The sequence below is a fragment of the Salvelinus sp. IW2-2015 genome, linkage group LG5, assembly GCF_002910315.2.
Source record: "Salvelinus sp. IW2-2015 linkage group LG5, ASM291031v2, whole genome shotgun sequence".
Classification (NCBI taxonomy): domain Eukaryota; kingdom Metazoa; phylum Chordata; class Actinopteri; order Salmoniformes; family Salmonidae; genus Salvelinus; species Salvelinus sp. IW2-2015.
The window spans coordinates 23,826,821-23,898,909 of record NC_036844.1 but is presented as its reverse complement, the minus strand read 5'-3'; the positions used below and the strand labels follow the sequence as shown (position 1 = coordinate 23,898,909).

The following is a 72,089-nucleotide window of genomic DNA, read 5'->3' as shown; positions in this document are numbered from 1 at the left end:
GTATTGAGGAGACCAAGGCGCAGCGTGATATGAATCCATTCTTCCTTTTAATAAAGGAAGAACACTGAACAAAGTAACAAAGTAACAAAAACGACCATGAAGCTAAATAGAACGAGTGCTGACATGCAACTCCACATAGACAACTACCCACAAAACCTAAATGGAAAATGGCAACCTAAATAGGATCCCCAATCAGAGACAACGATAAACAGCTGCCTCTGATTGGGAACCAATTCAGGCCACCATAAACCTACATTAGCTAGACATACAAAATCCCCATAGATAAGTCAAAAACACACATACCCACCCTTGTCACACCTTGACCTGACCAAAATAATACAGAAAATATAGAAAACTAAGGTCAGGGCGTGACAGTACCCCCCCAAAGGTGCGGACTCCGGCCGCAAAACCTGAACCTATAGGGGAGGGTCTGGGTGGGGATTTCTCTGCGGTGGCGGCTCTGGTGAGGGACGTAGACCCCGCTCCACCTCTGGCTTGGCCCACTTAGGTGGCGCCTCTAGAGCGGGGACCCTCGCCGCCGACCCCGGACTGGGGACCCTCGTAGCGGGCCCCGGACTGAAGGGCGCCTCTGGAAGCTCCGGACTGAAGGGCGCCTCTGGAGGCTCCGGGGCTGAAGGGCGCCTCTGGAGGCTCCGGGCTGAGGGGCGCCTCTGGAGGCTCCGGGCTGAGGGGCGCCTCTGGAGGCTCCGGGCTGGAGGCCTTCTCTGGAGGCTCCGGGCTGGGCGCAGGCACAGGACTCACCGGGCTGGGGAGACACACAGGAGACCTGGCTCTAGGAGCAGGCACAGGACTCACCAGGCTGAGGAGACATACCGGAGGCCTCTTCCTTGGCCGAGGCACCGGATACACTGGGCCGTGGAGGCGCACTGGCGGTCTCGAGCGCAGAGCTAGCACCACCCGTTCTGGCTGGGTGCCCACTCTAGCCCGGCCGATGCGAGGAGCTGGAATATAGCGCACCGGGCTATGAGTGCGCACTGGGGACACCGTGTGCATCACCCCATAGCACGGGGCCTGACCAGTCACATGCTCGCCACGGTAAGCACGGGGAGTTGGCTCAGGTCTCCAACCTGACTCTGCCACACTCCCCGTGTGCACCCCCCCAAAAAAATCTGGGGCTGCCTCTCGTGCACGCCTCTTTTAGCCAACTCCTCGTAGCGTCGCCAGCTCCTCTTTAGGACGGCGATATTCTCCCTCTCTTACCACGCTGCTTGGTCTTTTGGTGGTGGGTAGTTCTGTCACGTTCGTCGTTTTGAGTAGACCAAAGCGCAGTGTGATATGAATCCATTCTTCCTTTTAATAAAGGAAGAACACTGAACAAAGTAACAAAGTAACAAAAACGACCATGAAGCTAAATAGAACGAGTGCTGACATGCAACTCCACATAGACAACTACCCACAAAACCTAAATGGAAAATGGCAACCTAAATAGGATCCCCAATCAGAGACAACAATAAACAGCTGCCTCTGATTGGGAACCAATTCAGGCCACCATAAATCTACATTACCTAGACATACAAAATCCCCATAGATAAACAAAAACCCTAGACAAGTCAAAAACACACATACCCACCCTCGTCACACCCTGACCTGACCAAAATAATACAGAAAATATAGAAAACTAAGGTCAGGGCGTGACACCTACAAACTATTATGACCACTCTATGAGACGCTCACTAACACGAAGGTGTTCTCCATTTTGCTCTAGGATGCTCACAAGCCTCACAATACCCGTATGAAGTTTTAAAAATGAATGGAAGTATACAGTGCATTCGGAAAGTATTCAGACCCCTTGACTTATTCCACATTTTGTTACATTACAGCCGTATTCTAAAATGGATGAAATAGTTTCCCCCCACTCATCAATATACACACAATACTTCATAACGACACAGCTAAAACTGGCTTTTATAATGACAAAGAAAATGAATTATCACAAGTATTCAGACCTTTACTCAGTACTTTAAAGCACCTTTGGGAGCGATTACAGCCTCAAGTCTTCTTGGGTATGACGCTACAAGCTTGGCACACCTGTATTTGAGGAGTTTCTCCCATTCTTCTCTGCAGATCCTCTCTATAGCTCTGTCAGGTTGGATGGGGAGCGTCGCTATTTTCAGGTCTATCCAGAGATGTTCAATCAGGTTCAAGTCCAGGCTCTGGGTGGGACACTCAAAAAAAAGAGCTACCTAAGTATGGTTCTCAATCAGAGACAACGATATACAGCTGCCTCTGATTGGGAACCATACCAGGCCAAACACATAGAAATACAAAACTAGGACAACATAGAACACCAGACATAGAATGCCCACCCAAACTCACGCCCTGACCAACCAAAATAGAGACATAAAAAGGATCTCTAAGGTCAGGGCGTGACAGTAGTGATTGTCTCTCCTAGCTATCTCAATAAAGATGAATGAACTTACTGCAAGTTGCTCTGGATAAGAGCATCTGCTGAATGGCTAAAATGTCAAATGTAAATGTTTTACATACAGATCTCATATTACCGTATTAAATACGTACAGTATGTCATTGAACAACCATATGCCATGACTAGATAGTGAAAAAACACACCGATCTCTTTCATAATTTCTTTCAACATTTCTTGAAATGGATATAGCGTTTTGGAATGAAACTCTTCATAATGTATGCCCTGAAAAGGCCTGTCTCATGACTAGTTTCCAGGGAGATGTCTGCAGATTGTACAAGCCTGGAAGGGAGGGAATGTAGACAGTGCAGAAAATAGAGAGTGTCAGGGTCAATTAAAAGAAGAGATGTGTTAAGTTATTAATCAAATGTGTTACAGCCTACTTCACCCACTTACCATCCTCTCAGTTGAGAGAGAAAAGCCATACACATTCTGTTACATGCCACCTGAGTCAGAGCAGTACAGCTACCAGAGGTGTCTTATCACTTGCCAATATACACACTACCTTGGCTTGCTTGTAAGCTTGAGATGTTTTTAATTAGTCATTCAGTGATATTCGGTTTTACATAAACATAGTGGGGATAATCCCAAAATAAACCAAAAAGGTGTCCACAATGATTTTTTTAAAGTATAGTTTTCAAAGAATGTCATATAATTTAAATACCACTTACATGTAGGAAGACCTACACTGTATTGGCCTGCATGATGTTTCAGGATCATTTTGTTGACAATAAGATCATATTTGATGGCAATATAATATTCTTATCTTGTAGAGAGATAAATGTATGCATTTATTGGGGCAAAAAAGACATCTCATTAAATATTGATTGGACCCCCAAAAATTATGATTTTCAACTTAAGAAACTGATTTGTACCCTCATGGGTTTTCTTCAGTATGCGTTTCACAGAATGAAAGCAGTATTTCACACTGTGATTCGGATGTTTTAACTTTCCTTTGGGTCCACACAATCTCCCCCCAAAAAAGCTAGAGATTGTTTTGGGTTCATAAAAAAGTAAGTAGCACAAAAATACAGTCACTAACAGCCTGTGAAGCCATATCTTTAGATGCGTCTACAAGATATAGAGATAGACCTTATATAGCAGGATACCCAAGGCTTTTCCTCATATCTGGTAATGTTCAGTAAGATATTGTTAATAAGATCCTTCTAAATTAACATAATTACACAATTCCTTTAGCATGATCTCTTTAAATACACTCTTCAGCAGCACAATGATACAAATGTAGTGCTCATAATGTCACTGCCCTTAGGGCTCTATTCAGCTTGTATCGCTGAAGCGTCACAGATAGCGCGATAGAAATGTAAAGGTAATTTCTGATTGAGCCGACATTTGCAGCGTTTACCGTGAATGCAGTACCCGCTAACGTGGGAATATTGTCTTTAAATGTTAATCACGCTGCAACACTGAACTTCTGTGATACGGATTTAATGGATCCCTTAGTCTTATCAACATTGGCAAATAATGCACTACTTGTTTCGAGAGAGATGTGTTGTAAAGATACATTATTTTCCAAGAGTGTGACAATAACCAGGTTTCCATCCAACCATTTCATGAGGATGAATTACCTGACGCTTGAAAAAAATCACGACCGGGCTAATGGAAACAGGATGTGCCGGTACAATTTTATAAATGCCGACAGACAATTTGTTCGTTGGACATGGTGGTATTTTTTTGTGTCTGTAAATGTAATTATGCAGGAAATTATGGTGGAAAAGCCTTTATGAGCAAATATTGATACATTAACCATTATATTGAAGTTAACTTGGAGTCACACGATGTTATCCCAGTTAGCAATGAGCAATTGGAAGGTCGCCGTCCCTACAGAGTGGTCACGCACAACGCTTTTTTGCCCATCGCCTCATTCACGGAGCGCCAGTGAGTGGCGCTTTGCATCTTAGTTTTTTTGTAGGGAAAAAACAGATTCTGATTGGCTGGGCCTGGCTCCCCAGTGAGTGGACCTGGCTCCCAAGTGGGTGGGCCTATGTCCTCCCAGGTCTACCCATGGATGCGCCCCTGCCCAGTCATGTGAAATCTATAGATTAGGGCCTAATGAATTTATTCATATTGAGTGATTTCCTTATATGAACTGTAACTCAGCAAAATCTTGCTTGTTGCATTTATATTTTTGTTCAGTATATATACAGTATATAAAGTGTAATATTGGGATGCAAACTGAAAATTGAATACACCATAACCAAGCCCATAACCATGTGTGTGAGGTGTATACTTTTTTTTCTAATTAGATTTGTTTAAGACTACCAAGAAACACTCTGTGTGACCCTGATTTAGGCCACTGCAGTTATTGATGCACTGGTTATTTTAGCAGTTAAGGCCAAATTAAATATTTTACAAAACAATATATATATAATACTTTTTTTATACATAAAGGGGTCCTAAAATTCTAAATCAAATAGCTAAAGAATCCATAGCTGTCACGTCCTGACCGTAGAGATCCTTTTTATGTCTCTGTTTTGGTTGGTCAGTGCGTGAGTTTGGGTGGGCATTCTATGTCTGGTGTTCTATGTTGTCCTTGTGTTGTATTTCTGTGTGTTTGGCCTGATATGGTTCTCAATCAGAGGCAGCTGTCTATCATTGTCTCTGATTGAGAATCAAATTTAGGTAGCCTGTTCCCACCTGTGTTTGTGGGTGGTTGTTTCCGGTTTAGTGTTTGTGTCACCTTTGAGGACTGTTTGTTTGTTGTTTTGTTTAGTGTTGCATATTTTATTAAATGATATGAACACCATGCTGCATATTGGTCCTCTTCTTCTCCTCCAGACGACAAGCGTTACAATAGCATGACCATTTTAAAACAATTCTATATGTTGGCTTAGAACCCACCCCTCCGCCAAATACTTAGACTTTTAAGAATGAACTTGTATTTTTTATTTAGGTTTTTATCTGCAAATGTTATTTTTATGTGCACTACTTTAACATGCACAGACTTAAAAATCAGTTTGATGGGAAAATGCACATATTATTTTATGCAGATTTTAGAATATTTATATGAAAATCTTTCACAAATTGGATGGACACCCAGCTACTCATATACAGTACTTCCCCCCCTGACATTGCTGGACACTATAGTACATGAGACACGTTTTAATCTAATAACATTCCCTGATATAATGTAAGGATTTAGTATTCGTTATGAAGATGAATATCATGGGAGTTGTGTGTGGTTAATGTTGACTAAATCTAAACAAACTTTGACATTGTCTCTAGAAATGATTTACTCATATAGGCCAAGAATAGTCTCACAAAAAACAGCCATCACACTAACCAGGAAGAATGGGATTACCTCATTGTTTGTCACTGGAGGAAATACTGTGCTTCCCCCTGGCACTGCTGGACACTGTAGTACACAAGACACTTTTTAATCTAATAACATTCACCAATACATGTTTTTAGAATGTAAGGATTTAGCTTTTGTTATCAATATGAATATCATGGGAGTTGTGTTGGTCTAATGTTGACTAAATCTAAAAAAAAAAAACGTTGAAATTGGGCAGGAATAGTCAGGAATAGGGCAGGAATAGTCTCACACGCAACAGCCATCACACTAAACAGGAAGAAAGGGATTACCTCATTGTTTGTCACTAGAGGAAATACATCATTAACAATGACCTAAAAATGAATTGCAAATTTGGTTTGAAAGTTATTATGGTAATAGAAATCACAATTTTGTGCCAAATGTCATACGTATTCAAATCTTCAGTTTGAAAACTCCGGGGCTCTTGGACTTTTACTAAAGGAAAGTTTAGAGAATAGCATGTCATTACCATGTATACATGGTCAAGGGAAGTGGACGATAAACATAATCTCCTTTAGTATTTGGCACCAGACAACTGCTGTGGGGTGCTGATGTGCATCATGCTCAGTTAGACATTGGATTCCATGCAGGATCTTGGTGAAAGGCCAAGACGCCCAGAGGCACAGAGAAGTCCACTTGCCAGAGCCCCTATCGCCACGACACCATAGGCAACATCCAGTTGACCATAATGTGTATTGTGAGATCATGCCCAAACATTCAATACAGTTTAAATTCAAAGGCCTAAACATGGCCAAAAACAGATTCATATGATATCATTAAAGATATTTGACATGACAATATGAATATTACTATATATACAGTATATAGTTATATAGGCAATAGACAGCATTGCACAAACCATTGCCAAGAGTGCATTAGACACAGAGGAGGAAGGGGAGGACCATCCTCCTCAGTGAATTTCATAAAAATAAAAATGGTAAAACATTCAAAAAGTTATCATTTTTAGATAAAACTATACTGAATATATTCACATGTAACCAAATAATTGATTAAAACACACTGTTTTGCAATGAAGGTCTATAGTAGCCTCATCAGCACTCTGTAGGGTAGCACCATTGTGTAGCCGGACGACAGCTAGCTTCTGTCCTCCTCTGTGTACATTGACTTCAAAACAAAACCTAGGAGGCTTATGATTCTCACCCCCTTCCATAGACAGTTATTGTGACAATGTTCGGAAGACATCCTCCAACCTATCAGAGCTCTTGCAGCATGAACTGACATGTTGTCCACCCAATCAAAGGATCAGATAATTAATCAAGTACTGAAAGCATAAGCTACAGCTAATTAGGACTGCAGTGCATAAAATGTGGTGAGTAATTGACTCAAGGAGAGAGAAAGACAATAGTTGAAGAGAAAGTAGAGACGGAGTTTGTCATTGTTTTCACTTTCAGTTTCACTTACTTAGCTAGCAAATGCAGCTAACTAGTTTTGCCTACTCAAACACCCTACTCAAACAGAGGGATGCTATGTTAGCTCGCTGGCTATGACTATCCAACACAACACTGGAACTCTTCCAAGTCAAGATAAGTTTTTGGTGTGACTAATTTATTGCCACCGGGGCCCGCCAGTGTAACTGCTAATCTGCTGACTATACACTGTAACGTTACTGCATGATTGTAGCGTGTTTACTAACATGTTCTATTAGCTATGTTGACTATGACATTACTTTAGCTAAAATCAAATCAAATGTTATTGGTCACATACACATGGTTAGCAGATGTTAATGTGAGTGTAGCGAAATGCTTGTGCTTCTAGTTCCGACAGTGCAGTAATATCTAACAAGTAATCTAACCTAACAATTTCACAACAACTACCTTATACACACAAGTGTAAAGGGATGAAATAAGAATATGTACATATAAATATATGGATGAGCGATGGCTGAGCGGCATAGGCAAGATGCAATAGATGGTATAAAATACAGTATATACATATGAGATGAGTAATGTAAGATATGTAAACATTACTAAAGTGGCATTAGTTAAAGTGACTAGTGATCCATTTATTAGACTGGCCAATGATTTGAATCTGTATGTAGGCAGCAGCCTCTCTGTGTTAGTGATGGCTGTTTAACAGTCTGATGGCCTTGAGATAGAAGCTGTTTTTCAGTCTATCTGTCCCAGCTTTGATGCACCTTTACTGACCTCGCCTTCTGGATGGTAGCGGGGTGAATAGGCAGTAGCTCAGGTGGTTGTTGTCCTTGATGATATTTTTCGCCTTCCTGTGACATTTGGTGCTGTAGGTGTTCTGGAGGGCAGGTAGTTTGCCCCCGGTGATGCGTTGTGCAGACCACACCACCTTCTGGAGAGCCTTGTGGTTGAGGGCGGTGCTGTTTGCATACCAGGCGGTGATACAGCCCAACAGGAAGCGAGGCGACCTTCTCTGTCGGCACTAATATGGTGACAAGGATGTGCAGCGGTTATGATATGGTTTGGCTTGGAAAGGTTTTTTCACCTGGTCACATATAGCTGATGTGTTGTGCATTGAAGTCCACAAACAAAGAGAAAAGGTGAGAGGAGGAGAGCGCATAGATGCAAGAAGGAATACAATGTGACTGCTATGAAAGTGAACCGTGTTTACGCATGATCAAGGGTGTATTGATTCCGCAGATAAAAAAAAAAAAAATGGAAACGGAAACAAACGGAATGAAACGGGGATAAACATACCTGAGTTTCTCCAATAGAAACGCTTGTTTGCAACTGTTGGACTAATGATTACACCCTAGATCAGCTAGATGCAGGCAAGAGTGTGCAAGGCAGTATTGAATATGTCATTGTCTGTCCATGTGTCACCTCCAATTTTTCTCTCGACCTATGTGAATCAACATTGTAAACTTTCATTCATAAGCTAGGTGGTGGCAACCTCATGATGGAAATAGGGAAAATGTAAGTATTATGTAGTAGCCTAAACCTATAAATGTTACATTGAGCTGGGTGAATGGAATATGAATGGAAGTCATCCAATATGCAATAATAGAAACAAGGCCATGCTCATGAAAATAACAAAATCGTCCCTCATCTTAAACGGCACCGACCACCACTGGACGCACTCTAGCACTGTAGCACTAGAAATAGCCTCATACAGCCTCCAGGCAGGAAGCAGTACACATGCAGTACCCTGATCCCTACTTACACCTGCAGTGTTACTGTAAATAACCCCATGCAATACAAATCTGTCTTTATGTTCCACAGCCATATGTACTGTACCACTCCACAGTGGCTCATGTTGCCATGGGTACAATCTGCCGACCGCTGGGATCCAATCCGCCCAGAAACAGAAGTGAATGCATGTGCAATTTAATTGTTTCTCAAATTATTCATGAAAGCAGGTGGTGATCCATATTGAAACAATGGGGAGGCCTATCTATAGTGATATGGTGTACTCAGGAGATGGATATACAGTATTCTGAGAATGAGAGTGCAGTCGCAGGCTCTGGTATGGTTGAAACAAGTTCATGCTCTGACAGCTGATAATAAGGGTCCTTTTCTTTTTAGGACCTGGTTGAGGTGGAATTGTCCAGAACATCTGTTAACAACAAACAATTAGCAGAAAGCATGCCCAGTTCAAACCCTCCAATCACAGATTACATGATTCAAGTGTAACCAATCACTTTGCCACCCATGTCCACCTTATAATAGTCAGCACCTCTTAGTAGGCCACCATCTGCACTGAACACTTTCTGCAGGGTCTCTTCTACATCTCACATTGAAGATGAGTTCTGCAGCTCAACATCTGTTTGCCTAGGAGCAAGAGCCTGAGTAGAGTGTAGGTCAGGGTGTGGGGTCAGGTCAACCTGTTCTGGTTGTGTTGCACTCTGCTCTGTGCTGTCAACACGCAATTCCCTTCCTTTTCCACACACAGATTCCCTTCGACAGCAGCAAGGTCAGGCTCCAACCTTGTTATCTCAGGGCATGATTCTGCTCTTAGCCATAGTCAAGGGCTGAGAAATCAATGCCGGCTACCCCTTGTCTCTTGCTGTGTGTCTGACTGAAATGAATCGCCATCGGATGTGTGCTGTGCTTCTCTTCTCAGATAGTGTGGTAGGCAGGCAGGCTGGGTGTCAGAGCTACCAGGAGGCCACTTCCCCCAGGGAGTCATTTAGCCCCTGCAACATCTCCCAGATGACGGGTCAGACTGGTCTCAGGGGGGCCAGAGGCTCCACTGCCATTCCCAGTCTTAATCTCATTCTGTAGAAGGAGACTTGGCTGTAAGGCACAAACACACACAGAGGATTTTCATGAAGTCAGTAGGGAGAAACAGGGATTACAGCATTGGTCCCAAGAACTGTAAGTACATTATGTGCTGGACAGGAACCGGGTCAGGGCGAAGCCTATGTGTCCTGATATTATGATAACCATCAAATGCAATGTCTCTACACAAAGCTCCTTTACCAGCAATCAGTAAAAATAGTTGTACAAGTCTAATACTAATGTGCACACTTCAGGTTTCGGTTTATTCTGATGTGGTCATGTCAGCAATGTAGGCCATATACTGTTGTTGGGTTCTGAGAATATGAAATATACTTATTCATGTCAGTGAGGGAGTGGTTAGGTTTAGAGGGTCTACACCAGAAGTGAATGGTTATCTATAGGAGGAAAGTATATGGTGGGGGCAATTAAGCTTGGAATGTACTGAGTGTAGGGAAAGCGATCACATGTGGCAGGCATTGATAACGGGAGAGAGCCATGGATTAGTGATGAGGTCAGGTCACGTTAAAGGAGAAATAAAAGTTTATGGCCCATATTACTTAGTTTCCTGCTTAAGCAATAAAGATAGAATGTTTGTTCAGATGTGTGAGAGGAGACTCAGCATAGAGAAACGGTTAAATATCAATGTTTGTATGAACAATGTCTTTGTCTAAATGCAGCTGTATTGACCCTCTGGGAAGAATAAACTTGGGTTAAGCTTTCATAGTGTCTGTTTAGTTTTTACTCTGAGAATTAGAGTAACTGTACTACAGTTAAGTGCTTTCCAACCAACACTATCTGGTGAATGTCCAATTAGAGAAAGATTGGAGACTCTGACCATTGCTCGCCCAAAGAGGTTTTATTAATGTCAAGATGGACAGGCTAAGCGGGTCAGTAGATTCCCTTGCATCCTCTTCCTTTTGTTCACTTCCCTGTAAACTCTCCCCCAAGTATTTCTGGTGAGATTGTGTCGTAAATTAAGTGCATAGAAGCAGTAATTACATTTGATTTGTTTTGCTCCTCGATGAGTGTGTACTAAGGTGCGGAGAGCAGGTGGTCAGTCCAGTTTAAGAGTTCAGCAGTCTGATGGCTTGTAGATAGGAACTGTCTCTGAGCTTGTTGGTATCAAACGGAGTGAACAGCTTGTGGCTGGGGTGTGTGGGGACCTTGATGATGCTGCAGGCCTTCCTCTGGCACCGTTTTGAGTAGATGTCCTGGATGGGTGGGAGCACGGTCCCAGTGATGTACTGGGCCATCTTCAGCACCCACTGGGGGGCCTTGCGATCGTGGGTGGAGCAATTACCGTACCAGGTCGTGATGCAACCAGTCAGGATGCTCTCGGTGGTGCAGCAGTAGTATTTGGAGAGGACTCGGGGTGGCATGACAAATTTCTTCAGCTGCCTTAGGAAGTAGAGATGCTTTTAAGAAGAAAATAATATTTAACCTTTATTTTACTAGGCAAGCCAGTTAAGAACAAATTCTTATATACAATGACGGCCTAGCTCGGTCAAACCCTAACCCGGACGATGCTGGGCCAATTGTGCGCCGCCCTATGGGTCTCCCAATCACGGCCGGTTGTGATACAGCCTGGAATCAAACCAGGGTCTGTAGTGACGCCTCTAGCAGTGAGATGCAGTGCCTTAGACCGCTGAGCCACTTGGGAGCCGCTTGACAAGAGTGTTGGTGTTGTTGGTCAATGACAAGTCCTCGGTAATGTGGATGCAGAGGAACTTAAAACTGCTGACTCTCTCTACTGCAGTCCCATTGATGTGGATCAGGCATGTTTCCTCCTCTGCTTCCTGGAGTCAACAGTCAACTCCTTTGTTTTGCTGACATCGAGGGAGGGGTTGTTGTCCTGGCACCATAATGCCAGTTCCTTTACCCCCTCCCTATAGGCTAACTCGTCGTTGTTGGTTAGAGAACCATGTTGTCAAGGAGCCAGGAGAGATGTGTTAAATGGAATTACATCACGTTTGCCTCCCTCTTTCTTTACTAATTCATGAGTTTACAAGGCCCATATAAGTCTGAACACCTTTGGGAGGGGTAAAACCATCAGGTTCAGTGTAAAAGAAGTGAACGCATGAGAAACACACAGGCTCAGAGGAGAGAGAATCAGGGCCGTCCACAACAGAATACATTGTTTACATTCCTCCTTCTTCAACTTACCTTCATCTGAACTCCATCAATACAATCACACTGTAGCGCTGAACTTCAGCGATATGGATTGAAAGAGCTCTTAGATAATGTGCTCTGCTGCTGTGTGGGAACAGTAGAGCGATAGGTTGGCTGGCACACAGTGGTTTATTCATATCAAAAGTAATTATGCTCTACTCTTAATTAATAATAGATTAGTAAACAAACATTCGACTACTTATTGCGTTCATCAGAACGCAATTATGTTCAGTCATTTTGAATCCATGGCATGTAAATAAACTACTAATTAGATTTAACAGTAGAAGTATTGTTGCAATGCAGATTAACAATTTACAGGATGTTGTACAGTAAAGTACAGTACTGTGCAATTAGACAAACAAAGTTAATTATTTTCTGTTATTTTATGCTGTAGAGATTTTGACCTTGAACAATAAGTGTGAGAAATTCCTAGAATCAGATCATATACAGGTTTTTGTTGCTGACAATTTTGCTGCACTGCAGGAAATGCAGATGAGCTTCATGATTGACATAAAATCACTGAAAACACACACTAACACAGTAATGCATTTTTCCTTTTCTGCTTTAACTTTCCAAATGTGATAAAAAAAATTATTACAAGTCTACAGTTTTATGGGTAGTATCAACGATTTCTAATCCCCAAAATCTTCAGCAGAGAGAATAGTTCATAAAGTAACTGTCACGGATCCCCCCGGTACTGCTGCTCATTCTGTTCACCAGTTCTGGAGGACGACGTCACCGGCTTTCTAGGCTTCACTGAACGGGATTCATTATCATCAACCCCGGACTGTCTTGTCTGATTACACACGCCTGGTTCCCATTTCCCCTGATTAGTATGTTATATACTTGCCCTCTGTTCCCTCTGTCTTTGTCGGTTATTATTCCCGTGTCCGTTGGTCGTGTGAGTACCTATGCGTTGGTGTAGCTGTTATGCTGCGTGCTTTATATATTGTGTATTACGGGTATCGTCCTGTGTCGTTCAACGAGGTTTACCCTCACTCTTTTGTTTGGGTACAGCCCAGTGTTTTTGTATACGTGTTTGTTTTGGAGGTATTAAAAACCCCTTTTGTGTATTCCTGCGCCTGTCCCCAAATCCTTTATACCAGCGTGACAGTAACACATCCACATTCCATTTCCTCAGATTCTAGTGAGAAAAGAAATAAAGAAGAAAGAAAGGACATTCACACATACAGTACACACATGGCACTGCTGAAGTGACATTTCATGTTAGTAAGGAAAATTTACTGACAGGGATGAGAGGGGAACCCCCTGGGTCTGCTCTGACTCTAGAGTATCTGAACAGGTCACAGGTTCACCTCTCATATGTAGTGAAATTTCAGTCTTCACTATCATTCCAACCCAATCACCCAATCAATCTGATTCATACATTGTGTCCTCTCAATCAATACAAAAATGACAGCCACAAGCTGCAATGAAGGAGGTTTTAAAGATCCTCTTCTTTCTTCTGCCTTTCAACAGCTGTAATATGCAACCAAAATGTTTGCACTGGGTCTATGAGAGTGCGATGTGCTTAAAAATCAATTTTTTGTTGTTGAATATTGAGTATCGCTGACAGTGACAGTGAGGTTGTTGTGAAAAGTTAACATTAGCAGAGTTTCTGATGAAAGAGACTTTATTACTTTGTAGAAGACTCAAACCTTCTTCTAACCTTCTATGTCAGTTGTTTCTAGCCATACTCTGTGAATGGTAAACGTCTATGCTTTGATGTGAGTTATGCTTTGCAAAATAACTACCCTTCAGAGACAAAGTTATTTTGAAATTAATTCAATTCAGTTGAAATGTATTACATTTCATTTAATGACACTAGTTGCAGTTATTGCTATAAATAACAATACATTGCAAGCATGTGCAAGTAAAGATAGAAACAAACACTTTCTCCACAATACAACAGACCTTGTTTAAAACCATCTCATTCTCTTTTATGCTTTTGCTGAAATGTGAAACTAAGGTGAAGAGTGGGAGTAAGCTGCCTGTTTCAGCCTACTCAAAACAAAGCCTAGAGCTAATAATGCTCAATAATGAGAGAATAAGCTAATAACGGGAGACAAAAACCATTGTATTAGACTTCAGTTTTAATGGCTGTGAATAAACCCGCTCTGAAGGAAATGGTTGGTGATGATAACAACTGCTAATTATGCTAATTATGACCTTTTGTGCTTGAATGATCCTGGCTCATGTCAAGAGTATCAGATAACACAAGTGCCCATAGATTTACTTATGTAAAATGCATGTGACATGTGCCATTTAGCCTCACAAGTCAATCCTCAAACACAAGCGATTAACCTTTACTGCAGTTGGCTAAATCAGGGACACAAATCTACATTGAAACAAAAGTATACACCTCACACACATGGTTATGGGCAACAACAAAAAAGAAGATACCTGTACCATGGCAGATATAGAGTTGGAATGTATTCAATTTTGAGTTTGCATTCCAATATTACGCTTTATATACATCACAGAAGTCTGAAATATGACAAAACTGTTTAACATATAACACAGGATTTTCGTCGTTTTATTTGTAATAATCGTTATGAATAATGAAATTATGAAAAATATTAATAACATTCTCACCCATGAGGCAAAAGAGGGCACTTTTGTTAATTGACTGCAGGAAAGGGCTAAACCCTGCTTGGCCTGAAAGGAACCATCCACAAATACTGATAGTAAACTCTATGTGCACTGCAGTTCTGGTACTGTACAGTATATGATGTAACAATGGCCTTGAGATTAATCATAGACACTTGATTCAATGTGGTGTCCCTGTCCCTGATATGACACCTGTTCATGTGTATGATTGGTTGCATGAAATGATGGTGGCTAATTAACTAGGAAACTAACACCAAGGGGGTTATTGTACATCTAATCAACTTCTAATGTCAAAGCTGCCAGTCTGATACTGAACTCTGCATTCTGCACCTGAGTTCTCCTCCTAACCTTTTCAACTTGAGTTTAGATCATCTTTGACATGCTCTCAGATCACAGAAACAGCTTGAAAATAAGATGACTTGTCTGACCGGCAGATTAATGAGAATAATTTGGCCCATGATGCTTTTCAAACAGCATGTGTCTCTTCTTGTTCAGATCTGACTCGCAGGTCTACAATTTTCATCCCCTATAATTACCTACGGTGAGTTATGATGACCCATGGTATAATGATCGCTTCATGTAAATCATAATGATGACATACATATAAATAGCCTTCAGTACTCCTCAATGTGTGTGAGTTTATCTTCTGAATCAAGTCGGTAGGCCGATACAGAGTGTTTTGGGAAGAGGAGGTAGAAAGAAAAGGGTTGCATTAAACATAAATCGGAAACCATGAGCTGTGTAGAGCAGTTCTTTGACAGAGACATCTGCAGACTAAACTGTCGGTTCCACTGCTGCAGCTCTACCTGATACACACACACACACACAGGCATCAGGGACACAGCCAAGCTCAGGCGCGCGCAATCACGGGCGCACGCTCGCATCAGACTGCACACTACAATGCCAGCCCTGATTTCTCTGCTCTCCCTCAGAATTCGACGATTTCTCTGGATGTTTGTGGCAAGACACCTATGAGGGCATCGACAACGGCTGTTCTTATTCTTTTAGCAAAATGTAGAGAGTTTTATTTAAACTTTTCATCCTGCCTTTAGCATTATCGTTATTTTGTGTATTCCTGCTGTGGGTTAAACCACATCCGAACAAAAATATGAGTTCAGTGCGTCGGTAATAAAATGTCTTTAGGCTACGTCGAAAATAACCTAGATTCATGCCTAACTTGTACGACATTCTGAATATGACTAAAAGTTAACAAATCGTGGATAGCCTATAGTCATGGGGGTACACTTGAATTTGGGGTATATAAACTAATAACGTTTGGATGAATTGTTTAACATGAGAGCAGGTGAGCCAGTCTTCGTGTTTGTCTAGTGAGGCGCTGCGCGCATTTCCCGCGGAAAGAACGAAGCGGAGTGTTGGAGAACGGTGGAGAACAGTGATCTGTYCTGGGGATTACGCCTCCGAACACCGCATACAAGCCAGGGGCGCCGATATGGGTGAGTGGATACCGTCCGATTTCGAAACGATTGTGGCGGGGACCCGTTGGTACTGTTCAATTTAATAAATTAATAGTCAAGCACTATCTTTCAATCAAGAGCTGATGATTTGAGTCAGTGAACATTTTTTCTCACAAGGGTAGAGTGGCTGCAGTCTGCACAGGTAACAGGAGATTGAGGGGTATGAGATGAATATTTTGTCATAATCAAGATTCGAAGCGTAATGGACATAATATGAACCATTATACCACTGTTTAAAAATGCGCATGTGTCTCCTGCTTTTAATTGGAAGGCTATAAAAGGTGTGGTGCACTTGTTTACAGATCATTGGATGTTGCTAATTGCTTAACGATGTATTTGTTAATGTGCAATGCACTAATGCGTTATGGACAGTTTTTGAGATATTCTAGTTCTGCCAAAGTTTTCCTCTGCTTGAGGATTACACTTTTTTTTACTAGGCAAGTCAGTTAAGAAGAAATTCTTATTTTCAATGACGGTCTAGGAACAGTGGCTTAACTGCCTTGTTCAGGGGCAGAATGACAGAATTTTAACTTGTCAGCTCGGGGATTCGCTCTTGTAACCTTCCAGGTACTAGTCCAACGTTCTTACCACTAGGCTACCTGCTGCCCCATTGTTAATCCTAATTGGTTAAACGTCTGTTTGGTCTCATTTGTATTTTTTTTCAGTGTATATATATATATATTTGACCTCTGCCCGCCTTAGTCATCCAGTGTGGACCTAGCTGATGAGCCATCCCTGCAAGTCTGCAGCACCCTGGTACAGCCAGTTCTTAGGTTCTAAATACTAAGCAGTGAGGCAGGACCCAGCAGGTCAAAGGGGCAATGCAGTCAAAAACGTTATTTTCTTCTATTTTATATATATTTCCACACTATGAGGTTGGGATAATACTGTGAAATTGTGAAAATTATGATAATGCACATTTAGTGTGAGAGTTGTTTGAAAAGAGCTTCTTTCAGCTTCTTTGGCTGGGTGGCATCACCAGGCAGTATACACTGTGTATATAAAACATTAAGAACACCTGCTCTTTCCATGACAAAGACTGACCAGGTGAATCCAGATGGAAGCTATGATCCCTTATTGATGTTACCTGTTAAATCCACTTCAATCAGTGTAGATAAAGGGCAGTAGACAGGTTAAAACAGGATTTTTAAGCCTTGAGACAATTGAGACATGGATTGTGTATGTGTGCCATTCAGAGGGTGAATGGGCAAAACAAAATATTTAAGTGCTTTTGAACGGGGTATGGTAGTATGTTTCAAAAACTGCAACGCTGCTGGGTTTTTCACACTCAGCAGTTTCCCGTGTGTATCAAGAATGGTCCACCAGCCAAAGGACATCCAACCAACTTGCCACAGCTGTGGGAAGCATTGGAGTCAACATGGGCCAGAATCCCTATAGAACACTTTCAACACCATGTCCTGACGAATGTGTTCCTAATGTTTGGTATATGGTATACTCAGTGTAAGTGAATAGACGAATAACAAAGAATTTTCCCTCCTCTCTGGCAGGTTAGCGTTTTTCGTCATGAATCTTGTTCTGGAGGCAGCTCTACAGAGTGGTTACTAGCTAGCACAGCCACAAAGTCATACAATCATATTTTAAACCTAACGTTAATCTTAACCACACTGCTAACCCTAATGCCTAACCCTAACCTTAAGACCAAAAAGCACATTTTTGTTTTCATGAATTTATACAATATAGCCAATTGTGACTTTGCAGCTGGCCTATCCAAGGGGACATCGCCCAGTTCTGCCTCCAGGACAAGACTCATGACAATAAATGTCCAAATAAAATCTTATTGGTCATGTACACGTGTTTAGCAGATGTTAGTGTGTGTGTAGCGAAATGCTTGTGCTTCTAGTTCCGACAGTGCAGCAATATCTAACAATTGCATGTACCCAATACACACAAATCTACAGTTTTAGTTGCAAGTTTACATACACCTTAGCCAAATACATTTAAACTCAGTTTTTCACAATTCCTGAAATGTAATCCTAGTAACAATTGCCTGTCTTAGGTCAGTTAGGATCACCACTTTATTTTAAGAATGTGAAATGTCAGAATAATAGTAGAGAGAATTATTTATTTCAGCTTTTATTTATTTCATCACATTCCCAGTGGGTCAGAAGTTTACATACACTCAATTAGTATTTGGTAGCATTGCCTTTACATTTTTTAACTTGGGTCAAACTTTTCGGGTAGCCTTCCACAAGCTTCCCACAACAAGTTGGGTGAATTTTAGCCCATTCCTCCTGACAGAGCTAGTGTAACTGAGTCAGGTTTGAAGGCCTCCTTGCTCACACATGCTTTTTCAGTTCTGCCCACACATTTTCTATGGGATTGAGGTCAGGGCTTTGTGATGGCCACTCCAATACCTTGACTTTGTTGTCCTTAAGCCATTTTGCCACAACTTTGGAAGTATGCTTGGGGTCATTGTCCATTTGGAAGACCCATTTGCGACCAAGCTTTAACTTCCTGTCTGATGTCTTGAGATGTTGCTTCAATATATCCACATAATTTTCCTCCATCATGAGGAGGAAAGCAGCAAAGCACCCCCACAACATGATGCTGCCACCCCCGTCCTTCACGGTTCGGTTGGGATGGTGTTCTTTGGCTTGCAAGCATCCCCATTTTCCCTCCAAATATAATGATGGTCATTATGGCCTAACAGTTCTATTTTTGTTTCATCAGACCAGAGGACATTTCTCCAAAAAGTACGATCTTTGTCCCCATGTGCAGTTGCAAACCGTAGTCTGGCTTTTTTATGGCGGTTTTGGAGCAGTGGCTTCTTCCTTGCTGAGCGGCCTTTCAGGTAATATCGATATAGGACTCGTTTTACTGTGGATATAGATACTTTTGTACCTGTTTCCTCCAGCATCTTCACAAGGTCCTTTGCTGTTGTTCTGGGATTGATTTGCACTTTTCGCACCAAAGTACGTTAATCTCTGGGAGACAGAACGCGTCTCCTTCCTGAGCGGTATGACGGCTGCGTGGTCCCATGGTGTTTATATTTGCTTACTATTGTTTGTACAGATGAACTTGGTACCTTCAGGCATTTGGAAATTGCTCCCAAGGATGAACCGGACTTGTGGAGGTCTACAATGTATTTTCTGAGGTCTTGGCTGATTTCTTTTGATTTTCCCATGATGTCAAGCAAAGAGGCACTGCGTTTGAAGGTAGGCCTCGAAGTAGTTTGTTAACAAGAAATGTATGGAGTGGTTGAAAAACGAGTTTTAATGACTCCAACCTAAGTGTATGTAAACTTCCGACTTCAACTGTAAGTAAAGGAATAGAATTAAGAATATATAAATATGGGGCCTCCCGGGTGGCGCAGTGGTCTAAAGCACTCCATCGCAGTGCTTGCTTGCTGTGCCACCAGAGACTCTGGGATCAAGCCCAGGCTCTGTTGCAGCCGTCCGCAACCGGGAGGTCCATGGGGCGACGCACAATTGGCCTAGCGTCGTCTGGGTTAGGGAGGGTTTGGCCAGTAGGGATATCCTTGTCTCATCGTGCACTAGCGACTCCTATGGCGTGCTGGGCGCAGTGCGCGCTGACCAGGTCACTAGATGTACGGTGTTTCCTCTGACACATTGGTGCGGCTGGCTTCAGGGTTGGATGCACGCTGTGTTAAGAAGCAGTGTGGCTTGGTTGGGTTGTGTTTTGGAGGACGCATGGCTCTCGACCTTCATCTCTCCCGAGCCTGTACGGGAGTTGTATCGATGAGACAAGACAGTAACTATTAACAATTGGATACCACGAAATTGGGGAGAAAAAGGGGGTAAAAAAATATTTAAAAAATAAGAATATATAAATACACGGACGAGCAATGTCACCGCGGCATAGACTAAGATACAGTAGAATAGTATAGAATACTGTATATACATATGAGATGAGTGCAAAATATGTAAACATGATTAAAGTTACATTATTACAGTGCCTTGCATTTATTAAAGTGGCCAATGATTTCAAGTCTGTGTATATAGGCAACCTGCTCCTCTCTGCCAATAATATCTAGTTTTCATGTTACACATCCCTCCCATTAGGCTCCTCCAATTAAGCCACTCTCTGACTACTCCCAGACACCAGACAGTCCTAGCAAAATTCTTCCTTGAGAAATAATATTTTTCTAAGAAGCTATTGAGATAAAAGAAAACGGCTGCATTGAACCTTTAAACCCAATTACTGCTTTGGCTATCGACTCCTTTAATCAGTGGCTAGAGATAGATTCCTCACGGAGTTATCAGCTGCTGCCGGCCACATCACTGCACAGTAAGTTCACTCTAACTCCTCAGTATGGATAGCAGGGGAGAGAGAGTCTGACTGGGGCTTTAGGCATACATTTCAACAAGTTCACTCTAACATCCTCAGTATGGATAGCAGGGGAGAGAGAGTCTGACTGGGGCTTTAGGCAATACATTTCAACAAGTTCACTCTAACTCCTCAGTATGGATAGCAGGGAGAGAGAGTCTGACTGGGGCTTTAGGCATACATTTCAACAAGTTCACTCTAACTCCTCAGTATGGATAGCAGGGGAGAGAGAGTCTGACTGGGGCTTTAGGCATACATTTCAACAAGTTCACTCTAACTCTCAGTATGGATAGCAGGGGAGAGAGAGTCTGACTGGGGCTTTAGGCATACATTTCAACAAGTTCACTCTAACTCCTCAGTATGGATAGCAGGGGAGAGAGAGTCTGACTGGGGCTTTAGGCATACATTTCTACCTACCAATGCCATGGATAGCTTCTCTGATGGGATATGTTATTCCTACTGATACCTGTGCGTCAAAATGTAAGTTCCAGTGATCTGACAGGCTCCACATTAAGGGTGGAAAGAGCTGTCCCATCTGTCACAAATGTCAAGTGCTGGTAAGGTTGCATGACTGGAGGAAGGGGGGTTATTTTGATGGGACCTGATTTTGTCTGTTGAAGCATGATCTTTGTACACCTGGCAGCACTGTAGTCTAGTGGAAGTCCTAGAAATTAGGAATTAATATGCTTTAATAATGGTGACATTTGACTCGCCTGGTGTGTCATAGCTTCATGTGTCAAAGGAAAGATGGACTGAAATCCAACAAACTAATTGGTTCTCATTAGTAGCACTGGGAAACTTTCATAAATATACTTGCTTCGCTTTGTATGAATTCTGAATGCTTCATACATATAGGAGCCTGCATCACAATGAGACAAATCAATACTCACATGAATAACAGCTGTTTTTATTTAACCTTTATTTAACCAGAAAGTCCCTTGAGATTAATAATATTTTTCAATTGAGACCTGTATATCAAGCCCTTTTACCTTTAACTGTGATGGAGCAAATGAAAACAGTTATACTACCTTCTACTTAAAATCCCATCCCTACCCAATGACTGTACCGATCCATTGACGCATGTCTCAAGAGCCTCTTAAGAATTGGTGTGGTGGGAAATGTAAGAACAATCAACATTTCATTGGTGGGTCTTACCTACAAATGACTGTTGAAAACCATGACAGATAGGTGAGAGAGATCATTGGGGCTATAAGATGACATGGTCTAATTGCCAGCTGTCTGATGTAGAATGGTTCCTCTATCTGTCTGCTGCCATGCTCAGTTACTTGTTCCTGGCTCATTGTGCTTGTTAAACAAAGTGTAGAGTGGATGCATGTTTAATCCCCTCCGCCTTGCATGTGTACTAAAACAAGACATGCAGTAACTGCTCTCAGCTTCGTTGAGATCTGGGATCACATATGGCTTAATGTAGCCACCTACTTAATCTCCTACTGGATAAAGATACTTACAGATATGTTCTTTTATGGACATTTTTAACACACTTTGTGGTTGGGATTTCAAAGAAACAATGGAGTGGTCTATTTTTGATTTAGTTGCAATGTATTCCTTATTATTTATTCTAAAGCTTTGTCGTATGAACTTAAAGCAAACAGGTATAAAGCATTACGGGGCGGCAGGTAGCCTAATGGTTAGAGCAGTGGACTAGTTACCGAAAGGTTGCAAGTTCGAATCCCCGAGCTGACAAGGTACAAATCTGTCGTTCTGCCCCTGAACAAGTTAGCAGTTAACCCACTGTTCCTAGGCCGCCATTGAAAATGAGAATTTGTTCTTAACTGAGTTGCCTGGTAAAATAAAAAAACTATAATGTGGTTATAATGCATTGCAAAACTTGTCATAAGCATGTATGACCCCCTCATAGATGCTTATAACAAGCATCTTTAAAGCTTCATACCTGTCTGCTTTAAAAAAATAAGTAGTTGGTTCAGCTGCAAGGCTGCTCATTGATAATGGGTAATGAAACCCTAGAATTATATATAATCTTTTCATTCTTGTGATTATATTAGCTAATCAGCACTTAATGCTCATAATTGTGCAGTTTAATCTGGGCATTAACTTTTAACCCTTGAGTTGTTTTCTACTGGAATTATGGAATTATGGAAAATATCGCTTTGCATAATTTAGAATATCATATGGAACAATTTATCCACTACTATACCATTATATCATCTGCACTGACAAATACTAATAAGCACAGTTATGGCACAGGAACATAAAAAGTTAAATGCAAGCTAGTTCCCCCCCAAAGGCTGTCAAAGAGAGTGCATAAGGCAGCTCTTGCTCTTCTCTTGAGCCTTCCCCGATATGTTTTTTTCTGAAATAATTTATTATGCTGTGCAAATCCCTTCCCCAGCCTCCCACTCTGATTCCAGGGTTGTGTGTGGGTTGGCCTCTCTCTCAGTTCTGCTTCGGCAGGTCAGAGATGTTCCAAATCTGCCTCATTCCAGCCACACAGAATTGGGCGTCAGGTAGCCTAGTGGTTAGAGTGTTGGAATAGTAACCGAAAGGTTGCAAGATCGAATCCTCGAGCTGACAAGGTAAAAATCTGTCATTCTGCCCCTGAACAAGGCAGTTAACCCACTGTTCCCAGGCCGTCATTGAAAATAAGAATTTGTTCTCAACTGACTTGCCTAGTTAAATAAAGGTAAAAAAATAAATAATAATCATTGAGCTTAATAAGGATGTTGGTCCTCATTTCATTTAAGGCTCTAATTTATGCACTGTAATCCAGGCTGAGTTCCTGTCTCTGATTAACCAGCTCCTATACTATACGTCTAAAGCTCTTGCTGTGCTATACACTCTTAGAAAAAAGGTGCTACAGTATCTAGAACCTTAAATGGTTATTTGGCTGTCCCCATAGGAGAACTCTTTGAAGCACCCTTCTGCGTTCCATGAAGAACATTTTCCACAGAGGGTTCTACATGGAATCCAAAAGGGTTCTACCTGGAACCAAAAAGGGTTTCCTTTTGGAAGGAGAACCATTTTGGAACCCTTTTTTCGAGGAGTGTAGCTTTAGCTCCTCTACCTCTGCCTCCACTACCTCTGCCTTTGCTGCTACACTTCTGTTAGCTCTACCTATAAAATCTGTTTTTATCATAAATCAGTCGATTTTATACTGCTCCCTTCTTCTACTGTGAACTGGAATTACAGCTCTCTCCAATTTCTAAATTAATGGGTGTAAAATAATGGGTTTAAAGTGTGTAAAGGGTACTTCATTTCAATATTGCAATTTAAGTGTGACCAATTAATCTGTGTTGCATGATGGCAGTCCTGCATTGGTAATATGTCCCAGGCTTATGTGGCTTGAAAGTCTTTTTCATTTTATGTGTCTTAAATCTGAGTGAATACACTCAGTATTGCAGTATATCACATACAGTGCTACTAAGCCAGACCTTGGCTCAGCACTAGTGTTGTCGTGAAACCCGAATGTTGACTTCGATACAGATACTAGGTTTAGTATCACGATACTCAATGCCGAAACAATATCACCAAAAAAATAAAGAAAGCTTATTAGCTAGTCACAGAATAACCACTGGCTTAATTTTTTTAAACATTGCACAATATGTTGATAACTGGTAACTAAAATAACAAATAGAATATCTTCTACATTCAATTTCTTTAAAAAATAAAACGCCATATTAAATAACAGAACAATATTTTTGGGACTCAGAGCATACAAAGTATTTTTATTTATTTTTTACATCTAAACTGTTTAAAAATGTAATTTGATATATAGCAGGGTTAATTTGCTAATCTATGGCCATAATATTGGGTCAAATTACATTTATTAGACCTAAGATTCATTATTCATTACAAATATATTATTTAATGTATTAAATGAAGAGTTTAGTTCCAAAACAACTTTGAAGCTAATTTCTGAAGCTTCGATATTGCAATAGTCAACAATGGATTTTACACAGCATACTACAATTATTTTCAGTGCTTTTCAACTCCCAGGTTGCAATGCCTTCACAGGGCTGCTGGCTGGGTACTGTTAGAAAGCCCAGAGAAACGCAAAGTAGTCTATATACAGTATATTGTTGTCATAGAGAGCATTTCACATAACTTTTTTTGTTGTAATCATATTATAATGCTCACATGAATGTCATGCAGAATATACTGTATGTTCATGTTAGTAGCTAGGTTTCCATCTAAATGGCGACAGATTTTCATGCAAATGTTCTAAAATCCGCATAAAAACACATTTTTCCCAGCAGAGATGTGTTTCCATTAGGGTTGCAAAGGGTCGGAAATTTTCTTGAAAATTTGGGGAAATTTTGCTTAAATTCATCAAAACAGTTAGCTTATACCAGTGAACCTTTTTTGTGGGATACACATACGGCAATTATGGGTCTTGTTGCATATTTTGGTTAAACTATCCCCAAATCAATGGAATTGCAACCCTCTGCATGCATTCTTTCATCGCATGTACAGCTGATTCTCAAGATCTTGCACACTAATGAGATGCTATTGAGCCCACTGCTACACTGTCTGAGCCAAGGACTACATGCTTTCTGGTAAGTTTTGATTACAATACTGGGTGTGGTGAATATATTTTATATGACATACATGATTACATGAACTAGTAAATAGTAGCCTACAGCAAAGTGTGTTCAAATAATTTCTAACTTGTTAACAATTTCTGCTAGTTACTTTTTGCTACCATGTGGGTTTTAGCTTGCTTGAGCCTGCTAACTGAAGAGTGTTAATTCACCTGTTTCCATACATGTTTCATTTTAAAACATTTATCTTACAAAAGAGTTGTTTAATCTAACTGCTTAACTATTTATCTGTACATGGAATTGTATTCGTTTTTTATTACTCCTTTTTAAAATCTTTATAGGAAAATGCCACAGAAAATGCCACACTATCTGATGTGTGAAGACATTTCACTGCAGCTAATGTAGAAGGAAAAGCTGTGTACATTTGCAAATACTGTGCCAAATCATATGTGAAGAATGCAACAAAGATGCAGAATCATCTGGCCAAGTGCATAAAACAATGGATAGTCATCAAGTTATAGCAGCAATCTACCTCACCAAGCAAAGTGAGAAGAATAAGAGCACCACATTGAAGCTGCCCAGCAACACCCGTTGGGGTGGTGTTGTCATCATGTTTGATAGTCTCCTGGAGGGGAAGGAGTCTCCAAGAAATGGTCATATCACAGTCTGCCAATATGGACAGCCCCATCAAGAGGATTCTCCTGGATGGTGTATTTTGGGAGAGAGTGGTAAGCAGCCTGAAACTCCTGAAACCTATAGCAGTAGCCATTGCACGAATTGAGGGAGACAATGTCATCCTGTCTGATGTTCAGAGAAGAGAAGAAATCCGTACTGCCCTGCCCACTTCACTGTTGCTCCAAGCAGAGGAAACTGCAGTTCTGAAATATCAAAAAGAGTGAAGACTTCTACCTGAAGCACATACACGCCGCAGCGTACATGTTGGAGCCCAAGTATCCTGGCAAGAGCATCCTGTCTGGTGCAGAGATCAACACGGCCTATGGTGTCATCACTACCGTGTCTCTCCACCGTGGCCTGGATGAGGGCAAGGTTCTTGGCAGTCTGGCGAAGTACACTTCCAAGCAAGGGCTTTGGGATGTAGATGCAATATGGCAGTCGTGCCAACATATCTCATCAGCCACCTGGTGGAAGTGACTTTGTGGATCTGAGGCGCTTTCCCCTGTTGCCTCCATCATCCTCCAAATCTCACCAACATCAGCCGCCTCAGAGCGCAACTGGTCCTTGTTTGGGAACACACACACCAAAGCACGCAACAGGTTGACCAATACAAGTGTTGAAAAATTGGTGGCTATCCGGGCAAATGTGAGGCTTTTTGAGCCTGACAACGAGCCATCCTCAACAAGGTTGAAAGTGACAGTGAAGATGAGGCCTCAGAGTCTGATGTTCAAGAGGTGTACATTGAGGAGGTCCACAGAGAAAACATGGAAGCCTGAGAGGAAGACAACCAAAGCTTTAGTTTCTGGACTATCATTTTAAAGATGTATGTTGAATTTTTTGGGGGGAGATACAATGGATCATTGGGATCATTCAATAATCCTTTTCTTTTGTTGTTCAGTGAAATCATCCCATGTGAAGAGTCAACTCATTTAATTAAAGTTCAATTCATAACTAAATAGCTTTTTAAATTTCTATTGGAAATTTTGCAATTATGTCTACTTATGATAAGGTAAAAGGTTTTTGTTTCTGTCTCCATATGATATGGTAAATATATCCAATGCAAAAAAAATCTACATTAAAATGGTATTAATATTATTCTCATATTTCAGTTAATTCCCATATATTCCCGTTAATTCCCATGAAAATTTTACACCTCTGAATAATCCCCAAAATGTGCAACTCTAGTTTCCATCAAATGTACTTGTTGCGGATAAAAGGCTGTGTGTGATGATGTAATGCACATAAGAGTTTCCGTCGCATTTTCAACTCTACTGATGGTTTTCTCACAAAAAATGTGGCGTTATATACCTAGTGTGCACATTCTGGTATTGACACCTGCGTTCTAGCCAATAGCTCGCAGATACAGTGCGGGGTATAAGCCTACGTTATGAGATTTGTCAAACGGCAGCCAGGCATCGATCATCATGTCACCAGAATAAGACCCTGGATATTTATTGTAAAGGAGCATCAAGCTCATCACCGTGCACTTTCACCACACTGTGAAGTTCATCATAACTTCTTTCATCTGTAGCCTCATAAACTTCATGTTTTCCAAGTCATAGTGGGAGGACCACACACCATATCATCACTTGACTCCAAGTTTACTTCAATATAATGGTTATTATATCAGTATTTGCGTATAAAGGAGTTTCCACTGCCATTTCTCACATATATAAATTTTACAGACACAAAAATATCCCCCCCCCTTCTCACACCCAGGTGGCGACACGCATCTCTGCGCGCTTGGCAGATATCTCAGTTTGGATGTCGGCCCACCACCTCAACCTTGACAAAACGGAGGTGCTGCTCTTCCTCCCGGGAAAGGCCTGTCCACTTCAAGACCTCTCCATCACGATTGACAACTCCACGATGTTCCCCTTCCAGAGTGCAAAGAACCTTGGTGTGACCCTGGACAACACCCTGTCGTTCTCTGCAAACATCAAACCAGTGACTCGCTCCTGCAGGTTCATGCTCTACAACATCCGTAGAGTACGACCTTTCCTCACACTGGAAGCGGCGCAGGTCCTAATCCAGGCACTTGTCAATTCCCGTCTAGACTACTGCAAATCTCTGTTGGCTGGCTCCCCACTTGGAGCGGCAAGGGGAACTGCACCCTATCTCTTTGAAGAGTATCTTAAATAATAAAGAAGTACCCCCCAAAAAGGTACTTATTTTTTCCCACTTACACTGACTTTGCTGATAAATACATTGTTGAGAGAAAATTTACTTGATACAATTGTGATGTGTTGTTGTCTCACCTAGTTATCTTAAGATGATTGCACTATTTGTAAGTCACTCTGGATAAGAGTGTCTGCTAAATGACAAAAAAAGGAAAAAAATGTAATGTCATACGAACCAATTATCTGTCGTCATTGATATTTTTTTAATTTAGAAGAATAACGTTACAGTGCAAATGTCATTTGTAAAATAGTTTTTATGTCGTTTTGGAACTAAACCTCACTTGCGCTGTACTGCTTTGTAACACCTCTTTCTTATTTGTTTTGGTGGGCTGGCCCTCATCATCCTTACCGTAGTTCACTTCTGGAGACAGTTTTGTAAACTAGATGCGGGCGAGAGATAATGTTTTTGTTAGAAGTCATGCTGTCAACATTTTCTCCCTTTCTCGCTTGCTCTTCAAAAGTTGCTCTTGCTGTGTCAACTGCATGTACAAGTAGCCTGGCTAGCTTACTACTGATCCCCCTGAAAATACTCAGACAAATTACTAGACAGACTCCATCCTCTCAATCCGTATCTGACGTGAGACACATTTGACAGAAGTACTGAAAGTAACAACAATTCTAGTACCGAACCGTTTTTCATGTTCTAGCATCAAAAGAATACCGTGCAACACTACTCAGCACTAATACATACTTTAAGCTGTCTGCTCTTGTGTCGCAAAGAGACACTAACAATGGATGATTCTAGACTGTGGATTCTCTTGCGTCCATTACTTTCCTTATCCACTCACTAACCTTAACACCAGAGACCTTGAGTTAGCCTGGGGTAATGTACTATAAAGGAAGTGTTTGATCTTGCTGTTTTTAATAGTCCTCCATTTTGTTATTCTTTTAACCCCTGGTAACTACCCACTATAGAGGAGAGCATGTTTACATGTATGCAGCAGCTCAGGGTAGAATACCAGAGATGTTCTACTTAAGCAATAAGGCCCGAGGTGGTATGGTCTATGGCCAATATACCACGGCAAGGGCTGTTCCTAATCACGATGCAATGCGGAGTGCCTGGATATAGCCCTTAGCAGTGGTATATTGGCCATATGCCACAAACCACTGAGGTTCCTTATTGCTATTATAAACTGGTTTCCAACGTAATTAGAGCAGTAAAAATCTATGTTTTGTCGTACCCATGGTATGCAGTCTGATATACCATAGCTGTCAGTTAATCAGCATTCAGGGCTCGAACCACCCAGTTTTTTATGTTTGATATAAGACTGCTTTCAGCCAATCAGCATCCAGGACCCAAACTACCTGGTTCATAATCACCAGTGGTGGAAAAAGTACCCAATTGTCATACTTGAGTAAAGATACCTTAGTAGAAAATTACTCAAGTAAAAGTGAAAGTCATCCAGTAAATTACTACTTGAGTAAAAGTCTAAAAGTATTTGGTTTTAAATATACGTAAGTATCAAAAGTAAAAGTATACATCATTTCAATGTACTTATATTAAGCAAACCAGACAGCGCCATTTTATTTTATTTATGCATAGCCAGGGGCACGCCCCATCACTCAGACTTAATTTACAAACAAAGCATCTGTTTAGTGAGTCCGCCAGATCAGACGCAGCAGGGATGACCAGGGATGTTTTTGTGATAAGTGTGTGAATTCAACCATTTTCCTGTCCTGCTAAGCATTCAAAATGTAACGACTACTTTTGGGTGTCAGGGAAAATGTGTGGAGTAAAAAGTACAGAAATTTCTTTAGGAATGTAGTGAAGTAAAATAACAATTTTCAAATATAAATAGTAAAGTACATTTCAGATACCCCAAACAACGACAACGTATTTTTACTTAATCAATCAAATTCATTTGTAAAGCCCTTCTTACATCAGCTGATGTCACAAAGTGCTGTACAGAAACCCAGCCTAAAACCCCAAACAGCAAGCAATGCAGGTGTAGAAGCACTTACGTACTTCACACCAGTGTTAATCACTGACATTGACGTTTTTTACGGAGCTCTTAACATACAAATTGAGTATCTTATTCTTCATTTCAAAGACACATTACAAATAAACCATTTTGAGCCATGTTATCTTAAGACCACATTTTATTTCCCCATTGCTAGAAGTTCAATGTCCATATTGATTTATACTTATCCAGGAAATCTATTACTGAGTGTGATTGAATAAGTTATTTTTTTTAGACATCCTATACCGTATCTGACCCATGTTATATGCTGAGGGCTTAGGCTATATGCAATATTTTTGGGTTCTCTGAAGTGCTCCACGGTGCAGCTCTCACGGTGCTGGCCGCTCTATTAACATGGGCACTCTGGGTAATAGCCTTTGTGTCAGCGCACCACAAGAGCACTGTGCATTCAAATGAAATATCAACTTGTCGACCCGCCAAGGAAGATGACAGCTGACTCTGCCGTGGCCGCCAGAATCCAACTCAGTCTTATGAAAGAGCCAACCTCTGTTTTAGATGATTTTAAATTAGTTGCTTTTAAATGAACTGACCTTGGAGGAGCTCGATGCCATCAATTTACAGTATTTTAGCAACAGGGAAAAGCTGGAGGAATTTGGATACCTTTTTATTTGTCGCGCAACCCTGATGTGGTAGCTATGCTTACACCTTGTTTCATGCCTTCGACTATGAAAAGAAGGTTCTGTGGAATGTACTAACATTCTGCAACGGCCTTGAAGTAGAATGTTGCGGTTGAAAATGGCATTAGAATAAGTTGAGCTGCCAGTGTTCATCCTTTTATGAGATGTTCCTCTCACTGATGATTGTGGCAGAAGTAGAGCACTGGGAGGCACAAGCTCAATGTGTTCATCCCAAAATCAGATGGAAAAGTAGCCGTAGTCTCTAAGTGTAGCATTATATCATTGGATAGAGAGGGTGCCAGATAAAAACCTGGCTCAGACTATTTTATGTCATGGTTATGTTAGCTAGGCATCGTGATGAATATAAAATAAGTGTGTGTGCACGCTCTGTGTGTGTGTGTGTGTGCATGTCTCTGTGTCTGTAAGTCATTGTAGTCCTTTGTCATTGCACCTCTCATGTTCTTTCTTAATTCCCCTCGGTATGCCTACAGAGGCAGGCAGGGGCATAACAATTTGTTTTACTCTATTTATCTAATAGGCTTATTGATTAATCTCTGTCAGGCAAGTGGTTTCTAGAGAGCATTAGCCCCACCTTGGAAAGGTGGACTCCTGGCAGGCCCTATATTATGCCAGATCCATGTGATAAGGGAAAATCAGGTTACGGCTGAACAGGATGTCACGTTTAATGACCAGTAATGACCTGATGATCAATCTGAGACGCGTGGCCACGTCTCTCTGCCAGGCGCTCTTTAAAAGCCCTAGACACTAGGGTGGGTTTTATCGCTCCACGTCCGTTCTGAGATCTATGTTGTGCCGCCGTGTGCTAATTAGCGTAGCCGTCATGCGGAGATGTCAATGAGCCCAAAGCATGGGGAAAAATGGTCCTGCCCCAGATTATATGTTACATCTGGGGAATGTTCCCGAATGTCCAGGTGTGTCTATTGATTTCCTCCCTATGGATCGGCACGTGTGCTCATGCAAGCCACCAAATGGTGTGTAAGTGATCTAATAGGAGAGAGGGTTCTCTGTAGGCTCTCGGAGGGACATGCTAACCGTACCAATGGAATTACCATTTAGTTGAAAGTGATGAGTCTGTAAATTGCAGTGGATGCTTGGCCAGCTCTGTTGGTGTACTCTTAATGAAGGTGAGGGCCCTGGCATACTGTATTGGTTTAATGACCTCAGGGCTTCATTTACACAGTAGCTTGAATCATCATTTCCAATACACAGTTTGAATCATAATTTCAGAAACTGCAAGAAGTATTGGAGGCTGCGTGATTTTCTCTCACAGAGGAGTTTTTCCTCCAACTATGAGTCAGAGAATCATGGGAAAAGAGATTATAGAAGGAAATTGCCTCTCCTGTAATGGATTTAATTTTGATGCCTCAGAATATCAGGATTGTTCGGGGCTGCAATGGGTGACTGATCAAATGCAGCCTCAAATTGGATACTGATCATTTTGTGACCATACTTGTTAGTCAGAGTTTAAACAAGTTTACATGGGTGAAAGGCAACTGAAAGCCAGAACCAAAGGACTGTGAGATGAAGGATAAAACAAGGCATCAGCGCATTTATTCATCCAAGACCAAGTAAGAACTCTGATCAGAGTGGTAACAGGCTACTAACAGGCTTCTGTTTCTTCATGTCTAGTGCATGTCCAGTTCTGTTACTAACACCACTGGACACGAAGAAACAGAAAGAACTTAATAGACACTAAAGCCAATGTACGGCAATAGTCTGGCCTCTCAAACCACCAAGGTCAGAACATGATCAAATACTGAGGGAGCACAGAATGTAAATGCAATTCAAAGCCCAGACACGTACTGCATTTAAAAAAACATGAAATCATGAAAACAATACATCTTTTCATCAGTGAGCTGTGGTTATACCATATAGGTTAGGACATTTCAAATGAGAGATTGATATTCCATTGGAAAAAGGAAAACCTGCACTTACTGGAAATAGTCTTTTTAAGTTTAATTTTCTTAAACAGCTGCAAAAGATAATATTTTATCTCGTGATTTTTTTTTACTTACTATGACTGTGATATGTGGTTGTCTCACCTAGCTACCTTAAAATGAATGCACTAACTGTAAGTTGCTCTGTGTAAGTGTGTCTGCTAAACGACTTAGAACATAAATGTACATTTTACATTTAAGTTTCAATATTCAATAGTTTCATTGTGCTCAAGTGCAGGGCATGATATCTAGCATTCATCAGTGGCATGGTGTGGTAATTAGGACAGTCAATAGATAATAGTTGCACCTTTATGTCCTCACGGATATCGAGTGAGGAACACTGCTCTAGAAAATTGGCTGCTCTGATCAGGGGCCACATTAGACTTGTCATACCTTCATACTGACATTTTGCCATCTCAGGATACTCGGTAATACCGGCACTGAACACAAGGGGTGCTATTTTCAAACCCCACTGTGCCACTGTAATCCGAAGATTAGCAACACTAACAAGATTGCTACTAAAAAATGCTACTCAGAGTTTGCTGCACGCACAAAAAAATATTAGACAGCAAGGGAGGTGATTCCCTGCTGTTACCAAGATAAGCTTGATTTTGCAAGAAGCTAACCACTTAGCTAGACAACTAGCTACTAAATAAGCAAACCAAATGCACAACTGCAGAGCATTTAGCACATTTTAGACCGTTAACTTAATAGTTATAAGATTCTATACTGTAGGTAGATCACCTGGCGTGTGCTGCAGTGACTGACTCACAAGGATCTGGTCTGTTGTCCTTGTGTACTTGTAAACAAACACCATGTGACTGGGGACTACCGGTAGGGTTCAAATTGAAAAATTATGTGATAGGTGAAATGAAGAACGCAATCTGCTTTATCTCCTAACGTATTGCACAAGTTGACTGTAGGTATTTACATTAAAAGTAGCTACAAATATTAAAATACATTTTTAAAACTTCAAAGAAATAGTTTAAATGGTATTGAAGGTATTGAAAAACTATCCCATTACTATTTCCAAATACCCTGGTATACTGTATATGCTGCGGTATACCGCCCAAGCCTAGGCACCATGTCAATGTACTGTACAGAGCATCTGATCTCACACGCAGTCATCCATCCGTAGACTACAGACCTCCTTGATAACTGAAGCAGCAATTCAGCTGAAGGGGCCACTTCATGGACACACATCAGTGCTCAAGGGAATCCAATGACATGTCTGAGGCTATAATCCTTAATTTAATCACAAAGCGGGCATCCCGCCTCTGTTTTGGTATAAATCTGAGGGATGGGCCTAGAGAAATGTAACAACTTTCAAATTCATAGACAGAGCTATGGGTGAAAGAACTGTAATATCACATGTTCACCCTGTTTCTAGCTCCTAGACAACTTTGCAGTATTTGTTTTGTGTGTGTTGTTTCTTACATTATTTGCTCAGAACGTTACTTGTATTATTACCTAAAGCTGAAAAGAACTTTTGGATATTAGATCGTGGTCACTTACCAGAAATTCGAGCAGAAATTCGACTTCCCTGAATTCCCGAGGCAGCTCTATTCATCCCGGGGACTGCAACGAAACGCTGACGCCGGAAAAGAGGAAGAAGAAGTAGGGCCCTAGTCAGACTCAAGTGGCGTGCATATCATCCACCACTTCTAAGTACATTACTCGCTAACGTTCAGTCCCTGGACACTAAAGTAGACGATCTCAGGGTGAGGATCTCCTTACAGAGAGACAGACGACAGGGACTGTAACATACTCTGTTTTACGGAATCATGGGTCTCTCCGGATATATTATCCCCGGGACAGGAAGAACAAACATTCTGCGAAAAAGAAAGGCAGAGGGGTTTGTTTCATTATTAACAACTCATGGTGTCATTGTGGTAACGTACAGCAATTCAAGTCCTTTTGCTCTCCGGATTTGGAATACCTCACCATCAAGTGCCGACCACATTACCTCCCAAGATAATTTTTTGGGTCATTGTCACTGCCGTGTATATTCCTCCCCAAGACAACATCACAATGGCTCTAAAGGAACTACACTGGACTATGTGCAAACTGGAAACCATGTAACCTGAGGCCATATTTATTGTAACCTGGGACTTTAATAAACGAAATCTGAGGAAAACGCTACCGAAATTCTATCAAGACACCTCCTGTCCTACACGCGCATCATGGACTGAATCATTGCTACTCTCCCTGCCGGGATGGCTACAAGGCCCTCCCTCGCCCTGTAGCCATTGCATCCATTCTGCTCCTCCTCACCTATAGGCAGAAACTTAAGCAGGAAGCACATGAAGTAAGGACTGTACAACGTTGGTCTGACCACTCGGAATCTATGCTTCAAGATTGTTTTGATCATGCGGACTGGGAAATGTTCATGTCGCCTCTGAGAATAATATTGACGTAAACACTGACTCGATTCAGCAGGAAGTCGATAGAGAATGTTGTTCCCAATCAACCAAAAATTGTGGATAGATGGCAGCATTCTCCCAAAACTGAAAGTGTGAACCACTACATTCAACCATGGCAAGGTGACTGGGAACATGGACGTGTACAAACAGACCATCTATGACCTCTGTAAGGCAATCAAAGAGGCAAAACCACAGTACAGTACAGTACCAGTCAAAAGTTTGGACACACCTACTCCAGTTTTTTAAAACTATTTCTACATTGTAGAATAATAGTGAAGACATCTGTCATCATGAAGTGCTTTGAGAGGCTAGCTAAGGACCATATCACCTCCACCTTACCCGACACCCTAGACCCACTGCAACTCACATACCACCCCAACAGATCCATGGACGTCACAATCGCCATCACACTGCACACTGCCCTATCCCACCTGGACAAGAGAAATACCTTTGTAAGAATGCTGTTCATCAACTACAGCTCAGTCTTCAAGCCCATCATTAAGCTGAACCCCCTAAGGGTCTGAACCCCTCCCTGTGCAACTGGGTCATGGGCTTCCTGATGGGCCGACTCCAAGTGAAGAAGGTCGGCAACAACACCTCTGCTACGCTGATCCTCAACACGGGGGCCCCACAGGGGTAAGTGCTCAGCCCCCTCCTGTACTCCCTGTTCACCTATGACTCCGTGGCCAAGTCAATCATCAGGTTTGCTGATGACACAACAGTGATAGGCCTGATTACCAACAATGACAAGACAGCCTACAGGGAGGAGGTGAGACCCCTGGCAGAGTGGTGCCAGAAAAAACAAAAACAAAGGAGCTGATCGTGGACTGCAGGAGAATGCAGAGAAAGCACGATCCCATCCACATCGACAGGGCTGCAGAGGAGAGGAAGCACTACCATCTAAAAAGGCAGAGACAGTACAGATGCATCAAAGCTGGGACCAAGAGACTGATAAACAGCTTCTCAGTGCCTTTTCAACCACAGGAAGCTGAAGAAATTCATCTTGGCCCGTAAGACCCTCACAAACTTCTACAGATGCACCATTGAGAGCATCCTGTCGGGCTGTATCACCGCCCAGTATGGCAATTGCACCGTCCGCAACCGCAGGGCTCTACAGGGGGTGGTGTAGTCTGCCCAATGCATCACTGGGTGCACACTACCAGCCCTCCAGGACATCTACTGCACTCTGTGTCACAGGAAAACCAAGTAGATCATCAAAGATCTCAGCCACCCGAACCACAGCCTGTTCACCCCGCTACCATCTAGAAGGTAGAGACCAGTACAGGTGCATCAAAGCTGGGACAGAGAGACTGAGAAACAGCTTCTATCTCCAGGCCATCAGACTGTTAAATAGTCACCATTAGCCGGCATCTGCCCAGTACCCTGCCCTAAACCTAAGTCACTGTTACTAGCTAGCTACCACTAGGTTCTCTACCCTGTACCTTAGAGACTGCTGCCCTATGTACATAGAGTCATTGAACACTGTTGACTTTAATAATGTGTACATACTGTTTTACCCACTTTATATGTATATACTGTATTCTAGTCATGGTTCATCCTATATAACTACTGCTGTACACACCTTTTCTATACTGTTCATACACACCATTTTATATATATTCCGGACTCTGACATTGCTCGTTCTGATATTTCTTAATTTATTCCTTTTTACTTTTGGATTTTGTGTATTGTTTTGGATTTCTAGTTATTACTAAACTGTTGGAGTGAGAAACACAAGCATTTTGCTACACTTGCGATAACATCTACAAATCTGTCTACGTGATCAGTAAACTTTGATTTGATTTGACCATCCATGATTTCAAAATGATAGTTTTAACCATGTTTTAAGGCTATACAGTGTTTGTTTACATTTACATTGTTTACAAACATTGTGGTAAAATAAGCTTTTATTTTGGCTTCTCATGGTGTGTGACAGTTGAACTAAACTCATGAGGCATTTATAAGTTATATTATTCAAGAATCAATGGGTATGGGGCCTCCCGAGTGGAGAGGAGTCACTACAGACCTGGGTTTGATCCAGGCTGTGTCACAGCCGGCCGTGACCGGGAGACCCATGAGGCGGCACACAATTGGCCCAGCGTTTTCTGGGTTAGGGGAGGGTCTGACTGGCCAGGATGTGCTTGTCCCATCGCACTCTAGTGAATCCTTGTGGCGGGCGACTTCGGTCGCCAGCTGTACGGTGTTTCCTCTAACACATTGGTGCGGCTGGCTTCCGGGTTAAGCGAGCAGTGTGTCAAGAAGCAGTGCGGCTTGATGGGATGGTGTTTCGGAGGACGCATAGCTCTTGACTTTCACCTCTCCCGAGTCCGTACGGGAGTTGCAGCAATGGGACAAGACTAACAACCAATTTGGATATCACGAAATTGGGGAGAAAAAGGGAGAAAATAAAGAATCAATGGGTATATATCATTATACCCCCCATTCTCTCTAGTAAGTTGTTCCTTCCACTGTCAAACCATCCTAGAGTACCCCTGCCCCCATATGCTCCCTAGTAAGTTGTTCCTTCCACTGTCAAACCAGCCCAGAGTACACCCCCATTCTCCCTAGTAAGTGGTTCCTTCCACTGCCAAACCAACCAGGCCAGAGACTAGAATAAGAAGCTGTCAGGTCGGAGTGTGTCTAAGGAGAGAGCTCAGCTGAACAGCCCCATCCTGTTGCTACCTCAGCCTGCCTGCACAGCCGTTTTGCTCACAGTCACTTCACGCTGTCTTTATGTGCAAAGGGACGACATCACACAGCAGGCAGCAATGTGTCTCAATTAGAGCTAAATCTACGGGTGTTCTTGTTTCCCAGCAAACGGTTTAAAATGGGGACAACCCGTTACTGTCTGCTGCACAAAGTGAATAAAGAAAATAAAGAATAGGATCAAAGTTTTGAATCACAGAGGGGTTGAGAGGAGTGTTATTTGTAGGGTCTTGTCTCCTGTTTATCAGGGCATGTTCTTAGTCTGTGTAATGTCTGCTTCAGCATTAGAAATGTAAAAAGCTGTAACAGAAGACAAAGACAGGTTTACCGGGGTGAAAAGAGAGCACACCAGTTACCCAAAACAAACATTGTGTGCGTGCACTTTGTCATAGCAAATGAAGTAGGCATGTTTTTTTCACTGCTGTCTATCAACAGACCTTGAAGGTATGGGATAGATAATGTACTCATTTCTTGTACATCAATGTAAAATTGATTACAACGAGAATCTAAAAACATGATGTATAAGTGTTTACTTACAGTATATCTATTCATGTCAAATCAAATATTTTTCAGAATGTTCTTTTACAATGTACGGAGCTTTCTTGAATGTGGCCATGATAAACGTACTCTAATTTAAATACAATTATTAGTATTTATCCTTTTATGGGTATTTCCATGGATCAACATTAGTAAAAATTCCTCTCTAACATGCCTGCTTCTTCTCTCTCTCTGTCTCTCTATCTGTAGGTTCCAGGCTGTGTGATGGACGACCGGCGCACCCCATCCTCCTCCTGCTCCTCGTCCTCCAGGCCATGCTGCCGCTCTGCTCTGGTGAACGCACCTGCCCTCACAGCTGCCGTTGTGAGGGGAAGATAGTCCACTGCGAGTCTGCTGGCTTCTTGGACGTCCCTGAGAACATCTCAGTGGGCTGCCAGGGCCTCTCTCTTCGCTACAACGACCTGCACACGCTGCTCCCCTACCAGTTTGCCCACCTGAACCAGCTCCTCTGGCTCTACATGGACCACAACCAGATCTCTTCTCTAGACAGTCGGGTCTTCCAGGGGGTTCGCAGGCTTAAAGAGCTGATCCTCAGCTCCAACAAGATCTCTCAGCTCCACAACGCCACCTTCCACGGGGTGCCCAACCTCCGCAGCCTGGACCTATCCTACAACAAGCTGCAGGTGCTTCAGCCGGGGCAGTTCCACGGCCTGAAGAAGCTGCAGAACCTCCACTTGCGCTCCAACGGCCTCACCTTAGTCCCCATCCGGGCCTTCCTGGAATGCCGCAGCCTGGAGTTTCTGGACCTGGGCTACAACCGTCTCCGGGCCCTCACCAGGACCACCTTCCTGGGGTTACAGAAGCTCATGGAGCTGCACCTGGAGCACAACCAGTTCTCCCGGATCAACTTCTTTCTGTTTCCACGTCTTGCTAACTTGCGAGCGCTCTACCTGCAGTGGAACCGCATCCGAGCAGTCAACCAGGGCCTTCCCTGGACTTGGCACACGCTGCAGAAACTGGATCTGTCTGGCAACGAGATCCAGACCCTGGACCCTGCCGTGTTCCACTGCCTGCCTAACCTCCAGACCCTCAACCTGGAGTCCAACAAGCTGTCCAACGTGTCCCAGGAGGCAGTGTCTGCATGGATCTCCCTAAACTCTATCAACCTTGCAGGTAACGTGTGGGACTGTGGGACAGGCATCTGCCCCCTGGTGGCCTGGCTGAGGAACTTTCGTGGCACTAAAGACACGACCATGATATGCAGCAGCCCAAAGCAGCTCCAGGGAGAGAAGATCATGGAGGCTACGAGGAACAATGGAATTTGTGAGGAAACTGATTACTTCCAGACTGAAACCCCTTCACCAACCCCAGATTTCATTGAAACGACATCTGACCCAACCCCTGCTCCCACCAGCCCACTTCCACTCCTGCCTCCACCTACCACCCTGGCCCCCCTACCCCCACCTCGGCCTCAGTCCCCCCCCCGGCCTACTTTTCCCAGCCGGGTAAGGATTGACCCCAGAGACTCCCCTCCACGGGCTCCGCCCTCCCTCCGCAGCCTGGTGGTGACTCAGCCCCCAGAGCCGGAGCACATGTCCTTCCACAAGGTGGTGGTGGGCAGCGTGGCACTCTTCTTCACCATGTCACTCGTCCTGACCGTCATCTACGTGTTATGGAGGCGCTACCCGAATGCGGCACGGCTCCTGCAGCAGCGCTCCGTGGTGGGCCGCAAGCGGCGGAAAAAGAGCCCGGAGCCTGAGCAAAACCTGAGCTCCCAGCTGCAGGAGTATTACATGAGCTACAATCCGGCCGCCTCGCCGGAGGGCTTGGAGGTGCTGGGCAACGGTACTGGCTCCTGCACCTGCACCATCTCCGGCTCCAGGGAATGCGAGGTATGACCCGTCGCATCTGCCTTTAAAAACAAAACCCAAAAAGCAAAAACACAAAGGCTCAAGAGAGAGAGGTAAATCCTTTTTCAGGCATGAACTGTTTAGAGAGACTTTGAATCAGGGCTAAGCACCCTTGACTCTTGGTTCATAACATGCTCGACTTAGAACTTTGAATGTTTCCAATTATTTCTGCAGTTTTCATTCATAAATCGAATTGGACACTGGAAACATGAAAATGACATTTAGAACCAGGAGGCAACGGTAACCTAGCTCAGGTTCAGAGAGCTACATTATTGCACTGCCACATGTGTCATTGGCTTTAATACCTTTTGTTCACTTTTTTGTTTGTTTAGTTTATTTGCCAATCAGCTTATTTTTATTCAGAGTTACACTTCAGCAGCGTTTTGAAGCACAATTCTTAATCATGCACACACTTTTTGCATGGCTCCAGTGACAGATCCTGTATACTTGCACACTGTTCATGTTTCAAGGTCTCACACAAGTCATTGCTACGACATCATGGCATGGCTCACTGGATACTTTGATATACAGAACCAGTAACAGTTTGGAGGCACCTACTCATTCCGGGGTTTTTCTTTACTTTTTACTATTTTCTACATTGTAGAATAATAGTGAAGACATCAAAACTATGAAATAACACATATGGAATTATGTAGTAACCAAAAAAGTGTTTAACATATCAAAATATACGTTCGATTTTATGTTCTTCAAAGTAGCCACCCTTTGCCAAGATTGTGCAAAGCTGTCATCAAAGCAATCTCTCAACCAGCTTCATGTGGTAGTCACCTGGAATGCATTTCAATTAGCAGGTGTGCCTTGTTAAAAGTTAATTTGTGGAATTTCTTTCCTTCTTAATGCATTTTAGTCAATCATTTGTATTGTGACAAGGTAGGGGTGGTATACATAAGATGGCCATATTTGGTAAAAGACCAAGTCCATATTATGGGAAGAACAGCTCAAATAAGCAAAGAGAAACGACAGTCCATCATTACTTTAAGGTAATTACTTGAAGGTCAGTCAATGTGGAAAATTTCAAGAACTTTGAAAGTTTCTTCAAGTGCAGTCGTAAAAACCATCAAGCGCTATAATTAAACTGGCTCTCATGAGGTCCGCCACAGGAATGGAAGACCCAGAGTTACCTCTGCTGCAGAGTTCAAGTAACAGACACATCTCAACATCAACTGTTCAGAGGAGACTGCGTGAATCAGGCCTTCATGGTCGAATTGCTGCAAAGAAACCACTACTAAAGGACACCAATAATAAGAAGAGACATGCTTAGGCCAAGAAACATGAGCAATGGTCATTAGACCGGTGGAAATCTGTCCTTTGGTCTGATGAGTCCAAATTTGAGAGTTTTGGTTCCAACTGCCGTGTCTTTATGAGACGCAGAGTAGGTGAACGGATGATCTCTGCATGTGTGGTTCCCACCGTGAAGCATGGAGGAGCAGGTATGATAGTGTGGGGGTGTTTTGCTGGTGACACTGTCAGTGATTTATTTAGAATTCAAGGCACACTTAACCAGCATGGATACCACAGCATTCTGCAGCGATACGCTGTCCAATCTGGTTTGTGCTTAGTGGGACTATCAATTGTTTTTCAACAGGACAATGTAGAAAATAGTAAAAATAAAGAAAAACCTTTGAATGAGTAGGTGTGTCCAAACTTTTGACTGGTACTATATATGTGTTTGTTTGTATATGATTGTATGTGTTTATTATGTGTAGTACACTCAATGTGTGTGAGTAAGTGAATAGGTACATTTCTTTCAAGGCCAAAAATGAAAGACAGGGCAGGGGTTAGCTTAAGGCCACTAGCTTTCCCCATCTTGACCAAACTGGAATGGTTAGCTCTCCACCTCACGAGATGCCAAAAAAACAAACTCCAAATCGATTCAAGCCAAATCACAACATGGATTAATGAGGTATTGATCAACATCGGTTGGATGCCCCATAACAGAGCGACTGGAGCTCCATGTGCTCTTATGTGGCAGAGTAGAAAAAGAAGAGGTCCCAGTCCGCATGGCTGCATGCCCATTACTGGTGGTTTATTTCACTTCCTCAGTGGCCCTGTACGAGCCACATGGTCCACCTGCCGGCCAGGCTGCAGTAGCTACGGCCCTCTTTAGCCTAATCTCTTCAGCCACTTAACTCAACAGTGTGTTTAGTAAAATAGTAGAGGGCATAGTGGAAGGGGCATTAGCTCCCGCCTGTTTTGGGAAGATTTATGGTAATCTCAAAAGAGCCATAGCGATATGTGTAATCCCAAATCTTATGAAATGCTCATTAATGCGGATGGATCCCTCCGGCCTGCCAAGATGAGGCACCTATTTATACCCAATACCAGGGTAATTACAATCACCAGCCATCGCACTGCGTCTGCGTTTGATCTCAGGAAGCATGTTTTCCTACACAGATGTGCTGTTTTATAAAAGGATATTCACCTGAAGTGATTTCGTAAAAGGGGATTATTTATGTTCAGAGAGGAACTGTTTTGGAAGGAGGAGAGAAAAAAATTACAGAAAGTAATCTGTTTATTACACTCCACTGGAAGGAACCAAAGATCACAGGAAGCAAAAATTAAAACCCTGTAAATGTTTGGTTTGTATAATGAGGAAATGAACTGACACACTCGGTGGTTTTACAGGTTGAATTAATGATTCTATGACAGTGCTGCAAAACAAGTCCACAGAGCCCATCTTATCCATATTAATTATCACATTCAACATTATCCTTTCTGCTGACTGCAGTTTGCGACATTTTTTTATCAAGAGTTTAGATTTTTGCTCAGTAAGCCTCCAACATCATTAATTCTATTGAAGGAATAAGGCGTTTATTTAATATCAGAACTCCCATGGCGCCAAATTCAAATTTTTATTCTGCTCAAAACCTTTTCTAATACTTTTTATATGCCTACCGTTTCATGAGTTATTTCAGAAATATGACATGAATCACCTATAGGCACCAAGCTACCAAGCCATTCATTATAATTCCTCTGACTGGCAAAGCAACTCTATGACAAGGAGAGCTGTTGCGTAACTAATTATTTTTGCACTCTGTCAACGCGTTATACCCTTAATCCATGGAGATAGAAAGACCTCTTATTACCTGCAGTGTGATTAACTCAACTTTGAAGGCTGGCATATTATTTCTGATTGGAACTTCATTTAATTCAATCTGAGTTTCTCTCAGACAATGCATAGATTTTCCCGTAAGTGGATCGCAAGGCCTGTACTTTCTTTTTTTTCATGGAAACATGGCAGTGAAATGAAGTACAAATGTGTTTCTCCCAATTACAGTGACAATGTGAATCTCATCCCCTCAAACACAGACACTCTTCTCCCTGTTCTCTGCAAAGTACTAAAGGGGGTCTGCAGAAGTTTTTTTTCTATGTTATGTTGTTGCTCATTTCGGTGAACGTTTAATAATTGAGGAGCAGGCGTCAGCTCAGTTTAACTTGATGAAAGAGCCATATTGCCGGCCGGCACAGCTGGCTGTGCCTTTCATTATGGCTCAGTGCGGTGCAGGCAGTCCCAACGGAAAACGGTGAGAAAGACTGGGAGCTGCGGCACGCTCTCAACTGTGCCTGTGATGAAATAAGAAACAGTCAGGATGAGAGAGGAATGCTGCATACCGGGTCAAAGCCCAATTAAAGCACAGAGGAGAAAGTATCAGAGATGGTGTGATTTTTCCTCTGTGGCTGATTCAATTTGGTCATGTTCGGACTCACCAAAACTTCAATTCAGAATGATGATGTTTTGTATCATCATGATGATGTGGCCGGTGACACTTTGCTTCTTGTAAGTACAATATCTTGAAAACTTGACTGCTGACATGCAAAACATTTTGGGACTGTATCAACAGTGGACTATTGGAAAAAAAAAGATGTATACTTTTTGGATTTTCCCTTTTGAAAATAAATAGTTTCACCATATTTTACATTTATATTTTATATTTTAGTCATTTAGCAAACACTTTTATCCAGAGCGACTTACAGTTAGTGCATTCATCTTAATATAGCTAGCTGGGACAACCACATATCACAGGCATAGTAAGTACACTTTTCCTCAATAAAGTGGTTATCAGCAGAGCTAGAAGTGTTGGTTCAGGAAATTCATTTTTATTTGTATTTATTTTTAAAACCAAGAGTTCAGTTGTCACGAACCGGCTCAAAGCCCGTAACAAAAAGGGAGACAATGTGGAGATAAGGAATAACAACATATATTTATTAACTAACGTAACCTATATACAAATAAACAATAGTGTGTCTGCATGGAGAGAGTCTCCCAATGAATGGGGAAGAGGTCTATTTATCCTGGGACACACCCGGGCCCAGGTGTTTCCCATGTCGCTGACGACCCTCCCGGCTCTGCCCACCGGCCTCCTAATAAGGAAACAAGAGCAAAGAGAGAGAGAATACGACAGACAGAGTGTTCACGTAACAGGGTTGACCTTAAAATGAGGGATAGGTTTTTTTTTTACCTTAAAATTAATCACTAAGCACATTAAATAGTTATGATCTTCAGAAATGACTATGTCAAAGCAACAAAATAACTAGGGCTTTACAATGATGGTGAAAACTTGGAGAAATGTTGAGGTTAAGTAGGTTAAAATATCCAGAGAAGTCACAAGAGTGTGCACAGAGGAACATGTTAAAATGCTGAATTTCGGAACTTTAGCAAGTCTTTATTCATATAATTTGTTTTTTAATGTGGTCTATATTAAAGGACACTTAATTTAATATAACAGGCTTTTAAAATCAATGTTTTATTTAAAATATGTAAAGGGTCACAAAAGGGATTTATTTTGTGGAACGACCCTTGTAGGGAGGCATATCTCTTGCATACTAAATCAGACTTAAGTCTTCTTCCTTCTCAAAACTCTAATAATTGAGAAGAAGTCGACCATGCATTTTGCCCCAGAGCTCAAATAGAAGAGATTTACATTCAGGCAGCTCCAAAACACTAGAATTTGTATTTAAATACCTGTACAATTCCCCCCTCTCTCTATTTGAAAATAAATGTCAGAGTGTTTTCTTGGCAGTGGTAATGGAAAATAGCACTGAGATAAGCAAACTGAGAGCATAGTCACACTACCTTTTCATATGGTAGGAGTCATAACAGAGATCTATTTGAACTTATTGGCTGAAACACAATGAACCACTCAGGAAATAACAGACAAGGTTTTATGATGAAAAACAGCAGTTAGGTGCAATTAATGGAATAATTTTACATTGAAGAGTCCTTATCATGATAAGCATTCAATCAGCATGATAGTTTGAGTATTAGTATGGTGCATTGCTTCAATTGAGTAAGCCACTTTTCCTCATCAGGAAATTATGAGCTACTCTCCGCTCACCACTACTGGATAGAACTGTTTCAGTCATCTGTTAAGTGATTGAACATTGTCTGCTTCCTCAATGGATATGGTCAGAATAGGCCGTTTAAAGGCACTTAACAGTCACCAGCGTATGAGCAGTTTTATGTTCCCTTTAATCTGAAACCTAAATTGAACTGCTTCTCGTATACCAAGTCCCTCACATGTACACGCCTTTCCGATGGCCTCAAGGGCACCATCCCACTTCTGACACCATCGTAGCGAATTTGGGGGGTAGCCCTAAGATGTTGGCTTGACAGCAGCAGGCTTGACGAGGTCGCTAGGTGTTGGGTTAAGTTTGCTACAGTATGTTTATTAGTGTGATATCTTGTTTGTTATGATTATGAACATATTGCTCAATACGAGTGCTAGGAACAGGTTACTGGCTACCTCAACGGCTGTGGAAATTCAAACTGAAAAATAAATGTACAGTATTAGGATTTTTGTGTCAGATATTTCCATGTCATAAGATTTCAAGTCAGGTATAACTACCTTTTTGATCTGCATCTCTACTCAAAGAGAGCTGCCCCCTATTCAAAGCCCTATATATACATATGTAAGAAGGTAAAATGTTCTTTAATTTCAAATAAACTATCATCTCGTTTTCATACCCCTGGATATTTATCTAGATTCTAGATATCGCTGCTGACATGATCTTGTACAATATATCGGAATCTTTGCATTGTGATCCAAGTTCCAATATAATATTACATCAGGCAGACACATTAATAAAAATCAGTGAGGTATTGAGGTATTGTTCATGTCTATCTTGTGTTAGGGGAAATACATGGGTCCTCCATTGGGTCCCCTTTCATACCGGGTCTACCCTGCAGCACAGAGTGACTTTCAGAGATGCCCCTCCTCCCCTCAAACAGCTTTGAAGACTGGGGGCATGTCACGCAGCCCGACAAAGGCCTCCCTTGGCTAATTTCCCTTCACGTCCCGTTCGACTTGACAGGCATTCCTCCAAATACCATTTACAGAATGCTTTCATTCTCCACTGCCTCTCCATCTCTTTCTCCCCCCTTTCTGTCTCGCTCTCTCTGCCTCATCGGCTTTAAGTAGCCATTTAGTGCTTAAACGCACACATTCCACTGAGGCTTCTTAATGAATATCCAATAGGTTCTGGTTTGATATTTTGTCCCCATTTATCAAATCCCGTCTCATCCCTCTTAACGGGATCTATGGTCTGCAAGAGAGCTGCTTAATGTGTGCGTCATCTGATCTTTTTCACTTACACTTTAATTATGAATTAACTGATAAATTAATTGATTCAGTGATCAGGTCAATATTGTCTCCGTAAAGAATAGGGGTGTGGGGTAGTCTCACGGTTGGAGGGTTTAGGTGGAGGATGATGAACTAGTCCCTGAACACTCTCCATCCATCTCTACATCACACTGCCAAGGAGAGTCTAAATCTGTCTATAAAAAGACAGTGACTGACAGAAACAAGACTAAATAGCATTGAGGCCTGTGAGGCAAACGCATGATCCACCTGATGGTTCTTTCATGCCAATGTTGCCATCCCAAGCTTGAACTCCTCAGCTCTGTTTCTTAGGGACATGGCTTTGTTCCTCCTTGCCTAGATTGCAGGCATGACCTCAAATTGGTGCCAGTGTGCAGTAGCTCCTCAGGACACCCAGTGTGAAGACTGTGGCTGGATGGATAGGATACCCCAGGCCTATGCAGGTTATTCCCTCGTCCCAATCCACCCGCACATCAAATTAAATCAAATCTTATTTGTCACATGCTCCGAATACAACATGTGTAGACCGTACCGTGAAATGCTTAATTACAAGCCCTTAACCAACAATGCAGTTCAAGAAATAGAGTTAAGAAAATATGTACTAAATAAACTAAGGTGAAATAAATAAAAAAATAGAAAAAGAGTAACACAAGGAAATTACAGTACATAACAATAACGAGGCTATACATAGGGGGTACCGGTACTGAGTCAATGTGCGGGGGTACAAGTTAGTCGAGGTAATTTGTAAAGTAACTACACATAGATAATAAACAGAGTGTAGCAAAGTCGTTGTGTAAAACACAAAAGGGGGGGGGGGGGGCAATGTTAAATAATCCAGGTGTCCATTTTGATTAATTGTTCAGCCGTCTTATGGCTTGGGAGGTAGAAGCGTGTTAAGGAGCCTTTTGGTCCTAGACTTAGTGCTCCGGTACCGCTTGACGTGCGGTAGCAGAGAGAACAGTCTATGACTTGGGTGACTGGAGTTGTTGACAATTATTTGGGCCTTCCTCTGACACCGCCTAGTATATAGGTCATGGATGTCAGGAAGCTTGGCCACAAGTGATGTACTGTGCGTACGCACTACCCTCTGTAGCGCCTTACGTTCAGATGCCGAGCAGTTGTCATACCAGGCGGTGATGCAACCGGTCAGGATGCTCTCGATGGTGCAGCTGTAGAACATTTTTAGGATCTGGGACCCATGACAACTCTTTCCAGTCTCCTGAGGGGAAAAGGTGTTGTGCCCGGTCACAACTGTCTTGGTGCATTTGGACCATGATAGTTCATTGGTGATGTGGACACTAAGGAACTTGAAACTCTCGACCCGCTCTACTTCAGCCCTGTCTATGTAATGGAGGCCTGTTCGGCCCTCCTTTCCTATAGTCCACGATCAAGCCCCTTTGTTTTGCCAGGTCTCTGACCTCTCTCTATAGGCTTTCTCATGGTTGTTTGGTGATCAGGCCTACCACTGTTGTGTTGTCAGCAAACTTAATGATGGTGTTGGAGTCGTGCTTGGCCACGCAGTCGTGGGTGAACAGGGAGTAAAGGAGGGGACTGAGCATGCACCCCTGAGTGGCCCCAGTGTTGAGATCAGCTGAGGATGTGTGTTGCGCTACCCTTACCACCTGGGGCGGCTCGTCAAGAAGTCCGGAATCTAGTTGCAGAGGGAGGTGTTTAGTCCCAGGGTCCTTAGCTTAGTGATGAGCTTTGTGGGCACTATGATGTTGAACGCTGAGCTGTAGTCAATGAACAGCATACTCAAATAGGTGTTCCTTTTGTCCAGGTGGAAAAGGGCAGTGTGGAGTGCGATTGAGATTGTGTCATCTGTGGATATGTTGGGGCGGTATGCGAATTGGGTGGGTCTAGGGTTTCCGGCATGATGGCGTTGACGTGAGCCATGACCAGCCTTTCAAAGCACTTCATGGCTACCAACATGAGTGTTATGGGGCGGTAATCATTTAGGCAGGTTACCTTTGCTTTCTCGGGCACAGGGACTATGGTGGTCTGTTTGAAACATGTAGGTATTACAGACTCAGGTCAGGGAGAGGTTAAAAATGTCAGTGAAGACACTTGCCAGTCGGTACGCGCATGCTTTGAGTACACGTCCTGGTAATCCGTCTGGTCCAGTGGCTTTGTGAATGTTGACCTGTTTAAAGGTCTTTCTCACATCGGCTACAGAGAGCGTGATCACACAGTCATCCGGAACAGCTGGTGCTCTCATGCATACTTCAGTATTGCTTTCCTCGAAGCGAGCATTAAAGCCATTTAGCTGGTCTGGTAGGCCCGCGTCACTGGGTAGCTCGCGACTGGGTTTCCCTTTGTAGTCCGTAATATTTTTCAAGCTCTGCCACATCCGACAAGCGTCAGATCCGGTGTAGTAAGATTCAATCTTAGTTCTGTATTGACGCTTTGCCTGTTTGAGGGCTTTGCAGGATTTCTTATAAGTGTCCGGATTAGTGTCCCGCTCCTTGAAAGCGGCAGCTCTAGCCTTTAGCTCGGTGTGGATGTTGCCTGTAATCCATGGCTTCTGGTTGGGAAATGTGCGTACGGTCACTGTGGGGACGACGTCGTCAATACACTTATTGATGAAGCCAGTGACTGAGGTGCCATTGGATGAATCCCGGAACATATTCCAGTCTGTGCTAGCAAAACAGTCCTGTAGCGTAGCAGCCGCGTCATCTGACCACTTCCGAGTCACTGGTACGTCCTGCTTTAGTTTTTGCATGTAAGCAGGAATCAGGAGGATAGAATTATGGTCAGATTTGCCAAATGGAGGGCGAGGGAGAGCTTTGTATGCGTCTCTGTGTGTGGAGTAAAGGTGGTCTAGAGTTATTTCCCTCTGGTTCACATGTGACATGCTGGTGGAAATTAGGTAAATTTGGCTCCCAAGTGGCGTAGCGGTCTAAGGCACTGCATCTCAGTGCTAGAGGTGTCACTACAGCCCCTGGTTTAAATCCAGGCTGTATCACAACTGGCCGTGATTGGGAGTCCCATAGGGTGGCGAACAATTGGCCCAGCGTCGTCCGGGTTAGGGTTTGGCTGGGGTATGCCTTCATTGTAAATAAGAATTTGTTCTTAACTGACTTGCCTAGTTAAATAAAGGTTAAATATTTATTTTTTTAACTGATTTAAGTTTGTCTGCATTTAAGTCCCCGGCCACTCGGAGCGCCGCTTCTGGATGATAATTTTCTTGTTTGTTAATGGCCTTATACAGCTCGTTGAGTGCGGTCTTAGTGCCAGCATCGGTTTGTGGTGATAAATAGACGGCTACGAATAATATAGATGAGAACTCTTTTGGTTGATAGTGTGGTCTACAGCTTATCATGAGGTATTCTACCTCAGCCGAGCTATACCTCGAGACTTCTTTAATATTATACATCGCCACCAGTAGTTATTGACAAATAAACACACACCCCCGCCCCTCGTCTTACCAGACGTAGCCGCATATAAGGGCACAAGGCGAGACCCAGATGCAGACACAGGAGGCAGATGGTTCGAGTCTGTCGTTTATTTATAATCCAAAAGGAGTAGGCAAGAGAATGGTCGTTGACAGGCAAAAGGTCAAAACCAGATTCTGAGACCAAAAGGTAAAGAGTGCCAGACAGGCTCGATGTTAGGGCAGGCAGAAGGGTCAGGCAGGCAGGTACAGAGTCCAGAAAAACAGTCAAGGGTCAAAACCCGGAAGACTAGAAAAAGAGAATAGAAAACAGGAGCACGGGGAAAACACGCAGGAAAAATTAATTAGCAATCCCCAGAAACCACTGTAACTGCACCCTGGACATGGGTTGGGGCCAATCCACCAACCGCTCTCACTTTTTCTGGATCCATCTGAACATTCCCTTCAGAGATGATGTATCCCAGAAAAGTGATTGTGGAGCGGTGGAACTCGCACTTCTCCGCTTTAACAAACAACTGGTTCTCCAGAAGGCGCTGAAGAACTTGTCGAACATGGAGAACGTGTTCCTGGGCAGAACGGGAGAAAACCAGGATGTCATCGAGGTATACAAAAACAAACCGATTCAACATGTCCCGGAGCGCATCGTTAACCAGAGCTTGGAAGACAGCAGGAACGTTAGTGAGTCCAAATGGCATGACCAGGTACTCATAGTGTCCACTTGCTGTATTGAAAGCAGTCTTCCACTCGTCTCCTTCGCGTATCCAAACGTTGACTGGTCTCCCACAGCAGAATAACAGCAAAAGGGGTACAGGTAATAGGAATTAGGGAATTCCCAGTCTGACTCACAAGAGTAGTTGTACCTACTAATGATCTAGGTCTCCTCACTGGACAGGTCACAATGAAATGCCCAGCAGCACCGCAATACAGACAACTGTTGGAGCTTAGCCTATGTGAACGTTCCCTAGCAGATAATCTAGCTCTTCCCAGTTCCATAGGTTCTGGTGTATCCGACTCACCCGTCGTTGATGGTTCTCGAGGGAGCTCAGGTGGTTTGGATCCTCTCGGGAAAGCTATCCTCGGGGACTTCCGGGTTCCCTCGGAGGTGTTCCCTGTGGATGAACGAGTGTGCCTGAGACCAGACCTCCTCTCACTCCTGAGTTCCCTTAGGCGTCCATCAATTCTAATGGTGAGGGCGATGAGGGAGTCGAGGTCCACCGGTAGTTCCCGAGCAGCTAGCTCATCTTTTACCACCTCAGATAATCAGTGAAGAAAAGTATCGAAAAGAGACTCCGGATTCCAGGCACTCTCGGCGGCCAACGTGCGAAAATCTACCGCGTAGTCTGCCACACTACGGGAGTTTTGACGTAATTCAAGAAGTTTACTGGCTGCCTCTCTCCCGGATTCCAAAAATCAAATACCTTCCTCACATCTGCCATGAAATTCTCCAGATGACAACAAACGGCGGATTTTTGCTCCCAAATTGCCGTAGCCCAGGAGAGCGCCCTTCCCGACATTAGCGTAATAACATACGCTATCTTAGATCGGTCTGAAGGAAACAAAGATGGCTGTATCTCAAAAATAGAGCACTGAGAAAGAATCCCCAGAATATCCCCAGAATATCACTCCGGAGGAGGTAAGTGGGGTTTTCGGGGAGCTGGGGTAGGCTGTACAAGCTCACCACTAATAGGGAAAAAATGACTGGGTGGTTGGGGTTTCTCAGCTGTAGCAGGCAGCCTCCGAGCTAACTCCCTGATTTGCTCCATAATCTCCTTAAACCCTTGGTCGTGGCATTCCCTCAAGGAACGGAGCCCTCCCAGAAGGTCCTGTAACAGCTCCTCATGTCTCCCAATAGTGGCTCCCTGCAGAGAGACAGCATGGCGGAGCTGATCCAAGTCTGCTGGGTCTGTCATGGCCAGTTCGTACTATAAGGCACTAGGTGAGACCCAGATGCAGACACAGGAGGCAGATGGTTAGAGTCTTTGTCGTTTATTTATAATCCAAAAGGAGTAGGCAAGAGAATGGTCGTGGACAGGCAAAAGGTCAAAACCAGATTCTGAGACCAAAAGGTAAAGAGTGCCAGACAGGCTCGATGTTAGGGCAGGCAGAAGGGTCAGGCAGGCGGGTACGGAGTCAAGAAAAACAGGCAAGGGTCAAAACCGGGAAGACTAGAAAAAGATAATAGAAAATAGGAGCACAGGAAAAACACGCTGGTTGACTTGAAAACATACAAGACAAACTGGCACAGAGAGACAGGAAACACAGGGATAAATACACTGGGGAAAATAAGCAACACCTGGAGGGGGTGGAGACAATCACAAGTACAGGTGAAACAGATCAGGGTGTGACACTGCATGTCCTGCCGATACACGGAGAAGCTAGCCAGCGCTATATTATCCGTGTCGTCGTTCAGCCAAGTCTCGGTGAAACATAAGATATTACAGTTTGTAATGCCCCGTTGGTAGGATAGTCTTAATTGTAGATCGTACAGTTTGTTTTCCAATGGTTGCATGTTGGCCAATAATACAGAGGGAAGTGGCGGTTTACCTCTGCAAGTTCTTCACGCTAATGACGGGCCTTGTCTTGACAAAGTAGTATAACCTTTGCGTCAGACTCATTAACTAAAATATCTTCGTCCAGTTGAGTAATCGCTGTTCTGATGTCCAGAAGCTATTTTCGGTCATAAGAGATGGTAGCAGCAACATAATGTACATGAGATACAAACAATGCAAAAAAAAATAAAAAATAGCACAGTTGCTTAGGAGCCCGTAAAACGGCAGGCATCCCCTCTGGCGCCATTATAACCCTACTGAGCTGTTATTTTAAAGCTGCAGATGGCACCACAACGGGCCCTGAAGCTAAGACAAATAGGGAGAGAAAGTAGGCCTGTTTTATAGCAAATCTAAGACTATCACAGTGAGGGGAGAGATTCTAAGACTGATCTGCTGCTGTGACACCTAAAGGAAACATATGCAGTGGCAGTGCGGCACCTTATATTAAAGCTACCCCCTCCATTACCTTAAATTGAATTTTGTAATCTTCTACCTGCTTCTGTTTCCTTTTGCCACCGGCGCTGGCAGACACTTTGTACTGTGTCCACGGATAACAGTAACATCCACCCACCTTCCAGCACACCCACACACACTGCTATAGTCTACATACAGCAACGCAGAGTTGCAGACCCACACACATACACGTGTGTGCGCAGGCTAGCACTCAAGCTTTCGCACACACGCAGGCACACAAACACAAAGTCCAATCGCATACAGCAGGTGATTTTGAGAGTGTGTTATTCTTTCAAACAGACAAAAACTACTTTACAGTATTGTCCAGGTGCCTCCACGCAGGTCTTCAGTGTCAAGCCATTTGTCATATTAGAAACCCCAACCTCATTTATTTTGCTGCCTTCTCCCCACTTCCTTGTATCCCTCTGGTCCATAAGCAAGGAGAGGTCAATTAAATGGGTTGATGGACAGAGGGGAAAAAGCCTGCAGGGATTCAGCTGTGATTGAAAGCAAAGAATGAGCGGCTCCTGCACTCCAGACTCTATTTATATCAAGATGACGTGGGAGGATAATGTGCCATCAGCTAGGAGATGGCATTAAATGACCTTTGATCAGGGAAACATGGATCCAGCGCTTGAGAGAGGCTTAAGTCCTACAGCCCAGTCTGTCCCTTTACGGAAGGGTAAAGGAGGAGATATGGATCTGCGTCTAGGCACACTTGGTCTACAGGACAGTGAACCTTACCAGTTAACACTGGGAACCACAAAGGACTTTCATCTGACAAGCGAATACAGCTGTTTCCCTTTGACTTGCTGAATACAATTACATGTCACATACGGCAGTTTCTAAAACACGATTTGGCTTTTCACCTATTTTCTGAAAAGTCAAAGTAAGGTATTTTCATACGTAGATACACATACCACATTTCCTTTCAGAGTATTGTCTGAATAGTTACATTTTGGCATCTTCACAGTGTGGTTATTTTAATTGAAGAGCCCAAAGCTAAGGAGTCCAGAGCCCCAAGGTCTCATAGAGACAATATCATTTGATAAGGAGATTCTAAAATGAAGCAACAGTGTTTTTGTCAATTCCCCCTCCTAGCCACTAACTGTACATCACATGATTTGACTGTACCATTCCTAGGGTTGCTTGAGTGGAGGCATATTAGAGGGCTTCAATTCCTTTGAAAGCAATGGACTAAACATTGCCCTGTGTCACCTCTGTCATCTCCTCCTGAAGACAAATGCATTAATAGAAAGACTGTCATTGAAAACCAGATCAACAGCACCAGTAGGCATCAACACGACTAACTTCTACTTTGAAGATTAACATGTTTTATATCAGGGACAATGTTTTGCCTATAACGCTTTTACAGAACCTATTTACAGCTTTGTTCTCTTGTCACATTAATTTTAATTCACAAAGACTTTGGCTCTCTTTCTTAGCAAATGTTTGAATTATTAAAGGGTGGTTTTCAGAGGGGAACGGAGACATTTGTCGAGATCCACATATTTTTTAAACGTGCCCTATAGGCATATACGTTCACTCGGTGCCTGTGTTAGCCACAGTCACTATCACAGTGAGAATACAACCCACGCTTCCTGTGTTCTTTACTTATTTTCGCCAGTTTTCCAACAAAGCCAGTTTTCTACTTAGTGGTATTACAATACAATCCTTCTTTGTGTACAAATGAATGATGCCGCTTGAAGAATAATGGTGGGAGGAGATAGCCTTGTTTGCCCTAATTTAACCACGGAATTACAGCTAAAGAAGGCTGATTTCTTTGTTAGATATTCAAGGTGGAGAGCTTATCCCTATTTAGGTCGTTTGATAAAACATGAATAAATGGATAAATACATGGATTAAAGAGGTACACTCAGTCAGCGACAGAAAACTATTTTAACCTCTTTGTAATATATTTTAATTTGTATTTAACCTTTATTTAACTAGGCAAGTCTGTTAAGAACACATTTTTATTTACAATGATGGCCTACTGGGGAATAGTGGGTTAACTGCCTTGTTCTTTGTTGGGATTAAGAGTTTGTTGGATTTTTTAAAGATATTTGTTTGTGTGTGCATGTGTCAGAGAGGGAGGGATAGAGTGAGATTGTGTTGGAAGGAAGCTGCCGCTCCTAATGGTGTCGTCCATCACTGTCATTAATCATAAATCATAACACACACATACACACACACACTTTCATTGTGACATGTTTGGTTGGATCCTCTACAAGTAAATTGCATCACATTTCCTTTGAGAGATCCTTGAGCCACCACCATTCCTAAAGCATGGCTTATGTGTCTTTTTTCTGCTCTCCTCTGCAATGCATGTACAGTATATACACAATCATTCTCCACCGCCACCAGAATCTTATCGCTATTCTATCACATACTTAGTGACTGCAGCAGTCCATAGTTAAATCCTATATATGATAATTTGTTCCAATATATCTCAGCTACTGCCTGTGCTGGCTGCCTGCCTACCTTTGTAAGGCTCCTGGAGATTTGTGCACCCTGTCACGCTGAAGTTTGCGTTCCAGTTTGAGTCATGATACACGTCTCTGGGCAAAATATTACTCTTGCTGTCAAGATTGATATATTCATGCATTCATGCTTTCAGCACTACAATTAATCTGTGCTTTTATTATTTTCTTCTTAAGGAGGAGGGGAAATGGTATACATTCAAAATAAAATAATAATTCAACACTATGTTTAGACATCGTATGATGTGATCACATTGTCCTGTAATAGCACAGTATATTGGGCGGTAGGTAGGGACCTCCATGAGAATGTGATCAAAATAGTTCCTATTAATCAAATTTGCCTCCAGTATAGTTACAGATGGTTGATACTCCATTTAGCTTGTTTGTTTTTAGATCTACCGATGTCAGATCCTAATTTGACCCGTTTCTTTGCAGCAGGAAAATTATCCTGCAGCAGGAGGATTTGAATATCTGAATAAATATTTTGAATTGCCGCCAGGGAGTAGCTGGAAGCGGTGTTCATATACAATGCACACTGTACCTATATTGTACCTTATGTAGGCTACGTGCAGGCTACAGCGCGTCTCGTGTTAATGTTTATGTGGATTATCATAAATTGACATATTTGTAGGGGTAGATGTATTTTTGTTAGGGAAAATCTGTTTTTGTTAAATCAATTGTTGAATTATATTTTGAAGGGAAGCAATACCCACAGCCACTGACCCCAGCACACATATGACAGAGTTGGTGTCACGTTCTGACCTTAGTTCCTTTTTTATGTCTTTATTTTAGTTTGGTCAGAGCGTGAGTTGGGGTGGGCATTCTATGTTGTTTTTCTATGTTTTGTTCTGTTGTTCTATTTCTATGTGTTTGGCCTAGTATGGTTCTCAATCAGAGGCAGGTGTCAGTCGTTGTCTCTGATTGGGAGCCATATTTAGGTAGCCTGTTTTCCTTTGTGTTTTGTGGGTGGTTGTTTCCTGTGTCTGTGTTTGCACCATACGGGACTGTTTCGATTTTCGTTTGTTCTTTCACTTTGTTATTTTGTATTTTTGTAGTGTTCAGTTTTACATATTAAAATGGACACTTACCACGCTGCAAATTGGTCCGATATTTCTTACTCCTCGTCAGAAGAAGAGGAAAGTCGTTACAGTTGGCATGGGTTTGAATCTGGTCCACTGCTCATGGATGAATGTCTATTTCTGATGGGTTAATTCTGTGTGGTTGCTGGTTTAAGACAGAAACAACTCAAAGGTTAACAGTTTATGCATTAATTCTGAGCGATTAAGGTTAGGGATATGGCAGGGGTAGGCAACCGTGGTCCTGGAGTGCCGCAGGCACTTCATGTTTTTGATTTAACTGACCTGGAAGACCAGGTGTGTTGATTTTAAGCCATCACTGAATTGATCAATTAGCTCAGTTGGTCAGGTGTGGTGCCTAGTTGGAACATCCTGCACTCTAGGAACAGAGTTGCCTACCCCTGGGGTATGGTTTGGGGAAGGCTGACAACACAATTATTTAAAAAACAATGCCTCTATGTTTCATCAGTATTAATCATATTCTTGGTGGTTGCTAGAGCATCGTGAACTGCCGTAGTGCAGTGGTCCAAGCAGTGCCCTCTGGGTCCGAGCCTCATGAATTAGGCACGCACTGCTGGCCGATAGTGACCAGCCTGAGCCTACATTAGGCCCACAAGTTAATTGTGTTTCAATATTTTCAAGAAGTAAAATGAATATGATAATTTACACATCAAACAAAAGTGTCTCACCCTCAACAAAATTGTCTTTGGATAGGCTCATGCATAAACATTTTGACAGCTTTACGAAATGAAATATTAAAGCCACACAATACATGCTTTCAATCCTCACCAAAGAACAGAACTATATTAACAAATTATACATAGGTGAACTATAAAACGTGGACTAGTATCCACACTGGGGGAAAGTTGATCATTCTACTGTAGGCCTACATTTGTCAATCAACTGATGGCCCAAATCAACTCAGCCAGAGACACACAATCTGTAGCCTATTATGGGTTTTCACACCTTTCATTATGTGACAATGGACAGGCAAATCAAATAACAAGGAGCCTATTGCAACCATCGATGGAACTAGATCATCGCCATCTGACGCCTTATTAAACAATCAGCACGGGCTGATCTCATTTGCAACCATTATTGGTGACCTTATTACCGCCCGCTAAAAGATGATGTCGGTGTTACCCTTATGCCTCGATCATGTGCTAGTCAGAACTAGGAAACTCTGAAATGTCCGACTTGCTATCTGGTTGTAGTTATACACGTGCCGTTACACAAGTCCTGCTTGCAACCAGTCTTTCAATTTATGTTCGCCCTCTTATTGGTATTGTAATCTGAACAATTTTGTCCTTTTTGAACAGACTAAGGACGATTGAGCTATTTGACAAGCATTCTGTACAATAGAAATATACAGTGGTGTAGTGGTTCCTGGAGAAGTGGGTATACTCTAATTTACCAAAAATTTGCCAAACGGCCCGCCAAATCATATAGACTCAGCAAAAAAAGAAACATCCCTTTTTCAGGACCCTGTCTTTCAAAGATAATTTGTAAAAATCCTAATAACTTCACAGATCTTCATTGTAAGGGTTCAAACACTGTTTCCCATGCTTGTTCAATGAACCATAAACAATTAATGAACATGCACCTGTGTAACGGTTGTTAAGACACTAACAGCTTACAGACGGTAGGCAATTAAGGTCACAGTTATGAAAACTTAGGACACTAAAGAGGCCTTTCTACTGACTCTGAAAAACATAAAAAGAAAGATGCCCAGGGTCCCTGCTCATCATGCTGCAAGGAGGCATGAGGACTGCAGATGTGGCCTAGGCAATAAATTGCAATGTCCGTACTGTGAGACGCCTAAGACAGCACTACAGGGAGACAGGACGGACAGCTGATCGTCCTGTCTCTTATACACATCTAGATGTGTATAAGAGACAGGTCACGCACCAATAAATAAAATAAAATTTACAACAACTGCCCGAGTTACACCAGGAACGCACAATCCCTCCATCAGTGCTCAGACTGTCCGCAATAGGCTGAGAGAGGCTGGACTGAGTGGTTGTAGGCCTGTTGTAAGGCAGGTCTTCACCAGACATATCCGGCAACAACGTTGACTATGGGCACAAACCCACCATCGCTGGACCAGACAGGACTGGCAAAAAGTGCTCTTCACTGACGAGTCGTGGTTTTGTCTCACCAGGGGTGATGGTCGGATTCACGTTTATCGTCAAAGGAATGAGCATTACACCGAGGCCTGTACTCTGGAGCGGGATTGATTTGGAGGTGGAGGGTCCGTCATGGTCTGGGGCGGTGTGTCACAGCATCATCAGACTGAGCTTGTTGTCATTGCAGGCAATCTCAATGCTGTGCGTTACAGGGAAGACATCCTCCTCCCTCATGTGGTACCCTTCCTGCAGGCTCATCCTGACATGACCCTCCAGCATGACAATGCCACCAGCCATACTGCTCGTTCTGTGAGTGATTTCCTGCAAGACAGGAATGTCAGTGTTCTGCCATGGCCAGTGAAGAGCCCGGATCTCAATCCCATTGAGCACGTCTGGGACCTGTTGGATCGGAGGGTGAGGGCTAGGGCCATTCCCCCCAGAAATGTCTGGGAACTTGCAGGTGTTCATACAAATATTTACACATGTTAAGTTTGCTGAAAATAAACGCAGTTGACAGTGAGAGGACGTTTCTTTTTTTGCTGAGTTATGAATGCAACAAAGATGTAGAATCATCTGGCCAAGTGCATAAAGTTCCCTCAGTGCTCACAACAAGCAACCTCTGACAAAAGTCCCTCCACTTCTAGTCGATGTGAGAATGATGAATCATACACCTTATCGATAGCAACAGCTCATGGTCATCCTGAAATCAGAAGTTTTTTTGACTCAATGGAGGAGCTGTATATGCAACTGGTTCACCTCTGATGCTCACAGGCAATGTGTATTGGAAGAGATTTCTGAATGTTCTTCACCCAGCATAGACCCAACCAGACATGCTTTATCTACTAATTTGCTAGATGCAGAGTTCAACAGAGTTCAAGTGAAGGTCAAGCAAATCATAGAGAAAGCAGACTGTATTGCAATCATCTCTGATGGGGTGGTTGAATGTCCGTGGGCAAGGAATAATGAACTACATCATCTCCACCCCTCAACCAGTATTCTACAAGAGCACAGACACAACATAACCACCAAGATGGCGTAGCAGTCAGACGTCTTTGTCATCGTCTTTTCGTGTCCCATGTATATATCTTTTTATATTTTTCTAAACCTCAACTTCAGAACACTCTCCTGCATCCCGCCTCACCCAATGTGGTGTGGATCTGCTTTTTTCTAAAGTATTTTTCTTTGCTTTTGAACCGGAACCCCAACAGAAGCTAGCCAGCTAACTAGCTACTAGCTAGTAGTCAGCTAACCACTGCTAGCGGTCATCAACCTTTAGCTCGGAAAACTCTCGCCAGTTTGCACAACGCGATTCAAACCAGAGCATACCGGACTTATTTTCTCTCCATATCCCCGGATTCATACCGTAAGCTCTGAACCTTTTCACCTGGATCATCGCAGCTAGCTAGCTGCATTCCGAATGGCTACTCCTGGCTAACGTCTCTGTCCCAAAGCAAGAACCAATTTGCCTGGAGCTAGCCCATACTAGGCCCATCTCCCGGCTAGCTGAAGAGGTCCATCAGCCACTCCTGGGCTACAATACCTATTTTGCCAATTGGCTTGGACCGCTTTTACTGCCGGTTCGGAGCCCCACCAAACCTTCACGACTGGACTACCGACGTAATCTGCCAGAGGGGGTTCTTCAACTGGCAACAACGTTGTGAAGTCCCCTGAATGCCCATCTGCTAGCCTGCTAGCCGCAGCCCGCTAGCTGTCTAGAGCATATTGGACTGTTAGCTAAAGAGATCCATCGGCCAATTTCTTGGGCCACTACACCTATTTTGCCAATTGGACTGGACCCCTTTACTACAACGAAACCTACTAATCCATCACGACTGGTCTACCGACGCAACCGCTGTAATTTGAAGAAACTAATTTGAAAGGAATAATATAAAAAAAAATGCTCAACTATCACTTTTCAATCTCTGTACAATAATGTCACCAACTCACCAAGATTCTCAACACATAGAACCCCCCCCCCCCCCCCCATAATGCTCTGCGGCACAACCCCAATACAACACACTAGGTTCATTCTCTGATCCCATTTTTTTCGTGTTTCACTATTTTTATTTTTATGAAATTTCACTGAGGAGGATGGTCCTCCCCTTTCTCCTCTGAGGAGCCCCCACTGGTGCCAACTGTAAAGTTTTGTGGAGGAGGAATAATGGTCTAGGGCTGTTTTTCATGGTTCAAACTAGGCCTCTAACTTCCAGTGAAGGGAAATCTTAACACTACAGCATACAATGACATTCTAGATGACTCTGTGCTTCCATCTTCGTGGCAACAGTTTGGGGATGGCCCTTTCCTGTTTCAGCATGACAATGGCCCCGTGCACACAGTGAGGTCCATACAGAAATGGTGTGGAGAAACCTGACTGCCCGAAACAGAGCCCTGACCTCAACCCCATCAAACACCTTTGGGATGAATTGAAGCGCCGACTGCAAGCCAGGCCTAATCGCCGAACATCAGTGCCCGACCTCACTAATGCTCTTGTGGGTGAATGGAATCAAGTCCCCGCAGCAATGTTCCAACATCTAGTGGAACGCCTTCCCAGAAGAGTGGAGGCTGTTATTGCAGCAAAGGGGGTACCAACTCCATATTAATGCCCATGATTTTTGAATGAGATGTTCAACGATCAAATGTCTACATACAGTGCATTCGGAAAGAATTCAAACCCATTCACTTTTTCCACATTTTGTTACATTACAGCCTTATTCTAAAATGGATTCAATTGTATTTTTTCCTCATCAATCTACACACAATATCACATAATGACAAAGTGAAGAGGTTTTTAGACATTTAAAAAAATATATATTAAACATAAAAACAGAAATACCATATTTACATACTGCAAGTATTCAGACCCTTTGCTATAAGACCTGTCCGGGGGCATCGTCGGACAGGGCCACAGTGTCTCCCAACCCCTCCTGTCTCAGCCTCCAGTATTTATGCTGCAATATTTTATGTGTCGGGGAGCTAGGGTGGGTCTGTTATATCTGGAGTATTTCTCCTGTCTCATCCGGTGTCCTGTGTGAATTTCAGTATGCTTCCTCTAATTCACTCTCTCTTTTTCTCTCTCTTTCTCTCTTTCTCTCTCTCTCTCTTTCTGTTTCTCTCTCTCTCTTTCTCTCTTCTATTGGAGGACCTGAGCCCTAGGAGCCCTAGGCCTCAGGACTACCTGGCCTGATGACTCTTTGCTGTCCCCAGTCCACCTGGTTATGCTGCTTCTCCATTTTCAACTGTTCTGACTGCGGCTATGGAACCCTGACCTGTTCACTGGACGTGCTACCTTAACCCGGAGCTGCTGTTTTGGACCCTCTCTCTACCGCACCTGCTGTCTCTAACTCTGAAAGATCGGCTATGAAAAGCCAGCTGACATTTACTCCTGAGGTGCTGACCTGTTTCACCCTTTACAACCACTGTGATTATTATTATCTGACCCTGCAGGTCATCTATGAACGTTTGAACATCTTGGCCATGTTCTGTTATAATCTCCGAATAATCTCCATCTCTAATCTTTTTCCTAGCCACCGTGCTTCTACACCTTCATTGCTTGCTGTTTGGGGTTTTAGGCTGGGTGTCTGTACAGCACTTTGTGACATCGGCTGATGTAAAAAGGGCTTTATAAATACATTTGATTGATTGATTTGATTGAAGTAGTGACGTGCAACATACACCTTGTTTCCTGAAACTAGTCACATATTTGATATTTCCAAAATGCTAATTTGAATGGTGTAAAGCGAAAGGGAGAGAGGGAGAGAGAGAGCAATACAGAGAGAGAGAGCGTCCCAAAAATATTTGAGGTGAAAAGCTCCAGAGTTTTACTGTATATTAATATATGACCAGCAGGATACATCATTAACAATGTGCTATCCTCTACAGAGACAGGCAGAGGGAAGGAGATAGAGAAGCTCAGTTTTACTCCCCTTTCATCCCTCTCTCTCTTTTGTCCTTTTCTGGTGAGAAGATTAGAGCTGCCACACGTCCATAATGATCTCATTTGTTGGCGGGGGTGAATCACACAGTCCCCAGTGTGCTTCCTCACACTCACCTCCTCCCCAGTCCTAGCAGACCTTGTTAATCACATGCCCTACAAAGACCTAGCATTGGCCGTGTTCATCCACTGCCACCGCAACCCGGTCCACGATCCATGCACAGGTCACTGAAGCATCATTTAGCTCTTCTAATTTATTCTGCTTGCTGTTTCGTCTCATAATGTTGAATAGGAGAGGAGTGAAAGCTTCAGTAAAAGTAGTACAAGAAATTGGTGGCTGATTGGAGCCCAGGGTGGAGGGAGAGAGAGGGAGAGAGGACCCTGTGCTCCCAGTCAGAGAGCCTGTTATATGTCTTTGTTAGCTCCCGCTACTCTGGCACAGAGCAAACTAATTACCTCATGTTTATATCATCCTAATTAGTGCACACTCTAACAGGCTAATTACACAGTGTCGCAAACTCTCAAAAATGTTCCTGTAAAGTAGAAGACTGTCTAAGAAGTGTTGACATTTTGGAGTGAGGAATCTCTAAACTGTACTTTGTTTGTGATGAATACGTCTTTGTGCTCTGTTTTTATCACTTACATCATAGCTACAGGTGTAGAACCTTAATTTGAGCCAGATTGCTACAGCAGAAAAATTATCCTGCAGAATAATTATGTGGATTATAATGAATGTACATTTTTGTAGGGGTTGATACATTTTTCGTAAGGGAAAATCAAATCTGAAATGTCAAAGTGTAAAGTACAATCTTCAGACACCTTTTTAAACCTCAAATACACAGCAAATATGAAATGTCCTGCATTGCAGGAAAGTTATCCAACAACAAGGTGAGAAAATTAAGATCCTACATCTGTAACACAGCTAACACCCATGGCATGGTATGGAAATTAAATAAACGATGGCGCCGGAGGGGAGGGCTGCCGTCTTATCGGCTCTTAACCAACCATGCTATTTTGTTTGTTTTTTCGCGTTGTTCGTAACTTGTTTTGTACATAATTTTACTGCTACCGCCTCTTATGACCGAAAAGAGCTTCTGGACATCAGAACTGCGAATGCTCACCTCTAACTGGACGAAGAGTTCTTCTTCAACAAGTCGGACGGGAGGGATATACTACTACAGACACCCGACCAGGCTCAGATCCCCGTCATTCGCTGGAGAAGGAAACTGAGATTTTGTGGGAAAAGATCAGGGTGCCTTGCGAGGATCAGGTGACGAGTGGCTAATCTGCCCCTGCCTTCCGTCCTGCTAGCTAATGTTCAATCACTGGAAAATAAATGGGACGAACTGACAGTACATATATCCTACCAACGGGACATTAAAAACTGTAATATCTTATGTTTCACCGAGTAGTGGCTGAACGACGACATGAAGAACACTACTATACACTATCGGTAGAACTGCAGCCTCTGGTAAGACACAGGGCGGGTGCCTATGCATACAGTTGAAGTCGGAAGTTTACATACACTTAGGTTGGAGTCATTAAAACTCGTTTTGCAACCACTCCCCAAATTTCTTGTTAACAAACTATAGTTTTGGCAAGTCGGTTAGGATATCTACTTTGTGCATGACACAAGTAATTTTTCCAACAATTGTTTACAGACAGATTATTTCACTTATAATTCACTGTATCACAATTCCAGTGGGTCAGAAGTTTCATAAAATGATGTTATGGCTTTAGAAGCTTCTGATAGGCTAATTGACATAATTTGAGTCAATTGGAGGTGTACGTGTGGATGTATTTCAATGCCTACCATCAAACTCAGTGCCTCTTTGCTTGACATCATGGGAAAATCTAAATAAATCAGCCAAGACCTCAGAAAATAAATTGTAGACCTCCACAAGTCGGGTTCATCCTTGGTAGCTATTTCCAAACACCTGAATGTACCACGTTCATCTGTACAAACAATAGTACACAAGTATAAACACCATGGGACCACGCAGCCATCATACCGCTCAAGAAGGAGACTTGTTCTGTCTCCTAGAGATGAATGTACATTGGTGCGAAAAGTGCAAATCAATCCCAGAACAACAGCAAAGGACCTTGTGAAGATGCTGGAGGAAACAGGTACAAAAGTATCTACAGTATATCCACAGTAAAACGAGTCCTATATCGACATAATCTGAAAGGCCGCTCAGCAAGGAAGAAGCCACTGCTCCATATCCGCCATAATAAAGCCAGACTACGGTTTGCAACTGCACATGGGGACAAAGATCGTACTTTTTGGAGAAATGTCCTCTGGTCTGATGAAACAAAAATAGAACTGTTTGGCCATAATGACCATCATTATGTTTGGAGGAAAAATGGGGAGGATTGCATGTCCTAACCGACTTGCCATAACTATAGTTTGTTAACAAGAAATTTGTGGAGTGGTTGCAAAACGAGTTTTAATGACTACAACCTAAGTGTATGTAAACTTCCGACTTCAACTGTATGTCTGAATTCAATAATGGGAAGGCTATTTTACAAGAACCCCCATTGAGTTATCTGTCTCTATTGCATAAGTAACATTTCTGTCACATGTTTGCTTCAGTGAATTTATTTGTTATAGTGTCCTGAGGTAAAGGTTGTCTCTGTGAATGTCTGTCGTCAAAGTCTCTCTATGTGTGTGTGTGTCCCTCTGGCTGTAGGAGGTGTGTTAAAGTTGAACTTGCATGAAGTTCTAAGATTAACTCGGTGCACCGTTAGATCCCCCACCTGAGAGACTAAAATGGCATATATTATATTATTAATTTCAGCGGGAGATGAGTGAGTTGTGTCTGGCTGTTTGATAACAGGCTTAATCAAAGTTGGGCTCAGGGCGTACTATAGATGTAGCCTTACGTCAAAGGGAGACAGGATCTGACACTCACACACAGTTATCTAAACTGTGGCACCAAAACGCTTCACCTTCATAATTCCATGCAGATTCTAAGAGGTCCAGAAATTGCTTAGGACTGCAAAATCCAAAGTGTCTCAGTACATGTACATTATTAACACTGGATTTACCTGGAGCCAAGCCCACAAAATAAGATTTTTTTAAAGGCTAAAATGCAATACTAGTGGTTTTCAGGAGGGAAAGGCAAAGAGGCAACCTTGGTAAGTCTACTGCCACTGTTCGGGTTTAAGATTAATTGACAGCTTGTGGCTCTGGAGTTAGAGTAAGTGTGGAGATTCCATTACCTAAATACAAGCTGGAGTGGAGCTCAGTGAATTTCATTGGCATTCAAAACACTCCAGGACGAATGAAGATCTTTTTTTTACCAGGTTAATGGACATTTAACCCAAGGGAGAAAACACATGTGTGACTCGTTTCAGAAAACTAGGCGTATGTCGCGGGTCACTACTTCACACAGAGACATTTGAAGTTAGGTTAAAGTTTTTTATCAAAATGCATTTTTGGCAGAAATGCCTTCTGGAACATGTGAACATTCATGTACCTTAATAACAGACTTGTATGCCATCTGTAAATACGAATACAATTGTTAAATTACGAGCCTAGTTGGTTTAGCCAAAGAAAAAGTAAGGAACCTTCCCGCTAGCCATTATTGGCTGAGATACTGAGTGGGCTGGACATGCTGAGAGATGAGTTCGGATTGGTCTGCTAGCTGGCTAACATTGAACCTGGTTGGTTAGCTACCTGCAGATTCATGCAGGGTAGTAATGTCATGAGTTGTGATTATGGCTCATTGTTTATCTAGCTAGCTAGCTACATGTATTAACAAAAGACCCCACCATGCAAGTAACCATTTCATTAGAATGTCGCTGCAACAACTGTTTATAGACATAGCTGGTAAATCCGCTCTGGAAATCTACTCCGATTTCAGAGCACTCTCATCTGAGTGTACCAGAGCGCAGAATAACTGATGAATTTAAGAACACACAACACCCGTTGAATATGGCCGGTGTCAGTAAACGTTGGCAAAAAAAGCGTAAATTGTTGCCAGCTGCATAGATGCAGTCACCAACGCTCTGGATAACATAAAAACAGCCTAACAAGCTCTGCTAAGGTGAGTAAAATGGTCAGTGAACGGTTCTCTCACGTTAGCCAGTTAGCTTCAGTGCTTGACTGTTGTTGTTAGGACAGAGTGCTCGGATCAACCGTTAAAGTGATGGGTGGGGCTAAAGCTTAAGAGGTTGTGAATGATGCTGAATGGGTATAGACAAAGAAGAGCTCTCCAGTAGGTACCAAAACATTCAAAGACCATTTTCTCAAAAGTGAAGTTACAAGTTTATCAACTTTCACAGCAGAATTACTTTCCCATTGTTCCTCAAATGCAGTGTATGAAATACCATTTTCTAGCTCTGTGTCTCTTCTTTTATCCAAAGTAAAAAACACCATTTCAAATTTTGCTACATAAGACTGAATCAAGGCGGTCGTCACATCTGTGGTGTGGAGGAGCAACATGGGTTAATTCATTCCCATATCTGCAGACTGCTAGCTGAGATGTGTCATGTAATTACAGATGTCTTTCACAGGGGGAAACATCATGTAGCCTAATACAGTAGGTCTGCACCAGAGCGATTTTTTACATTGAGGCCTTTATCGAACAAGAGGGTAATGGAGATAATGATCATTGCGCACAATACACATTACCATTAGTATTCAGAAAGGATTTAAAAATTTTGTTTAAGGTAAAATGTAAGCAAGGTGAATTGAACAGAATAGAATAATTTGATTGAATTGCCGAAACTTCAATTAACATTTTTGAAAATGAACATGGATGACGAGTCAGTATTTAAATTTTGTGGAGTCTCATAGTTCTGTCTCTATCATTAAGCGAAGCCACTCCATTTCAAACTTCTAAACCGTCCAAGCGGTGTCAATTTCATTCTCTGCTTAACCGCTTATCCTAATTTGCTTTGCCTGCATTGTCATGGCTGCAGTGTGTCATGATCAGAATAACCAGGAACTCTACTTAACTTTATGTTGTAACCACCACCAATGTACCATACTCACCGGCTGCTAGATTGTTTTAACTTTGGTATCTTTATGTTCCCCTCAGAGTGAATACACATGTCCCCGTCCACTACCTGGAGCTTGGCTTGGAAACGTACCCACCATTCACTAGGAGACATGTACTTTTTACCAGCCAGTTGCTAACAAGCAGAGGAATCAGGGCCTACAACACTATGGCTACCCCATTACTGTCTGTCCTGACATTACGGTGGCACTCTCTAAACATCTGCTACAGACATATGTCAAACTATACCTCAACAGGCCCATGGACAACGTAATTTGGAAGCAAGAATGACTTTCATGATTTCTACCACTCCGAATATTTATGTTTTCTTTTACAAGATCTATATACTCTTTCTGTATCTTAGGTTCTCAGCTGCCCTACAGCAGTGTTCATCCAACTATGACTAAAGTTGCTGTTAAAGCATTGGCCATGTTAACTCTTTGATTGGCCAATTAGGCTGGTCCAGATTGAGGGGGTTTGGAACACTTCACGTCTGCAGCACCTCTCTGACCGTTGGCATGGAAACTTGGGACTCTGATGGGGCGGCCTGTGCCACGATGGGCGGTATCACTCTGCTGGAGGCTGGCGAAGTGAAAATGGGCTGTGGAGCATATGGACCATTACAGTTAATGAAGGTGACTAGTGGACAGGGCGATGGCCGTCCAGACGCAGATTGTCCCTTCTTTCCCGGCTAGGAACCACAGGCTTCACAGTGAAGTGTCAGCCCAGCAACGATTTGATGATGTGCACTGAACAAGTAGCTCTGACTGCCTAGCAAAATGTAATGTGCAAACTGCTGTGTGTAATTTAAAATACATGTCCATGGTTTTTCTTTGCTGTTGAACAACCCATTATTTGCAGCTGTGGTTTCGAAAAAGATGAATCATTTCTATTCTGCCAAGATGGCTTCAAAATAATCTATGCTCTCGGCTCAGAAGTGTTCATGTGGATTTTGTTTGCTTTATAAGTTTACAGCGTGTACCTGTCTCTTGAGTAATATTTGAGTAAAGCTCTCATTGTTCATTTAGTCCCCTGGGGAGAGCTGCATTCAATAGCTGGAGGTACTTTTCTGAGAAGTCTGAGAAGTCTGGAGAACAGCTGATCTTCCTGCCAATCACACCTGGTGGTGGAGGAACTCAGTCTATTCCCAGACACACAGACAACTGTAATTACACATCTTGGCTCAGGACAGGAAAGAAAAGAAAAAACTAAACTGAGACTCAAATTCTCAACTGTATATGACTATTTACAGTATTATTTGTTGCTACCATCTCTCTCTGACACCAAAGGCCTTTAGGGGTGGGTGTTTTGGATCTCTGTCTCGTGGGCACTGGGGAGAACTCTAGCTTTGGTGGTTCTGTCTCATTAAAAGGACCAGAGGATTTCACAGCAGAACCATTTCAAAGCGGAGTTGCCTCGGGGGATAGTCTCACTGATATGAGACTAGTGCCATAGGGTGAGAACACTATAGAGATGGATGTTCTGTATGAGACATTTTATCTGTGTGCGTGTGTGTTGGAATGATGAACGTTCCAGAGAGGTTTCCTTGAATTTCTCTGGAATCTTTGAAGATGGATGAAGCCTCAACGTTCTTATAGTACTACCATGCTCTTGTGCCAAATCAACATGCATGTCTGTGTGGGTGAGTGGGTGTATGTGTGTGTGTCTAGCGTGTCTGACTTCATTCATGAGTCTGCTTGCATTGCTTGACAGTGGTTTTGAACAAGAGATTATGTATGTGTGTCACAAATACGGTTCCTGCCACTGCTAACAAATTATGAGTAACGCTGAATACATGCTGTGTCTACATCAAAATCTCCTTTAAAGGACATGTCAAATCCCCTTTAAACGGATGTGTTGAATTTGTGTGTGTGGGTGAGTAGGTGGGTGGGTGTGTGGACAAGTGGGGACATTTCACAGGTCCCCAAAAGGAAAAATGCTATTTAGGTTTAGGGGTTAGGTTTAGGGTTAGAATTAGGGTTAGGATTAGGGTTAGAATTAGGGGTTATGAATAGCAGTTAGGTTTAGTTTTAGGGTTAGGGGTTAAGGTTAGGTTTAGGGTTAGAGGTTAGAGGTTAGGGAAAATAGGATTTTGAATGGGAATACATTTTTCGGCCCCCATTTGGATAGTAAAACCAACGTGTGTGTGTGTGTGTGTGTGTTTGCGTGAGTGCGTGCGTGCGTGCGTGTGTGTGTGTGTGTGTGTGTGCGCGTGTGTGGAGAGAGGACTGGGGACTCATATTCACTGCTTTCTTCATTAGTGTTCAAATGGGGTTGAGCTCGGAGGCATTTGGCATATCTCAAAACAGTATCATTGGATTTCTACATTAAAAAGATAACTATTTTGTACTGTATATTTCTGCTTTCTCCCCATAAAGGTATTGATCATTTTATAATTAACTGTGTTATTTGTTCACTGAAAAATGTTCTGTTTTATAATGTAAATAATAACTGAATCAATGGTGAGCAATAGAAATTGGTCAAATAGAAATGGTCATTGATCCTTTTTTTCTAACATACTTTAATGAAAACCATATACATTTGTTACAAAGCTGTTCTCAAGCATATGGATTTTCAGGGTGTACACCATTTAATAAAATCAAAGAAAACGTGAGCATGAGCACAAAAACTTGAGAAAGTATCAATCGTGTTTGAATGAGCTTGTTAGTGCCATACTTGGGTCTCTGTGTGTGTGTGTGTGTGTGTGTGTGTGTGTGTGTGTGTGTGTGTGTGTGTGTGTGTGTGTGTGTGTGTGTGCTGTCTCTTATACACATCTAGATGTGTATAAGAGACAGGTGTGTGTGTGTGTGTGTGTGTGTGTGTGTGTGTGTGTGTGTGTGTGTGTGTCTGTCTGTGTTTATGTCCATACGCAAGTATTAAATATGTATGAAGTTGTATGATGAACTCAATGTACCTGCTAGCTACTGTACCAACAAACCAAGACATCAGCACAAGAAATGCGTGTGACTGAGACTGCAAATGACTGACTGCCACACAGTATGTGTTTATTTGTATATGTCTGGTTTGTGTTAATGCTCGATAGAGTCTGTCCTATTCCCCACACATCTCTCAGTGATGGTCCTGTCACATCACCATTATTAGTCCCATTAATTCGGAGATTGGAGCATTGATCTCTGTTCGACCGTATACTGTTCATGGTGACACTTACCACGGGCGCCGAGCCGCTGCACCGGCCCAATAATTACGCTCCATGTACCACAGCATTACTTTTCTCAAGAGGGGGGCAAGTTTGTGAATTTGCTTCTACGTTTCACTGCTCTTGGAACGTGTCAAGCTGTCAGCGCAAAGGTCCAGATGGCAAATATGCCTTGCATTCCCTGTGGCGTTCCTTACTCCCCGTCTCTCTCTCTCTCTATGGCTCTACCTCTATCTATCTCTTCCCCCTTCTTTCACTCATTTTACCCCCTCCCCCCATTTCTCTCTTTCTCTCTCTGTCTCTTTTCTTCTCCCCCCTCTTCAGTGATGGTAACACAGACAGAGTGCTGTGTTGAAGTGACTACACTGATTGAATAATGCATGAGGCTGTATAGCCCCTGTGCGGTCCAGGGTCCAGACCAGACAGTTAGCAGTCCATAACATTTCTTCCTCCGGAAAGGCCCCAGAGTGAGTATGTTCAACTATAGGAAAATACACTGGTGTGGCCTTTACTAACTCTGGTCGTGACACTGTACACAATCCAACTTGACACTGTGAAAGTACTACTCCGTCACATTTCTTTCCATGTGGGTGCAATATGGATTACATACACAATCACAGCTGAGTCAAACAAACAAACAAACAAGAGAAAAAAACACAGTGGGTTCAGGCCAGTCTGTTCAGATTTTTCTTAGATTTTGCACGGGTATAGACACTCCCCTCAATCCTTGAACAGAAAAAGAAACAACCTGGACCACCCTATTGACGAAGAGTTTTTCTTTATTTTTAGTATTTTTAACATTGTTGGTTAATAGTCAAGACATCAACACTATGAAATAACACATATGGAATCATGTACGAACCAAAAAAGGGTTAAACAAATCAAAATATATTTTTGATTTTAGATTAATCAAAGTAGCCACCCTTTGCCTTGATGACAGCTTTGCATACTCTTGGCATTCTCTCTATCACTCTCCTTGGTCAAATAGCCCTTACACAGCCTGGAGGTGTGTTTTGGGTCATTGTCCTGTTGAAAAACAAATGGTAGTCCCACTAAGCACAAACCAGATGGGATGGCGTATCGCTGCAGAATACTGTGGTAGCCATGCTGGTTAAGTGTGCATTGAATTCTAAATAAATCACAGACAGTGTCCCCAGAAAAGCACCCCCACACCATCACACCTCCTCCTCCATGCTTCACGGTGGAAACCACACATGCAGAAATCATCTCACAAAGATACGGTGGTTGGTACCGACCATCCCCAGATTTGGACTCATCAGACCAAAG

The 72,089-nt window shown here is 42.6% G+C and overlaps 1 protein-coding gene across 2 annotated transcripts; it reads left to right on the top strand.

Annotated features, from left to right (window-relative positions):
- The first annotated feature begins 15,697 nt into the window (after window positions 1–15,697).
- LOC111964083 (leucine-rich repeat transmembrane neuronal protein 4-like) lies at window positions 15,698–70,320 on the top strand. 2 transcript variants are annotated; one of them, XR_011479902.1, is made up of 3 exons: window positions 15,698–16,218; window positions 38,356–40,069; window positions 67,688–67,771. XR_011479902.1 is itself a non-coding variant. In XM_023987798.2 (3 exons), exons 1-3 carry the CDS (start codon window positions 16,215–16,217, stop codon window positions 67,751–67,753), a joined length of 1,713 nt encoding a protein of 570 aa, XP_023843566.1. In that variant the 5' UTR covers window positions 15,698–16,214; the 3' UTR covers window positions 67,754–70,320. The 2 variants fall into 2 exon arrangements, 1 of the variants encoding a protein (XP_023843566.1); XM_023987798.2 differs by having other exon boundaries at window positions 38,356–39,998; window positions 67,688–70,320.
- The last annotated feature ends 1,769 nt before the right edge of the window (window positions 70,321–72,089 follow it).

Bases quoted from the DNA above. Each gene is read 5' to 3' on its own strand.
- LOC111964083 (XM_023987798.2), top strand. The intron at 39,999-67,687 runs GTATGACCCGTC...TGTTCCCCTCAG, and splicing joins CCGGCTCCAGGGAATGCGAG to AGTGAATACACATGTCCCCG.